The sequence below is a fragment of the Diabrotica virgifera genome, chromosome 7, assembly GCF_917563875.1.
Source record: "Diabrotica virgifera virgifera chromosome 7, PGI_DIABVI_V3a".
Classification (NCBI taxonomy): Eukaryota; Metazoa; Arthropoda; class Insecta; order Coleoptera; family Chrysomelidae; genus Diabrotica; species Diabrotica virgifera.
In genome coordinates, this window is record NC_065449.1 from 51,605,430 (window position 1) to 51,677,518 (window position 72,089).

The window sequence follows — 72,089 nt, forward strand, 5'->3', positions numbered from 1 at the left end:
ATACCGGCTGATTAACAACCATGCCCCTTTGCACAAGTACATTTATAGCGAAAAGGGCTTCCCTCGTTCCCAGTGCATTTCTAAATTCAAATCGTGTGTCACTAATGTCTTGGTCAAGTTTGTTGTGTATTCTCCGGTGTAAAATTCTTAAAAATATTTTGAGCGTATGACTCATTAAACTTGACATTATCGATGATCATGGCATTCTTATTCATTTGGTTTTATTGGCGATTAGGTTTACTAGGTAGACTTTTTTAAAGATTTGCTTCTTTTTCAGGTGCCATCTCCGCTACGGAGGTTGGCAATCATCATAGCTATTTTAAATCTTAAGGCAGTAGCTCTAAATAGTGTTTTTGAGCTGCATCCAAACCACTGATTTGCTGTACACACAAAATATAACAATATTAGTGTCGTGGCAATTAGCTAACAAAAAATCTTCATTCTTACATGTTTAAATCGTAAGCATGACGGTTTTTTGTCTAAGAAATGTCGACGTTGGTAACTTTGGAAAATGGGACATGCGTTTTCGACAGAAATAAACATTTGGACAATGTTGTATAAGTTCTTCGAGTTAATTTTATCCAAATCATCAGAACACTGGGTGATTTCTTGATTAATTAACTCTCCTGTTTTTAACTGATATCGTTGGTAGCTTTTCTTTTTAGGCTATTTCATCATCATCAGACCATAGTCGTCCACTGCTGAACATAGGCCTCTTCGAAAAACTTCATTCAGATTTATTAGGCTATTTCGCATGGCATGAATTGGTATGACTAGGTCATCGGTGTGGTTATGATTTATTAGCTGGTCTGTAACACAATACTTATTATTAATTTTTATGCCTTTTTGTAAAAAAGAGTAGAAATTCCAGGATCGTGAATTAAATCTGCCACCGGCGGCAGGATCGTGACAATGACCACAGCTTAGGATTCTTTATCGAGACCGGATTTTGGCAGCTACCACCGGCACAATAGTCCTCTGCCCATTTTTATATTACAATTTGTTAATTAAATGTCGTACACTACATTTTCTTATTCAAAAAATTGTTGTACATAAACATATATTTTTGCTCAGTTCAAAACAGAACAATTGCTCAAATCATTTCTAAAACATATCACAGTTGTTTATAAAAAGAGAAAGGAGGCAAGAGATGATAATTTCCTTCTTATTGCCATCGACACGAGCTTCGTAAGTCACGTCCCGACGTCTAGGGCGACGTCGACCGGTGAGTGACATAGAATTTCAAATGTTTCATATTTCTCGGCTTGCTGAGAATTGCTTGTGTGTCGAGAATGTATAATTGCCATGTTTGAAATTGCAAAACAAACACGGAATCGTAATAACCGAAAAGCTTTAGCATGGTCAAATTTCTGGAGTTTTTTTATTTAGAAAATTTTTACTTAGAAATCCAATTAAATTTTTATACACACACCGGCAAAATTAAAGGAACACCTTAAAAATGGGACATGTTTGATATCTCTAATTTACTAAACCAATTGTCCAATTTGAGTTATTTTTTAGTATGTTATAGCCTTATTATTTAAGAATGTCGGTGTAATAATATTGTTGTTAGGCAGCTAAATGTCATTTTATACTGGGTGTAACAATCATACTGCGTTTTTTCCTTAAAGTTCGAAACACCCTGTGGAATATTCTAGCATATATAAAATATTAAAATTAAAACTCAATGGCATTCTTAACATTTTTTTTATTAATTTGCTTATGTTTGATAATAAAAAAGTTAGGTACTTGAACCCTTAACTACAGACATCCCAATATTACCTCGTAACTACAGATCCCCGGTATTTTTGACCGGTCATTGTAAAATAGAGTCAAAATATAAAGTTAATAATAAAAAACAAAAAAATATGCATTATGTGTTTTTCTGGAGTCTCTAGATATGACAAAAATTTTAAAATGAGTGATTGTAATAATATAATACAAGATTTTTAAAGAATAATCTGTTAAACGAGAATTTTGGTGACATTTTTGGTCTATAGAAACAAACGGCCATAAATGCTATGGACAAAAATTTAGACTTTTTTTTAACAAATAAACGTAACATAGAATGACAAAGGAAACATAAAAAAGCATTAACGAAAATTTTTAAATCCATGAGAAAAAATGTGCAAGGGGTAAAATTATCACAGAATTAAATGGCAATTCCATTTTTGCAAAGTAGCCTCAAAATTTTTATGGTCAAATTTAACCTTCATTGAAGGTTCAGGATGACTTCCACAGTCCATTTCTTTACTTTTTTCCTAATAACACAAAAAAATAATATAAACATTTCAGATTTACAAATATAGTACTCATATAAAAATACTTACTTAAAACAGACATCCGGTAATTTTTACCGGTTAAGATTTTTGATGTGTGCTAGAAAAGAAAATATTGACAATACACACTACACGCTTTGACTAGCATTGTTAGACAAACTACCCGAAAGGTACAGAGACACATGAACTTGTAAGTGGTGAGGTTACCATGAAATCCAAATTTTGGGAATGCCCGCCGGTAAAAAATACCGGATCTCTGTAGTTAAGGGTTAACATGTTTAACATGTTCTTCATCAATACAGGGTGTTTCCAAATAAGTGTGACAAACTTGAGGGGTAATTCTGCATAAAAAATAATGACCGCTTGCTTTATAAACATAACATGTCCGTAAATGCTTCGTTTCCGAGATATCGGATGTTGAATATTTTCTTACAATCTGACGATTTATTGAATGCTCTAAAAGCGGTTGAGATATGCAAATGAAATTTGGTGGGTTATTAGAGGTAGTTATTGCGCATGTTTTGGCATGCAATTAAGAATGTTACATTCATCATTGGCGTGCCTACAGGATATATCTGCGCAAATAAATACCTCTTAAAGCATACCAAATTTCAATTGCACATCTCAGCCGATTTTAGAGCAATAAATAAATTATCAGTTTGTAAGAAAAAATTCAACATCCCGTATTTCGGTATTTAAAGCAAACGGTCATTATTTTTTCATGCAGAATTACCCCTTATAGTTAGTGGCACTTATTTAGAAACACCCTATATTGATGAAGAACATGGCTAGTTGTTAACGTACCTAAGTTTTTTATTATTCAACATAAGCAAATGAACCAAAAACTAAAATATTCAGAAAGCCTAAGACTACAATTGAGTTTTAATTTCAATATTTTATATATGCCAGAATATTCCACAGGGTGTTCAGAACTTTTAGGAAAAAACACAGTATGATTGTTACACCCGGTACAAAATGACATTTAGCTGTCTAGCAACAATGGTATTACGTCGGTATTCATAAATAATAAGGCTATAACATACTAAAAAAATCATTCAAATCGGACAACTGGTTTAAGAAATTCGAGACATCAAACATGTCCAATTTTTAAGGTGTTCCTTTAATTTTGCCGGTGTGTGTATTTACAGTCATGTGAATAAAAATAACCAATTACAGCAACAAGATAACAGATCTCATGATCTATTTTCACTTCGTTGCTATAGATACGCATGAATGTCAGTTGTGACGTTTCACATAAATTAATATAAATTCAATATGACACGATTTGATTGCGATAATAATGAGAAGATAAACGAAATTATCGAGTCAAATACACCCAGGAATACTGTGTACAGTAAGAAATTTGTTTGGAAAGCTTTTATGAACTTTTGCAGTATTAGAAATTATGAATTAGATGAAAGCCGAACGGTAGAAGAATTATTGGCGTTAATTTTAAAAGATAGTACGCAGTTTAAGGAAGCTACGTTCAAAACTATGTGGAATGTAACAAGTCAGGTTTTACAAGAAAAGTATTTTAAGGAAATGGATGTTATATGACCCGTTTAAAAGTGTTATATTTCAACAAGCGTTGAAAGAGTTCTGTAGCCTTAAGTTTGACAGAAGTAACCAAAATGATCAACTTGTGGGATGAAAAACTCCTGAAGGGCTGCAACGGAAATTCTACCACATAACCGCGATAGAATTAGCTTGGAGAGGTGGGGACGCTGTTTCATGCTTAACGTACTTTCTTTTGTATCGAAACAAATAACGATGGGTGTGAAACAAATCGAATGCATATATTTCGTGAGACTTGCCAAGGCGGATCAAACATGTGCACACAAAGCCAGTTGTTTTTAAAACAAACAGATTGTTTTTAAGATCAAATCTAAGTCTAAATCTAAATCTTTTAAGATCAAATAAAATTCTATTTTGTATACTCCCACTGCAGGTATGATAATATCTGTAGAAGCAATTGGCTGAAATACTCAACAGAAAAAGATTACAAATCACTCAAACATATCGACCGCAGTTGATTAACTGGCAAAAAATGGGGTTAAAGAGCAGCAGCTCATAAAGCTTACAGGCCTCAACAACGCTAACTCCATAAAACCCTACTTAAATATTGACCAAGAACATCACAACCTAATTATTAACAGCATGTGAAAATAGATTTAAATAAATAACTTTGTGTTTGTATTTATTTCGAAAAAAAATCAAAAAATGTTCTTCCGAAACACCCTCGAATATTGATAAATCCTTAAAAATGTAATAAAATTTTTCTCAAGCTTGTTGCTTATTGGAAACAGGCAACAAGATTTTAAAAGCTTTTGAAATCTGTTATTAAATTTTTTCGCACCATTATCAATGTCCTCCGGTTATTACTACTGATAATAAATAGTTACACTTTTTTAAGAGATGTCTAGTTCCTTCTGTGCTTAATTCTATTACAGTATAGTTTTTCATTTATGTTATCAAAGATAAAAAGACACCAATATAAAAATGGATTTGTATCCATTAGACAGAGATAAAACAAAAAAATCAAAAGTAGGAACAAATACAACGTCGATGCCCTAAAACAAGCAAGTATAAATAAATTCACTGAGACACTGGCAAGTAACTAGACAAGACGAAAACGGCGGGTTCGTTGGAAAAAATATTCCCATGAGATTTTTTTGATTTTTTTGCATAATCAAATTCGTGAGACATTCCAGAATAAGGTTCAAGAAGTCGTCCACGTGAAAAGTGGTCCAAATTTAAAAAAAAAATTTTTAATCAGATTGCAAAAATCAATATTTTCGGCCCGTACTAATTTTTTTATATTTTTTGGACAATTCTGCACAAAAAAAATCTCTAATAATTTTTAACTAAAGTTGATCGTTTTTGAGTTATAAGTATGTAATTTAAAATTGAAAAAATCGAAAAATGGCGATATTCAAGGTTTAATAGCTCAGTTAAAAGTTATTATTATCAAAGTCAGAAAGTGACTAAATCACAGTTTAAAACCTCCCCTACAAGGTTCCGAAGAAATTTTTGTTATTATTTTATTACTAAACTGTTATTTTTAAGTAAAAATATTGAGCGCCGTGCACGTATTAAGGCTGCCGTCCATGGTGAGTGCGAGCGAGATGCCATTCCGGCAGCCAATGGTGCATCTTACTAGCACTCACATTTACAGTCGGGTAACACGATCTTACCACTCATTGTTAATAATTAAAAATAACATCTTAGTAATAAATTAATGACACAAATTTCTTCAGAATTATGTGTAGTTAAACTTTGATTTAGTCACTTTCTGATTTTCATAATAATAATTTTTAACCGAGTTATGAAGTCTTAAAAATGGCCATATTCGCGCTTTTCAAATTTTAAATTGCTTATAACTCGAAAACGATCAACTTTAGAGAAACATTATGGGAGACCTTTATTGTCAAGAATGGTCCAAAAAACCCAAAAAAAGATTTTTCCGGACCAAAAATATTGACGTTTACAATTTAATTAAAAAAAATTGTTAAAAAAAGTTTGGACCACTTTTCGTGTGGGCGACTTCTTGAACCTTATTCTGGGGTGTCTCACGAATGTGATTATGCAAAAAAATCTCATGGGAATATTTTTTTCCAACGAACCCGCCGTTTTCGCCTTGTCTAAACCGAAGTGCATCACAAAAAACTGGAGAGTCAGTCGAACCAACATCGAAGCATTTTAAAGAAGTAATGATAAATACATAAAAAACGATCGGATTAAAAAGAAGAGAAAATAAAAATGAATAACTAAAGATATTCTACTACTGAGAGAAGAAAGGAAAAAATCAAAGAAGAAATCGTACAAAAGGAAAGATCGGAAAAAGAGAAAACACTTAAAGGAAATACGAGTAAAAAAACAACAGAAATAAAAACACAAGCCAGAAAATATAAAAGATTATATAAACGATATGCTAAATATATCGGTGAAAAAGTACAAAGAAATATACGAAAATTAAATGATGAACAAGAAAACGATCAAAAATGAGAAAGAATGTAAAGAAAATGAGAAATAATGTAATTATCGTATGCCTCTTATGTCCAGGTTGATATGTAATTCAGGTAATGTTTTCTTTTCTTTATATTTTTCCTTCACTTCTGTATTTTTATTTATATTTCTTTCACCTTGACTCAAACTGTAGCATATGTGAGCATGAGCAGTGTAATAAATAAATAGCAATACAGCAATATAATTACGGAAAAAGTAAATTTTATTATTCATTAGATTTATAAACTTAAATTCTACCCTAAATCCCCCTTCAGTATACTTGACAAGCAAGTAATTATATAACTACTTAAGAGTATCGAATCGACCAGGTTCATCATCTGAAACAGAACCATTCATTAATTATTAACAACCACCTTTAGACCAAACTGACCATCCTGCTACCCTTTAAGTAGTTAGAATCCAAAGATATTTAATTAAGGACCCTCCAAACTACAAAGTTTGTTATCAGGATGAGGTCAATTAATGAATTTGATGGAGCTCACGTCAGTTAGCTTGGCCATTAATGTTCATTACTAATTCATCACTTAATAAACTGCGAATTGAGGTACAAGGTATTAGTTTATTACTGCAAGTTAAAAAAGCTTTTCAACTTTGAAGAATATTTGGACAAAGGCTATTACTCGGCTGTTGAAAGTAATTTTTTAGTTGTCGACTAAAAATTTAAAAAAATCTGGTTAGTTCAGAGAAATAAGGAAAAAAAATATCGTGTTGGTGACACATCCCCCTCCAGGCTGAAACCAAATTTTTCGAGTAATATGGTCATCTATAATAATAACCTATATGTTTCCTGCAGCCGATTTTGATGATATACATAGTTATAAACAAATGAAGAACAAAAAACGGTAAATTTTCGTTTTTTTCGTCTATAACCAAAAAGTTAAGTATTTTAAACAAATTTGAGAGTAATAAACTCATAAACCGTATAAAAAACTTCAATATGGCGTTCGCTGAATATGTCTATCCTTATTGTTTACCTACTTAGAAAATTGCCAAATAATTCATAAATTTTGAGTTTCTATAAATATTCATAACTTATGTAAAAATTAACTTAGAACCTTCTTATTACATGGAATGCTGAGACTTATGGTGCTTAAATTATACCCTAAATTCCAAAGCAATTGGTCAAATAGTTTAAAAGTTATTTAATTTGTTTATCCAAAATTAATTTTTTTTGCAACACTGTAAGTCAGAAAATGATGAAGTTACAGTAATATTTTGGATAGTTTATGAAAGAAGAAAATTTACAGTATTAATTTAATTAAAAAAAATGACAAAAAATAATTATAGATATTGCAAAATAATTTTGCAAAAACATGTGAATTAAAAAAATGGGGGGGGGCTAACTTGGTCCCTAAATGTCCTAGAACAGTTGTTTTTCTTTCTAAATGTGTATAAAAATTCAGTCTTTCTAAATATGAAAAAATAATTTTTCTACGGGTAACGGTTAGAAAGTTATTCTAATTGTTTATAAGTAAGCAAAGAATGGACATGTTTTTGCAAAATAATTTTACACTGTTTAAAATTATTTTTTGTCATTTATTTTTAATTAAGTTAATAGTATAAATGTTCTTCTTTCATAAACTGTCAGAAGTATTATTGTAACCTCATAATTTTCTGACTTATAGTGTTGCAAAAAATGAATTTGGGAAAAATAAATTAAATAACTTTTAAACTATTTGACCAATTGCTTTGAAATTTAAAATATAATTTAAGTAAAAGAAGTCTCGGCATTCCGTGTAATAAGAAGATTCTAAGTTAATTTTTACCTAAGTTACGAATATTTATAAAAACTCAATATTTATGATTTGGTTTTGCAATTTTCTAAGCAACCAATAAGGTTGGACATATTCAGCGAATGCCATATTGATGTTTTTTATACGATTTATGAGTTTCTTACTCTCAAATTTGTTTAAAGTGCTTAACTTTTTGGTAATAGACGAAAAAAGCGATAATTTACCGTTTTTCGATCTTCATTTGTTTATAACTATGTATATCATCAAAATCGGCTGCAGGAAACATATAGGTTAATAATATAGATGTCTATACTACTCAAAAAATTTGGTTTTGGCCTGGAGGGGGATGTGTCACGAGAAAAACCTTATTTCTCTGGACTAGGTCACCACAATGTTTAATTTAAAATTAGCAGCTTGGAATGATAAGTTTTGCAAACCAGAAATAAATGTTTAATTCTAATAATGTATAATTAAGTTCAAAAGTATACGAATACGATTAAGACAAGACAGTTACAATATCTTGGCCACGTTATGGTAGGGGATAAATATGTGTTGCTATTTAGAAACCATAATGCAGGGAAAAATACAGGGAAAACGAAGTATTGGAAGAAGACGCATCTCTTGGCTCAACAACCTGAAAAAGTGGTATAATTACAGCTTCATCGACTTGTTCAGAGCTGCAATCTCAAAAGTGAAGATAGCTGTAATGATTACCTGCCTCCTTAGAGGACACGGTACGAAAGAAGAAGAAGTTCCAAAGTGTAAAATGGCTGACTAGTCGGATCAGCGCATCTTCTTTCTTATTTACTCTCTGCATACTATATACTATCATCATCATCAACAGCTGTTACATCCATCGTCGGATGTAATAGTTATTTATGTAACAAGTCAGTAAAGTGACTCTTTATCGAACGAATCTGATATTACGAGAAGAGCGAGCGTAGCGAGAGAGGCGAGTAACAGATAATTTCGATAAGGAGTCTTTACTGACGTGGTGCATACAAAATTTTATCGCCAACATCTATTTTTTAAAGTTAATGTCGTCCGAACCACTGGGCTATCAACAACAATAATGGAAAATACATATTAAAAATAAAAAGAGATTGTAATATTAAGTAAATACATATATGTACTAAAAAAAGTATACCTGAAAAATTTGTGATACAATTAAATGTCTTTTATTCCTATTTCCGTTAAAAACTGTAGGATATTTTTGGTATTTGTATTGTCTCTAAGAAGCTCATATATTATGTCCCTGGGAAGATTGAGTTTACTTCTCGTTTGCTGGTATATTTGACAAATCCGTTAAGATATGTTTTATTGATATTAAATAATATTTGCCAACATAATTTGATATTGGTTTTAACACTTATACCCCAGGCTGTGGGTGAAAAATAGGTCGATTTCAGGATATAATTCAGGAATTTTTGAAACCTATCAGGTATTGTAAAGGACGATGCCAGGAATAACTTATACTAAAATGGAACCAAAAATATTGTGCGCTTTTTTTCTAATTGCGATTTTCATTTGTTAAATTTGCAATTTTTAATGATTTTTAATTTTGCAGCTTAGGATATTGATTTTAGAGAAAAACTTTTTAATAGAAAGTTGTAGTAAATTAAAAAACCTACAATTTGAGGTACAGTAAGTTTAATTTGGTTAATTGGTTATTGCAAAACAGCCTGCGAAAAGTCCAAAATAGCCGTTTTTTACAATTGCATTATTTATTGTACAAATAATTCCTTTTTATTTTTTAAAGCTTTAAAATGAAGATCTTTCAATTCCAAACATAAAAAAAAATTGTAAAGCCAGATTAACGAATTCGTTGCTTAGATATTATAAATTGTTTATCCCAAGAGGTCAAATGTCGAAGGCTATAATTTTTTGAACAAAAATCGTAGAGAGTTGGTGAAACATCCAATCTCCTTCTAAAGAGTTATGTTTTCATATTCTGATGTAAATAAATGCGTAAAACATTTTTAAACCTCTAATTTTTGCGTTTGAAAATAAGGGGGCAAATTTCGTTATAAACATTTAGAGCTGAAGCGGCCCTGTACATCCTATGAGTTTTTAACTTACAGATTATTGTTGCTGAAGATGAAACGAAGATTTGTAAAAAAATAAAAAATTTCTACGACCAACTGAAGCCGAGATAATGTTTGGGTTTGAAAATAAGGGGGCAAATTTTGTTATAAACATTTAGAGCTGAAGTGGCCCTGTACATCCTATGAGTTTCTAGCTTACAGATTATTGTTGCTGAAGACAAAAGGAAGATTTATAAAAAAATAAAAATTTTCTACAACCAACCGAAGCCGAGATAATTGTTTTTTTGTCTTAAGTCGTAGTGCTTTTATTTATAACAATTAAGAAATTATTTTACAGTCATTGACTAAAGAAAGACTTATATTATCTTAAAATAAAAATTATTATAAAATTTAATTACATTTAATTCTTAAAAATTATTTTTAAAATCGGTGCTTTTGCGAGCGGCCGAATTTTGCAAATCGCCCGGCTGGCTTCAAATCCGCGCGGTTGGAAAATTTTTACGTAACTTGTATTAAATTTTGACAGAAAACAATTAAATAATATTACCATTATAATATACAGTCTATTTACCACTGTATTTATTTTTCTTGATAAAATTTATATGTGAAATTTCATTTCTAAAGAAATAATATTACAAAAATGATACATATATATGAAATATATTTTTAATTTTTTCATTGTTATATAAATATAATAATAATAATGTTACTTCTTACTATAATATACAATATAAAACTTTTTCTTCTTGTAGTGACTATTCCTTTTGGATTTCACATATAAAAGTTTATCAAGAAAAACAAATACAGTGGTAAATAGACTGTATATTATAATGGTAATATTATTAAATTGTTTTCTGTCAAAATTTAATACAAGTTACGTAAAAATTTTCCGAGCGCGCGGATTTGAATCCAGCCGGGCGATTTGCAAAATTCGCCCGCTTGCAAAAGCACCGATTTAAAAAATAATTTTTAATAATTAAATGTAATTATATTTTATAATAATTTTTATTTTAAGATAATATAAGTCTTTCTTTAGTCAATGACTGTAAAATAATTTCTTAATTATTATAAATAAAGGCACTACGATTTAAGAAAAAAAAAAACAATTATCTCGGCTTCAATTGGTTGTAGAAAATTTTAATTTCTTTATAAATGTTCGTTTCGTCTTCAGCAACAATAATCTGTAAGTTAGAAACTCATAGGATGTACAGGGCCGCTTCAGCTCTAAATGTTTGTAACGAAATTTGCCCCCTTATTTTCAAACCCAAATATTATCTCGGTTTCAGTTGGTCGTAGAAATTTTTTATTTTTTTATAAATCTTCGTTTCATCTTCAGCAACAAAAATCTATAAGTTAAAAACTCATAGGATGTACAGGACCGCTTCAGCTCTAAATGTTTGTAACGAAATTTGCCCCCTTATTTTCAAACCCAAAAATTAGAGGTTTAAAAATGTTTTACGCATTTATTATCAGAATATGAAAATATGACTCTTTAGAAGGAGATTGGATGTTTCATCAACTCTCTACGATTTTTTTTCAAAAAGTTATAGCCTTCGACATTTGACCTCTTGGGATAAACAATTTATAATATCTAAGCAACAAATTCCTTAATCTGGTTTTACAATTTTTTTTATGTTAGGAATTGAAAGATCTTAAATTTAAAGCTTTAAAAAATGAAAAAAAATATTTGTACAATAAATAATGCAATTGTAAGAAACGGCCATTTTGGACCTTTCGCAGGCTGTTTTGCAATAACCAATTAACGAAATTAAACTTACCGTATCTCGAATTGTAGGTTTTTTAATTTACTACAACTTTCTATTAAAAAGTTTTTCTCTAAAATCAATATCCTAAGCTACAAAATTAAAAATCATTAAAAATTGCAAACTTAACAAATGAAAATCGTAATTAAAAAAAAAAAGCGCACAACATTTTTGGTTACATTTTAGTAGAAGTTATTCCTGGCATCGTCTTTTACAACACCTGATAGGTTTCAAAAATTCCTGAATTATATCACGTTTTTTCACCCACAGCCTAGGGTATTACTTGCAATTTACAATTTAAGAACTTTTTAAATTTTAGACGTCATAATAATTTCATGACAGTTATGACAGATAACTTGCAAGATGGCCGCTTTCGATTTTTAATCGATAGGTATCAATATTGAATCATTAATAAATCGGTAAAGTTTTAATTTATTTTATAGGAATATAATTACAAAATACTACAGAATTTCACTTTTTGACATAAATTGAATTGATAATATCGCAAATTGCGTACAATATTGTTAATAATTAAAGTAAATAAATTGTAAGTCCACTTAAATACTCGCCATTCGATTACTGCCATCGACCACCTACATTCAATCTCGGTTAATTTGATTAATCGCGGCAGGTAAAGTAAAATTCTTCTTTCAGTACAATAAAGTGTTACTTTACTGCCGCAAATGAGGGCAAATGAGTACAATTATGAATGACTTTAGTGACCGTTGGCGATAATAGTTATTTATGTACCAAGTCAGTAAAGTTACTCTTTATCGAACGAGTCTGATATTATAAGCCGAGCGAGCCTAGCGAGCGAGGCGAATAACAGACGAGTTCGATAAAGAGTCTTTACTGACGTGGTACATACAAAATTTTATCGCCAATCATAAAAAACATTAACACTTACTTAATTACATCCTAATGAAAAAAGAGTGTGTGTACTTGGTATACACTCAAAAAAATTTAGTTCGTAATATTGATTAACAGTGATTATTGAATGGTATTTCGTTGTCACAACAATTTAATTTGTTGTTTCAACGAACTTTTAGACATTGACGAATGTACTTGGTTATTGTCACAATGATTGAATAATAATTGTGAGAATGACTAGAGTACATTAATCAATAACACTCAATTTATTCAGCCAATAACTTAGTTTCGTATATTTAATAAATACTGTTAATTGTGGCAGCAACTCACGTTCTTGATTTCGTAGATGACAAGCAATTACCTTGGTTTATCGTGACAACGTACAGATTTCATTAAAACAATGTACAAAAGTTGTTAATATATTTTATATATATGATTATTGAATAGATGTACACTGATTGTTGTGCCAACGAATGCATTAATCAATCTACTACTGCCTTTAATTCCCACAATCAATGCGTTAATTGTGACAATAATCGTGGTTGTTGAGACAATAAATGTTTTGCTTGACCATTTGAAATGTAACGGCTCTTCCTTATCGTGATACCCCTAGCTTCTCTGTGTTACCATTGTTTAAAAAAGAGTTCTTTGTTAAACAATGCTGTTACCTCTACCGAAGTGCCGAATAATAATTTTGCATTTTGTTTCCAAGTGTAGTCCGTAGTAGAAGGAAGATAAGGATAATATATTACTTATTTTTTATATTTGAATAAAAGTAAGTTTTTTCTGATAAGGTAAATACGGGAGAACATTCTAATTAAAAATAAACTTGTCAGTGTCTTATGTTTGTAAGTGTTTACTTTTAATATTGTCTTGTGATGTTATTTATAAGATGAACTTAAAATGAATTTTCGAATCCTGAATGAAAAAAATAATTAGTATTTTTGAAAATTTAAACGCAGAATAAAATATTACAGTTTTATCGAGGGTCTGACGTCCCTGAGAACTTCTATAATGATTATTTTAATAAGTCACAGGGGTGAAAAAGAGAAAATTTAGTATGACTTTTTTTATTTCAAATATACTATTCAAAAGAAACTTTTTGTTTATTCTAAGGGACTTTCAGCCCTCAGTAATAATGTAGTCTTTTATTCTGCGGTTAAATTTTTCAAAAATACTTATTAGTTTTCTCAGGATTCCAAAAAAATGAATGCGTTTAAAAATAATTCGATCGAAATTTTGCTCCTGCGCTCTCAAAAATGATTAAAGTGTTATACATTTTTGAAATCACCATTTCAAACACTTTTAAATGAGCTGTCACATGATGTACTTTCCCATTAAAAAAAATCAAAGTTACGCCTGTCACCTGAAGAGGGATCGTGTAAAGTTCGAAACATTGATGTTATAATATACTTTGATAATTTTAAAAATCGACTTGTCTGAGCGTTTTGCTTATGTGCTAAAAATAAATAAGTTAATAAAGGGGGGGGGAGTGTAACACTTATTCCAGTGCACTGTATAAGCGATATAATAATTATGAGAAATCACACAGTGTAAAGGGTGGGGGGGGAGTGTAACACTTATTCCAGTGCACTGTATAAGCGATATAATAGTTATGAGAAATCACACAGTGTAAAGTCCTTAAGGTTAAGGACAAAAAAGGGGATTTAAAAAATTATTATTAATGTAAGAATAACCGTATTTATTGTACCAATGAACGGAATTAATTGTAACAATAAACGGAAATAATTGTAGAAATAAACGAAATACGTTAGGAGAAATGTTACAGGAGAAAAAACCCTGTTATTGGCACAACGAATGGTCTTCGTCGGTCAATTAACGACGTTGTTGTTTCAATAAATAGTGTTCGTTGACTCAATGAACAGAGTTCGTAATATCAATAAAGTGAGATTATGGTATACATAATGAAAGTTCATTGTTTCAATAAATAGTGTTCGTTGACTCAATGAACTGAGTTCGTAATATCAATAAAGTGATATTATGGTATACATAATGAATGTTCGTCCATTCAATAAACGTAATACATTGGCTCAACTAACGAAAATAATGAATTGATGAACATCGCTTTGTTGTGCCAATAAAACCAAGAATTGGACAAATTTTAAGAATTGCGTTTGTTGTCTGAATTAACATTTTTATTGATATTACGTACCTTTTTCGTTGAGTGTACGCACGTAAGACGTTATACTGTTATTATTATAATTTCAACGAAATAATGGAAATAAATATATTTGAAACAGTTTAATCGTATTTTTATTTAAATATTAAAGCAATTTTAGCACTTAAAATAAAATATCAAAAATTAAAAATACCGTTAATACGTTATTGTTTATGAAGTGTGGCCCTCCGCAGAGTAATGAATTATTACTCACGGGTACAGTAATGGGTGCTATTATCTATGAAAAATAGCGAATAATGAGCATGTTATTAAACGGTCGTAGAAAAAAGTAATTTATAGATACACGTCTGAAAGTGTTGGAACCAAATTAGAGAACTCATAATAATTAGTCCTCAGAAAACAAATACTGTTATGCATTTATGTCCAATGGATGAACTTTAATATATCTGAAGATTATTTAAAATTTTGTAATTAACACATAAATATTAAAAAATAAAAATCAAAACTACGTAAGAAAGCATTTAATAAGAAAAAGTGTAGAAACTGTCTCATTACAATAATAAATACTAATGGTTAGGTTTAAAAAAATTATTGTTAGAACTTACAAAGAAAAGACACTTATTTCACTGGATTTAGTCTACAGATGTGCTCACAGACTCCATAGCTGCTGTTAACTTGTATAATCGTCTTTCGTCTATGGCTTTTTTCAGACATTGTCGGGTTGATTCGTACAGTTCTCCAACTCCAATATTATTCTCTATAATGTACCCTACAAATTTCTCAAATTGGTCCCCTTGCTCTTCTGGGAGCTCTGCTTCTGTATGCACGACATATGGTTGTCTCTGCTTGATTTCACTTTTGATCAGTCTGATATCTATTTCCACTGACTTATATAATATAGCTAGTTGCACTTTTATTACATAACTCAGAGGATCACTACGTTCTATGCTGTCGAACTTTTGTCTCAGATCTAACATTTCTTTAATTAGATCTTGCGTATATGCAGGTAACTCAGTAAAACTTACATATGGAAAACAGCGTTGCTGGTGACAAAGATTAATATAGCTTACTAATGAATTTTGTAACATATTTCAGTTTATTACATGAACGAACGTTAACAGTGAAAAAGAATATTTGAAACTAAAATGAAGTCCGGATTTTTGATATTTTTTACCTGGTTGATTTAGGTAATGACGAAAATACTCAATTTTTATTTTTGTCAAAGAGAAAGCTATAGGTTTGGAACAATAGAATAGTTAACTTAAGTCTAGCAGGGGAAATTCCCAGAATAATTAATAATACTGCGTTTGACCAGTGAAGGATCGAAAAAACATTAACTTTGTATGGAATATATATGGAAATTTTTATGAAAATATAATTTAAGATGAAATCAGATTTAACAGAATAAAAGAAGTGTAATAAAAACGATTTAATTTTATAAAAAATGAAAAAACTATTATCTATAGTAGTCGCTTCTTACGTTTGATTTTATTTTTTACAAAGCGAAGAGCTTCTTCAGACAAAAACATAATAGGCCTAGATCCCGCGTACCAAAAACAATTTAATAGCAAGCTGAAATTTATTTAATAGCCTAGCGGTGTCTAGTAGGACAAACATTCATGTATGGGAACACTGGAACAGGGAAAGATTTCATTGGGGAACGTAATTTTGGAATTGTGGAAGGTGTCATTCTGACAAGTTTAGGATTGTGGAAACCAGCAGGTTGTTCTTAACTTTATCCAATAGCAAACTTTATGTAATATATGAAAAAATGTTTTTCCGACAAATAAATTGGGCATTTTAGTAGGTTCAACACGTAGAACCTGTTGTTCTACGAACAATTATGAACAATTATGTTGGTGGTAAATAGAAATCTGATTTTTTTATGAGAGTTTAACGAAAGGTTAACAAATCAATTGGAAATTCTGTCCGACAAAATACATGGGACGTTTTCGTAGTCTGACGTTTGAAACCTGTAACCTGTTCCATAATTAAAACTTCCCCTATTTCAGTGTTTTTTTTTTTATTTATTTAATGGCATAGACATTAGTCATTCAGCCAGTTGCAATCAAGAATATACAATCCTATCCCTAATACAAAATTAAACAATCAATATACTAATACAATAAATAACACAATACAATAATAATGCAATAAAAAAATGATGGATTTCTGATAAAGTGATATAACATTAATGATTTTATAATAAAAGGATGCAAATCTGAACTTTTATCATAAATGTTATATCACTTTATCAGAAATCCATCATTTTTTTTTTTGTAATATTATTGTATTGTGTTATTTATTGTATTATTATGTTGATTGTTTAATTTTGTATTAGGGATATGATTGTATATTCTTGATTGCAGCTGGCTGAATGACTAATGTCTATGCCATTCAAAAAAACACTGGAATAGGGGAAGTTTTTCTTTATTCCAGTGTTCCCGTACAATAAAGTTTGTCCGACTGGACACCGCTATGCTATTAACAAACTTTCAGCTTGCTATTAATACGCTTTTTGGTACGCGTTATCCAGGCCTATAATATTTATCAAATTCGCACAAAAAACTTATTACTCCAACTCTACATGAGAAAAATAATAACCAGCAATAAAAAATTAAATGTAACTCTGTTTTTTTTCAGCTGTAAGTTGTTTGTTAGTTGTTTCTCTGGAATATCAGGGTCTTAACATTATTGCCACAAAATAGGTTGCATACTCCTTGTAGTGACCATTTTTAAGTTTTAAATTTTCTCTTTTTTAATTTAACAGTTAGTTTACCATACTGATGAAAATATTTAACAATTGGCGGAGGCACAGGGATAGATCTAAAAATTGAATTTGTTTCGTTCAGCAGTACCTACTATGAATTTTATTTACATCGCTATAAAAATGTTAGCTGCTTCACTCAGTTTTTTGTCCTTTTATTTATGTTTATTTATATCCTTTTAAGTGATAGTGATAAAGATAGTGAAAAGACTTAGACCACACGCTGAAAAAATAGTTGACAAATACCAAAGTGGCTTCTGTAGACAGAAGTCAACAATAGACCAGATATTTGTTCTGCGTCAGATCCTCGAAAAAACAAGTGAACATAACATCGACACACATCATCTCTTCATAGACTTCGAAAGCGTATATGACAATATAAACCGAGAATTCTTAATAAAACCAATGAAAGAATTTAATATACCAACACAACTACACTCAACGAAAAAGGTACGTAATATCAATAAAAATGTTAATTCAGACAACAAACGCAATTCTTAAAATTTGTCCAATTCTTGGTTTTATTGGAACAACAAAGTGATGTTCATCAATTCATTATTTTCATTAGTTGAGCCAATGTATTACGTTTATTGAATGGACGAACATTCATTATGTATACCATAATATCACTTTATTGATATTACGAACTCAGTTCATTGAGTCAACGAACACTATTTATTGAAACAATGAACTTTCATTATATATACCATAATCTCACTTTATTGATATTACGAACTCTGTTCATTGAGTCAACGAACACTATTTATTGAAACAACAACGTCGTTAATTGACCGACGAAGACCATTCGTTGTGCCAATAACAGTGTTATTTCTCCTAACGTATTTCGTTTATTTCTACAATTATTTCCGTTTATTGTTACAATTAATTCCGTTCATTGGCACAATAAATACGGTTATTCTTACAAGCAATTCTATTCATTCTTACAATCAGTTTCGTTCATTCCTACTATGAACGTATTTTATATTAATAATTAGTGAATGAATTAGCCCAATGTATCATATTAATTGATTAATAATAATTTTTTAAATCCCCTTTTTTGTCCTTAATCTTTAGGACTTTACACTGTGTGATTTCTCATAATTATTATATCGCTTATACAGTGCACTGGAATAAGTGTTACACTCCCCCCCCCCCCTTATTAACTTATTTATTTTTAGCACATAAGCAAAACGCTCAGACAGGTCGATTTTTAAAATTATCAAAGTATATTATAACATCAATGTTTCGAACTTTACACGATCCCTCTTCAGGTGACAGGCGTAACTTTGATTTTTTTTTAATGGGAAAGTACATCATGTGACAGCTCATTTAAAAGTGTTTGAAATGGTGATTTCAAAAATGTATAACACTTTAATCATTTTTGAGAGCGCAGGGGCAAAATTTCGATCGAATTATTTTTAAACGCATTCATTTTTTTGGAATCCTGAGAAAACTAATAAGTATTTTTGAAAAATTTAACCGCAGAATAAAAGACTACAGTATTACTGAGGGCTGAAAGTCCCTTAGAATAAACAAAAAGTTTCTTTTGAATAGTATATTTGAAATAAAAAAATCATACTAAATTTTCTCTTTTTCACCCCTGTGACTTATTAAAATAATCATTATAGAAGTTCTCAGGGACGTCAGACCCTCGATAATACTGTAATATTTTATTCTGCGTTTAAATTTTCAAAAATACTAATTATTTTTTTCATTCAAGATTCGAAAATTCATTTTCAGTTCATCTTATAAATGACATCAGAAGACAATATTAAAAGTAAACACTTACAAACATAAGACACTGACAAGTTTATTTTTAATTAGAATGTTCTCCCGTATTTACCTTATCAGAAAAAACTTACTTTTATTCAAATATAAAAAATAAGTAATATCTTATCCTTATCTTTCTTCTACTACGGACTACACTTGGAAACAAAATGCAATTATTATTCGGCACTTTCAAGGAAAAGCCGTTACATTTCAAATGGTTAAGCAAAACATTTATTGTCTCAACGACCACGATTATTGTCACAATTAACGCATTGATTGTGGGAATTAAAGGCAGTAGTAGATTAATTATTGCATTCGTTGGCACAACAATCAGTGTACATCAATCCTATATTACTCTATATTAACAACATTTGTACATTGTTTTAATGAAATCTGTACGTTGTCACGATAAACCAAGGTAATTGCTTGTCATCTACGAAATCAAGAACGTGAGTTGCTGCCACAATTAACAGTATTTATTAAATATACGAAACTAAGTTATTGGCTGAATAAATTGAGTGTTATTGATTAATGTACTCTAGTTATTCTCACAATTATTATTCAATCATTGTGACAATAACCAAGTACATTCGTCAATGTCTAAAAGTTCGTTGAAACAACAAATTAAATTGTTGTGAGAACGAAATACTATTCAATAATCACTGTTAATCAATATTACGAACTAAATTTTTTTGAGTGTAATAGAACTGATAAAAGAATCTCTAAAAGTAGAAAGTAAAATCCGGATACAAAACGAACTAACGGAAACAATAGACGTGAAAAATGGACTACGCCAGGGAGGCGCTCTATCATGCATCTTGTTCAACATCGTACTCGAGAAAATAATGAGGGACACAACAGTCAATACTCGAGGAACAATCATTAATAAAAGCATGCAAATACTATCATTTGCAGATGATGTTGACATAATCGCAAGATCAAGAAGAGAAATGATAGAGGCATTCAATCAAATAGAACGAGCTGCACAAAATAGTGGCCTTAAAATCAACCAAAACAAAACAAAATATATGCAGGAAAGTAAAAACGCAGAAATAAGGCAGCCACAAAATATAACAATAGGAGAATAAAACATTGAGGGGGTAAAAACTTTACATACTTGGGATCCCTAGTCACGTCTGATAATAACGTAACAGAGGAAGTGAAGAGCGAATATTTATTGCCAATAAAAGTTACCATGGCTTAATTCGGCAACTAAGATCATATAACGTCGCAAGAAAAACAAAATGCCAGATATACAAAACCTTACTAAGACCGGTACTCACATACGGCTCAGAAACCTGGACACTGACTAAAAGAGAGGAAACATTACTAGCCATCTTTGAAAGAAAAATCTTGCGACACATATATAAGGGCACAAAAGAAAACGGAATTTGGCGAAGAAGGTACCACTTTGAACTATACAAAATATACCAGCATCCGGATATCATAACATTCATTAAAATAGTACGTTTGCGTTGGATGGGACATGTAGAAAGAATGGAAGAAGGCGAAGTACCAAACAAAATATTCAAACAGATGCCAGTAGGAAAAAGAACAAGAGGAAGACCGAAGCTGAGATATTTAGAACAAATAGAAAATGATATAATAACCTTAAAAATAAAAAACTGGAGAAAAAAAGCACGAAACAGATCAGAATGGAAAAGAATCCTGGAACAGGCCAAGACCCAGAAAGGGTTGTCGAGCCAGTGGTGATGATGATGATAAAGATAGTGAAGATGATATCCATCCTCCGATTAGGAGACAGCACTTAACCCCGCATTGATCGCTAGGTAGGTTATTACGTGAGTGGTCGCGCGTGAGATTTTCCCTCACATATCCAAATTTTTCCTTTCTTTACAAAATTTTACAAAAAAGATGATGTTTGATTAACGATAAAGCCATTTGCTTTAAAAAGACAAGACGTTTTTCTGTTTTATTATTATTTTCTTTATATAAAATGTGACTATTAGTGCCGGGAATATTTATCAATGAAAAAGATATGGTAAGTGGCCATCTAAAACTAACCCGTGAAACAGAATATAGGATTTTCATATCATCGACCACATCCACGGCGCCCTTTATTACATCATAAAAGGATATTATTTTAGGGTTTAAGGGGAAAAATAAAATTAATTTTTATACACAGTTCGTGAAGCCGGTGGTCGCTTGATGAGAGAATCTCTCACATGAAGCGCATTAAATCAACAATATGGTGATATTAAGTAAATTGAGTCACTATCTGAGCGGACGAGTCTATTAGATTGTCGAGGGAGGATAGTTAGGAGACTAGAAGGAACTACAGCGCGTATAATTTCCCAGAAAAAAAGTTGTGAGCAATTGAAAACGTGAGAGAAAATCTCATATAGCGACCACTGGCGGTTGTGAAAACCTCATGGATTTGGTCCATCCGTGTCTTCCTCGGCCTACCCTTTCTTCTTTTGTTTCCCATTTTGGCTTCATATACCTTATTTGTTAGTCTCTTTTGCTCCATTCGCTCTATGTGGCCAAACCAGTTCAATTGTATGTTTTCGATCTTCCTCATTACCGGTTCTTGCTTCAGCTCTCTCCTTATATCTTCATTTCTAAATCTTTCAAATTTCGTAGCTCCAGCTATTCTTCTCATGTATTTTATATCGGTCGCGTTTATCCTTGATTCATGATTCTTTTGCACAATCCAAGTTTCTGCCCCATATGTCATTATTGGATTAATTATGCTGTTATACAGGGTGTCCCGAAAATATTGGTCATAAATTATACTACAGATTCTCGGGTCAAAATAGGTTGATTGAACCTCACTTACCTATATACAATAGTGCACACAAAAAAGTTACAGTCCTTTAAAGTTACAAAATGAAAATCGATTTTTTTCATATATCGAAAACTCTCAGAGATTTTTTATTGAAAATGGACTTGTGGCATTTTTATGGCAACAATATCTTAAAAAAAATTTAAGTAAAATTTGTGCACCCCATAAAAATTTTATGGGGGTTTTGTTCCCTTACGGGAACTATTGTGTACGTTCCAATTAAATTATTATTGTGGCACCATTAGTTGAACACATTATTTTTAAAACTTTTTTGCCTCTTAATACTTTTTCGATAAGTCAGTGTTTATCGAGATATTTTGAATATTTGTCGAATCCACCACATATTTGTATATGGTTTAGTACGATTATGGAGACCTGTTAATAATCTAAAAATTTATTTAGAATTTACATTTTTAGGTATGTTTTGAAAAAGAAGCTACATCTAGATAAAAGGTGACTTATGAAAAAAAGACTAAAAGGCAAAAGTTTTAAAAACACTGTGCTTAACTAATGGTACCACAATAATAGTTTAATTGGAACGTACACAAACATTTGGGGGGTATAAAGGAACAAAACCCCCATAAATTTTTTACGTAAATGTATTTAAAAAGAAGCCGCATCTCGATAAAAACTGGCTTATCGAAAAAATACTAGGAGGCAAAAAAGTTTTAAAACGTTGTGTTTAACTAATGGTACCACAATAATGAATTAATTGGAACGTATACAAAAGTTTGGGGGGGGGGGGTTAAAGGGAACAAAATCCCCATAATTTTTTATGGGGTGAAGAAATTTCACTATAATTTTGATTTAAGATGTTCCTGCCGTAAGAGTGATACAAATCAATTTTCAATAAAAAATCTCTAATAGTTTTCGATATATTGAAAAAAATCAATTTTCATTTTGTAACTTCAAAGGGCTGTAACTTTTTTTATGAGCACATTTGTACTAAGGTAAGTTAAGTTCAATCGAACTATTTTTGACCCCAAAATGTGTGGCATAATTTATGACCAATCTTTTCGGGACACCCTGTATACTCTTAGTTTTCTATCACCTCCTAATTGAATTAAAATTAAATAATAAAATGTGTGGACCAAACTTGAAAAAAACTTTCAAGAGCTTAAAGGGTTGAAACTTTGCAAACCAAGATGATCAGTATGCCCTTTATTTTCATATATACTCTTTTTATGTAGTATAAGTAAAAAGTTAGTAAATAACTGACACTCCAAAAAATAGTAAATAAAGTAAAAATAAATGGTAAGACACTGTGGGACAGAGCTAAAAATGCAGAGATCAGATGGAGATGCAAGGTGGAGAACATCATCCCATCATCCAGAACATCGTTCTGTTTAACATCAAAATAATGTTTATTTATTTCGAAAAATCTTTAGATAGTATACACACAGAGCAAATGTTGAAGATTCTGAAACTATATGGACTATCCATGAAATTCATAAACCTGACGATTTTATTCTATAAGGTATGCAGAGACAGACTGGAATATACAGGAGAAATTAGAAAAGTTATAGGCGGAGTTAAACAAGGATACTTAATATCCTATTTCTAATATTAACGGAATGGATCATGGAGAAAATAATCGATAAAGAAACGAGAATTAGACAAAACTTGCATAGTAACCAGTTAGAGAACTTTGAGTTCACAGACGAGATTTGTCTCCTAACCGAACACAGCAAACATGTACTTGAAAAATACTCCAATGTCTCAAGCCTTAAGATAAATAGAGCAAAAATTAATTTATCCACATTTGTTTTTTGGCGGCGTCTAAATACAGATTTCATATTTAACATCGACACTTTCTCTGAATACACAATGATCTTTGAAGCAAACAACTGTTTTCGAGAATTGCTAACAGTTTTTGCAAAGTAGGCAATTTTTGAGAATTCTAGAAATTACGTACCTATCATTTGCATGGTAAAGTACTCTTACAGATACTTTTTTTAGTTACAAGTACTTTTTCGTATATGATAGGTAGAGCTCGGGAAATATGCAAAATGCATATTAAGTGCATATTTGCATATTTTGGATAAATTGTATAAGTGCATATGCATTTATTAAAAGTGCATATTTTCAGATATATCACAATATGGACAAACATCTGAGGACACAAGTAATGCAGTTTAGCGAGGTAGGTAAAAATATTCCTCGAAAATACCCCTTATTGGTCATAAGCATAATATGACAATAGACCTCAATGGACAGTAAGCAATTGTAAGATTGGTTGCAATGTTCCAATTGCAAAATTTGATAATCCATTATTCCAATGATTTTTAAAAAAGTACTGCAATATTGATGTACAAGTTCCTTCTGCTACGACTATACGAAAAAAGTATATTGATTCCAGCATGCAATTTACTGTTGAAGCGATTTAAACTGCAATTGGGAATAATCCAATATGGATATCTGTGGACGAGACGACTGATGTTAGAGGACAGTATATTACAAATTTGGTTATAGGAAGTTCAAACAGGAGTGAGTGTAGCACCGGATATTTAGTTTCCGTTAAGGAGTTGCAAAAAACGAACAATCTAACTACTTGTAGATTTGTAAATGAATCTCTTAGTAACTTTCTTCACCTCAACCGATATGTACCAACAGAAAAATATTTATTATTGATAAGTGATTCTGCACCATACATGATCAAAGCTGGACCACATTTAAAAATATTTTTTCCAAACTTGATACACGTTACTTGTTTAGCACACACTTTAAATAGAGTAGCACAAACTGTACGGACATAATTTCCAATGGTCAATATTCTTGTATCAAATATAGAAAGAATGTTTTTAAAAGCGCCTTTGCGAGTATAGGTGTATAAAAATCGTTTACCTAATGTGCCTCTACCATCTGAACTCGTGATAACTAGATTCTCTAAATTCCATAACCAATAATTTTGAGGGAATTAGGGACGTCATTTGTAGTTTCCATGTACCTAGATAGCTAAGGAGCTATAAAAAAAGTGTATTTGTTTAAAAAAAAACTGTTATTAAAAAGTAATTTGGCACATATCCAAACCAACTTTGAAAATATTGCTGAATTAATTACTAAATTATAAAAGAGAAACATTTCATTAGTATTGAAATTATCAATTCACTAAATGAAAAAATTAAACACCTTGGGAAAACCAACAAAGTGTATCAAAAATTCTGCACGGTGTTAAAGAAAAATGAGGGATATAAAAATAATTCAAATAAGAAGGGGAATTGTGAAAATAATTAAATTTTACAGGTAGAATCCTCAATTATACAATATTTTAAGTCTGGTCCTTTAACTTCATGTGAAGTAGACAGGAGTTTTTCTGCGCATAAACAATTATTATCAGAGAGACACAGTTTTTCTCTAAAAAGTTTAGAAAAAAAAATTTAATAATATATAGTTTTAACTGTAATGATCATATAATAAAAAATGATGATGATGAGGATGATGATGAATATAAAGAATAAATGAATATAATGATGTAGGTAGTAGAAATGTCAATAGATATTTTTTCTGACTTTAGCATAAAATAAATTAAACACCTTCATGACAAGGATTAATGCGTTTTTATTTATTTGACATAAAAGCATATTTCAGTGCATATTTTTAACTGTTTTTTGTGCATATGTGCATGAATATTTTAGGGTTTTTTAAGTGCATATTTCCCGAGCTCTAATGATAGGTATGCTGATGATTCGTTATACTCTCAACATGGCATTGTTCTTCTTTAAGTGCCTTATCTTCTAACAACATTGGCGATCGATCAGTCGCAAGATTTTTATTTTGTCCACAGCTGACCAAATAGTGTCGTGGTGCTCACTATATACCACTGGCGAAGGTTCCAAGCCACAATGTTTTTCTGCGTTCGGGGCCGACCTTTCCATCAATCTTTGCCTTAGATCATTACATGTACGTGGGCAGTCCGATAAGTACTTAGGCTACAAAAGAAAAAGGACAATTTTGGAAAAATGGCAATTTATTTCTCTACATAGTCTCCTTTTAGCTCGATACACTTGACTCATCAATGCTCCAACTTCTTTAACCCGTCTGAAAAATACCTTTTCTTGAGGTCTGCAAAATAGGCTTCCGTGGCGGCGATGACCTCCTCATTCGACTTAAATTTCTGCCCAGCGAGTGTCGTTATTGCACGGGGCCAAATCTGGAGAATATAGTGGATGGGGCAACAGTTTGTAGCCCAATTCGACCAATTTGGCTATTAGTGTGAGGTGTGACGCCGCGGCGGAGGTGTGAGCCCGGTGAGCCGGTGCGTTGTCATGGTGGAAGAGCACTTTTTTCTTTGCCAAATGGGGTCGTTTTTTCTACAACTCGGCATCGAATTTGCCAAATAATTTGGCATAATAGGGCTCTGTGATCGTTTTGCCCTTCTCCAAGTAGTCGATGTAGATCACATCTTGTGAATCCCAGAAAATGCTGGCCATTATGTTTCCGGCCGATTAGACAGTCTTCGCCTTCTTCGGAGCACGTTCGTCGGGTGCTGTACACTCTTTCGACTATTCCTTGGTTTCTGGTGTATACCAGTGAATCCATCTTTCGTCGTAAAAACGACGTAAAAACTCCTTTGGATCACACTTAAATAGCGTCAAGAACTGCTCTGAAGTGGTCTCACGGTTGCGCTTATTGTCTGGAGTGAGCAAAAGCGGCACCCATCGCGCCGACAGTTTTCTCATGCCCAAAATTTCATGCAGGATATGACCTACGCGGTCTTCTGAGATGCCTACTATGTCAGCTACCTCGCGCACCTTCAGTCGATGGTCTGCCAAGACAAGATCGTGGATTTTTGTCACGTTATTCTCCGTGGTAGCCATTTTAGGGGCACCTACGCGTGGCTTATCAAAGACCGACGTTCGTCCACGTTGAAACTCATTAAAACAATTTTTGACAGTTGCCATCGAAGGAGTTGAGTCACCGTACACAGCATCCAAGCGCTCTTTGATTTCGCTGCGTGATTTCCCTTCCAAAAACAAGAATCGAATCACCGACCGATATTGCCCTTTTTCCATTTTATTAAAATCCGCGGACAGGCTGACTTTCACACGTAATCACAACAATACTATAATTTCGATTTGGCTGAAATTTTGACATTGGCCGTCTACGAGAACGCATTAAATGACAGTTCACTTCATTTGCGATAGTGGCGCCATCGGGTGGAGAGGCTAAGTACTTATCGGACTGCTCTAGTAGCATTTCATTCTTCAGATTTCTAATCATGTGGGCACGGTACTCTAGTTTTCTTCTTTTTATAATATTTAGGACTTCTCTTTCTTTCCTTGGCTGCAGCATTACCGCTTGATTTGTTACTCTGTTCAGCCACGATATCCTCAATATTCTACGGTAAGCCCACACTTCGAAAGCCTCAATCTTCTTGCACATTGTTTCCGTGAGGGTCCAAGTTTCACTCCATAGAACAAAATTCTGAACACGTAGTAGCGTATTGTTATCGTAATCTTAAGCTCTCTGTTGGTTAGTAACTCTTGCATTTTCCTAAATTATGTTCTCGCTTGCTCTTTTTTGCATGATTTGATTTCGTGTGATAAGTCCCATTTTTCATTCACCCAACAGCATAAATACTCGTGCTTCTAAACATGGCATTAAACTCTAAACATGGAGTTTTCCTAATATTCGTTTAAAAATGGTGTCATAAATACAAATTTAATGATATTTCGGATGCCGAAATCAGTTTAAACATGTAGTTCAGAGAAATAAGGAAAAAAATATAGTGTTGGTGACACAACCCCCTCCAGGCCGAAACCAAATTTTTTGAGTAGTATGGACATCTATATTAATAACCTATATGTTTCCTGCAGCCGACTTTGATGATATACATAGTTATAAACAAATGAAGATCAAAAAACGGTAAATTTTCGCTTTTTTGTCTATAATCAAAAAGTTAAGTATTTTAAACAAATTTGAGAGTGAAATACTCTAGTGCAGAGGTTCTCAATCTGTGGTACATGTACCACTGGTGGTACATATCATTATTGGCGGTGGTACACAAAACACAGAAAAAATTAAAATAGTAGTACTTAGTAAGTATTGATAATACAATTTAAAAATATAGGTGGTACCAAAAATAATAAAAATAACTGTAGGTGGTACATCACTCAAAAAAATTGAGAACCGCGGCTCTAGTGAAATACGAAATAATCGTATAAAAAACTTCAATATGGCGTTCGCTGAATAAGTCTATCCTTATTGGTTGCATAGAAAATTGCAAAATAATTCATAAATTTTGAGTTCTAATTAATATTCATAACTTATGTAAAAATTAACTTGGAACGTTCTTATTACACGGATTGCTGAGACTTTTGGTGCTTAAATCATATCCTAAATTTCAAAGCAATTGGTTAAATAGTTTAAAAGCTATTTAATTTGTTTATCCCAAATTAATTTTTTTTTGCAACGCTATAAGTCAAAAAATGATGAAGTTACACTAATACTTGGATAGTTTATGAAAGAAGAATATTTATGCTATTAATTTAATTAAAAAAAAATGAAAAAAATAATTCTAAATACTGCAAAATTATTTTGCAAAAACATGTGAATTATAAAAGGGGGGGGCTAACTTCGTCCCTAATTGTCCTAGGACAATTGTTTTTCTTTCTAAACGTTTATAAAAATTCAGTCTTTCCAAATATGAAACAATAATTTTTCTACGGGTAACGGATAAAAAGTTATTCTAATTGTTTATAAGTAAGCAAAAAATCGACGTGTTTTTGCAAAATAATTTTACACTGTTTAAAATTACATTTTGTAATTTTTTTTTAATTAAGTCAATAGTATAAATGTTCTTCTTCCGTAAACCTTCAGAAGTGTTACTGTAACCTCATAATTTTCTGACTTATAGTGTTACAAAAAAATGAATTTGGGATAAACAAATTAAATAACTTTTAAACTATTTGACCAATTGCTTGGAAATTTAAAATATAATTTTAGCACCAGAAGTCTCAGCAATTCGCGTAATAATAAGGTTCTAAGTTAATTTTTACATAAGTTATGAATATTTATAAAAACTCACAATTTATGATTTATTTTGCAATTTTCTAAGCAACCAATAAGGATAGACATATTCAGCGAACGCCATATTGAAATTTTTTAGACGATTTATGAGTTTTTTACTCTCAAATTTGTTTAAAATGCTTAACTTTTTAATTATAGACGAAAAAAGCGAAAATTTACCGTCTTTAGATATTCATTTGTTTATAACTATGTATATTATCAAAATCGGCTGCAGGAAACATAAAGGTTATAAATATAGATGTCCATACTACTCAAAAAATTTGGTTTCCGCCTGGAGGGGGATGTGTCACGAGAAAAATCTTATTTCTCTTGACTAATAATAGTTTTGGTACGTAGCATCGGTACGATAGATTAATGTAGAAATATAAATATTGGAAATACATGCAGTAGAGTTAAGGCGGGATGGTGAAGTGGAAGAAAGCGAATTGTATGACAGAAAAAGTCGAATGAAATTGAATGGAAAAGACAAATACAGTTAAGCAAATAATAGCCTATGATATAGCATACTAACTAGCAAATAATAATATGCCAGTTTCTGGAAATACTTCGGAGAAAGACCATAGAAAACTTGGGAGAGACTGTTACGTAGGAAATCTAGGAGTGTAATTGGTTTGACCTAATATATATTTTTGCAGAAATGTATTTAAAAACCGTACCAAAAAAAGTTAATTAATAGCAAGCTGAAAATTTGTTAATATCTTAACGGTGTCTAGTCGGACACACTTTGATGTATGGGAACACTGGAACAGGGGGAGTTTTAATTGTGGAAGAGGTTAAGAATGTGAAACGTCCCATGTATTTTGTAGAACAGAACTTACATTTGATTTGTTACCCTTTCATTAAACTCTCAAAAATCAGACTGGTGTTTATCAGCAATTGGGAATTTTAATAAGTTCGATACGTGGAGCATTCCAAATGACAGGAATTGTATTGGTGACAAATAGCAGTCTGATTTTTGCGTGAGAGTTTAATGAAATGGTAACAAATCAATTGGAAGTTCTGTCCAACAAAATACGTGGGACGTTTTCGTAGTACGACGTTTCAAATTTTTAACCTGTCCACAATTAAAACTTAACCTGTTCCAGTGTTCCCATACATCAAAGTGTGTCCGACTAGACACCGTTAAGCTATTAAAAAATTTTCAGCTTGCTATAAATCAACTTTTTTTGGTACGCGGAATCCAGGCCTACCTGTAAGAGAATAACGCTAAAGAACATGTTGATAACCAAAGATTACTAACAGGTACTTTTTATTATATTCGAAATAACTTGTTAGATCAACTTAAAAAAAGTAGGTAAGTATATAATAAGTAAAGCAGATACACTGAAAACATTAAAGGCGAAACAAAATAGTTTATTCAGATGTAGTTTCTTGGCTGCGTCTAACAACAGGTCTCTTGTTTTAGCATCAACACTTTCTCTGAATACAGATTGATCGTTAAGGCAAACAACTGTTTTTGAGAATAAGTTAATTTAAAAAATTACATATAGTGCAGTCACTGAAGGTGAATATGAGCTATTAAAGTTGACACCATCTATCTAACGTCCGCTCGGCAAATTCAAACAAAAATATAACTCCAGACTATCTTTTACCACCTTTAGTCCAGACAAATTAATATATGTATTTAATATATTTTTACCACCAAAAATGAGATGTTTTAATCAAATATTGCTTCAATTATAATCTGCAGAATAATTTTGAATCACGTTCCGCTAATGAAATTGCTTTTTTGTCCTTAAAAGTAGAAAAAAGTTTCATTTATATTGCTTAATATTTCATCTAAATATAATCGTCTATCAATTTTAACTGTACTAATGCCCAAGTATAACATTTTCAAGTTTTAAACTGATTGATTTACGATGAGTAACCCGGTTGTAAAAATATCGGCATATGCCTTAACAAAGGGACATCGGTTACTCGAATTTCATAACATACAAATGTTATCTGTTAGAATTTTCCGACGGGCGAAATATCTATGGACTCGACTTTACCTCCGATTTCGTTGAACCTCCATCGATTTGCATGAAAATTGGTAAGTGGTTAGAGGATGTCTCAAGGAATAAATGTGACAAGGTTCCAACTTGCGATTTAACCCTGGGGGTGGATGCCACCCCTCCTCGGGGGTGAAAATTATTTTCTTAAGAAAAACCCCTTACTTCGATAGAGGGACAAATTATAAGCAAAATTTGTTATATAAAGTTATTAAAATAAATTAAAACTTTTTGAGCTATTAAAGAATAAAGATTTTAATTTTTCGTGAGAAAAATGCATGTTTTCAATTGATTTTTGATAAATAACTTAAAAACTATAATAGGTCTGGATCCCGCGTATGAAAAAATAGTTGATTAATAGCAAGCTGAAAATTTGTTAATACCTTACGGGTGTCTAGTCGGACAAACTTTGATATATGGAAACACTGGAACAAGGGAAGTTTTAATTGGGGAACAGGTTAAAAATTTGGAACGGTCAGACCACGAAAACGGCACATGTATTTTGTCCGACAGAACAGACTTAAACTCTCCGAACCGAGATTAAACTCTCATGCAAAAATCAGACTGCTATTTATCACTAAATGGGCGTTTTAATCAGTGGAACATGTAGAATATGGCAAATGACAGGAATTATGACAGGTGATAAATAGCAGTCTGATTTTTGCATTAGAGTTTAATCTCTGTTCGGAGAGTTTAAGTCTGTTCTGTCGGACAAAATAAATGTGCCGTTTTCGTGGTCTGAGCGTTCAAAATTTTTACCTGTTCCACAATTAAAACTGCCCCTTTTAGTGTTCCCATATATCAAAGTTTTAGATCCGACTAGACACCCCTAAGCTATTAACAAATTTTCAGCTTGCTATTATTCAACTTTTTTTTATACGCGGGATCCAAACCTATAAGTTTTAACAAAAAAGTTTTTATTACCAAAATTAAATCTAATAAGCAATGATAACGGCAAAATGATGCATTTTATAACATAAACTTATAAAACGTTTATCAAAGTACTTATAAATATCTATCAATTGAGCTTCCGAACAAGTTGATTACATTAAAAGTTAGGCTGCAAAAATTTTTCAAAATTTATCTTTTAAAATTTTTTCCAAACAATAATGTGTTTTTTTAAATAACTCCGTTAATTTTTAAGATATCAGATTCAACTGAAACCCATGTAAAAGATAATTCCAAGGGCTATTGAACCGCGTTGAAATTAATCTATGAAATTACTTTTTTTTTTAAGTAAAAGGTTAATTAGCCCCGGTTACATGGTTCTCGCACCAAGGTTAAGGGCCGGTTGTTCGAACGCTAATCAACAATGGCCACTATCAAATATTTCATTACTGTCACCAACTGTCAATGTCAACTTTGTTTGGGTTGCTGAAAACATAATTATGGATTACAATTATGAAATTAGTTAATCAATTATGTTAATAATTGTTATGTTAATTGATTAACTAATCTCATAATTATAATCAATTATGATTTCAGCAACCCAATCAAAGTTGACATTGACAGTTGGTGACAGTAATTAAATATTTGATAGTGATCATTGTTGATTAGCGTTTGAACAACCGGCCCTTAAGCTTTAAACGTTTCTCGGCTATTTTTTCGCTACAGAAATATTAAAACTGGTAAAATGTTCAATACAGAAAAAACGAAAATTTGGTTATTTTTCATTTTTTATGTATATTGAGTATTTTTGGAGTTATCAAAAATAAAATGAAAATTACGATAATTTTAAAAATTCTGATTTTTTTAAATCATACCTTTCTTCAAAAATATGCATTTTAAACCGGGCAAAAATGTTGAAATCATTACTTATGCCAATATTAAGAAATTATAGTAAGGATTACTATAAATTTTAATTTTTGTGGAAATGGCGTATGTTTTATATTTCACTTTTTCCTAAAAAAATTGAAAGGGTTCTATTATTTTCATCATAACTTGCGCATTTTTAATGCTATTAACTTCTTCTGGAGCTCATTTGATATGTATTCTGAAGTATTTTGGAAAGTGTTAAGCAGGTATATTTTATAAATTGCATAGTTTTCCCGTTATTTCAGAATAAATATTTAGATTTCAGCACTCGTCGAAAAAAATATACATTTTATTACCCATCACTCACTTTGAATTAACATTAGTTTAGTTCTTCAAGTGAGGAGTGTATTAAATTTTTTATTATCTTCAATTTTGGTAATAATAACTTTTTTGTAGAAGCTTACAGTTTTTTAGTTATACGTGAAAAACAGCTTTAAAGCATGTATTTTTTTACGAAAAAAAAATAAAATCTTTGATCTTTAATAACTCAAAAAGTATTGATTTATATTAATAACTTTCTATAACAAATTTTGCTTATAATTTGTCCCTCTATCGATAAGTGGTATTATTTTTAATAAACTAATTTTCACCCCCGGGAAGGGGGGCATCCACCCCCGGGAAGGGGTGGCATCCACCCCCAGGATAAAAGCGCAAGTAGGCATCATATCACCTTTGTTTCATGAGGTATCCTCTAACTACTTACCACTTTTCATGAACATCGATGAAGGTTCAACGAAATCGGAGGTGAAAACCTTCAGTTACTGCACTAATACTTACTATGAATTGTGAATTACTGTTACTGGCCCTTTTTTAGTTACAAGTTACTCTTTCCTAGTTTATAATAGATATATTAAGTAAAGTATCAGCATATATTATTTTTCATCTATTGTAGACTATGATAGAAAAGTTAAAAATACAGCAGTTGAACTTTTATATTCTAAGCGATCTAAAATTTCTACATTTTCTATGCAAACTTTTTGTTTTAAAGGTATAGGCGCAAAATGTCGCCTGTCACAACACGCAATGAATTAATTTTTTTTCGAATCCTGAAAAAACTAACAAATATTTTTAAAAAATGTAAACGTAGAATAAAGGTTTACATTATAACCGAGGGTAAAAAGTTTCTAAGAATAAACAAAAAGTTTTTTTTTGAATCAGATATTTGAAATTAAAGATCACACTAAATTTTCTCTTTTTTTTTCACCCGTGTAACTTATGTTTTCAGGGACTACCCTCGGTAATACCGGATAACTTTCATTCTACGTTTAAATGTTTCAAAAATACTTATTAGTTTTCTCAGTGATTCGGAAAAAAAAAGGAATAGATACATTTAAAATAAATTGAACATTTTGACAGGCGACATTTTGCACCTATGCCCTTAGGGGAAGCTATAACTTTTAAATTAAAAAAAAAATTAATTCTGTTTCCTTATAATTTTTCATAAATAGTAAAAGGGTTGGGAATATTTTGTTAAGGTAGAAGTTATTTGCAATTTCATATCAAATGAGCTTATTTGTCTATAAACAACGTTAAAACAGATATAAATATAAACTATTGACTGATTAAGGGCGTAGGCTATAAAGGTGTTATAAATGCACATTTTTTTTCGAATTCTGAGAAAACTGATAAGCATTTTTGAAAAATTTAAACGCAGAATTAAAGACTACATCATTATACCGAGGGACAAAAGACCATTGGAATAACCAAAAATTTCTTTCGAATGAGATATTTGAAACTCACAAGGAAGAATTTCCTGTGCCATTAATTACAAGTAAATTTAATGAAAAAATTTCTCTTAGTAAAAGCTATATTTATTGAAAAACCTTTAAAGGGGCCACAAAATATTTTTTGATATTTGTCGCCCTTTAAAGGGTTTTTTAATAAATATATATTTTAGTAAGAGAAATTTTTTCATTAAACATTTGAAATTAAAAATCACACTAAGCATGAAAATTATAGAAGTTTTTAGGGACTTTTGGCCCTCGGTAATAATGCATTCTTTCATTCTGCGGTTAAATTTTTCAAAAATACTTATTTCTTAGTTTTCTTAGGATTAGAAAAAAAGGGATGCATTTAAAACACATTGACGTGAAATTTTGCGCTTGCGCACTTAAGGGAAGGCTTTAAATAAAATTCCAACAGTAATTTACACAAGTTTTATTATTTTAAGAAATACCTATATACATTTTACAGAGAAAATTTTAAGTAGTATAAACAATCCAAAAAAAATCTTTATGACAATATTTTTATTGATTGTGTTGGTAATTACAAGTGTTTGAAAATAGAAATCAAAAATTACATTTTTGGATTTAAAAAAACAATAAGAACTTACAATGCATTATTGAATCTATAATAAATAAAAATTTTAATACCAATGTACAGTAGTCCGTGTGGTGAGACCGCTCCCGTCTGGAAAAATTTCTGATTCGGTTTCTTTGTGGATTTCTATTCAAAAATTTCCTTTAAACAAATCTAAAGGATGCCGGGCGAAATTTTTGGGCAGAAATTGTTTAAACAATTTTTTTAAACAAATACAAAAGATCACCATTTCTTGCTTCGGAACATACATTTTTAAGATTTGTGGGTCATTTTAAACAAGAAAGGTATCTTTCAAATTTTCTCAAAAATTGATACTTTTCGAGTTATAGGCGATTTAAAATTTAAAAAATTCGAAAATACGCATTTTCGAGGCCTAAAAACTCATATTTAAATTAGTATTTTTGAGGTTGCCAGATACTTAAACTGAATTTAAACATTCAGCTTCGAGATTCTGAAGAGTGATTGCGTCTAACCTTAATTTAAATCGTCGTTTTTTAATTGTTAAATATGCATGTCCATCCGATTTTTTGGTCCGATCGCATGTCCATTCGATCTTTCCCCCGAAAGATATTTTTTCTAGATTCTTTGGGATATTCTAAATAAAATAAGTTTCCTAACATTTTTCTCAAAAGTTAACAGTTTTAAAGTTATAAGCGATTTCAAATCCGAAAATGCGTTTTTTGGCATTTTTCGGATTTTAAATCGCTTATAACTTTAAAACTATTATCTTTTAAGAAAAATGTCAAGAAATTTATTTTATTTAGAATATCCCAAAGAATCAAGAAAAAATATCTTTCGGAGAAAAATTTGAGATTTTTGAAACAGAGCGCGCCGCACCGGCAAAAAATTTGGAAAACACGCATATTTAACAATTAAAAAACAACGGTATAAATTAAGGCTAGACGCGACCGTTCTTCAGAATCTTGAAGCTGAATGTTTTATCTTCAATTTAAGTATCTGGTGACCTCAAAAATACTAATTTAAATATGAGTTTTTAGGCCTCGAAAATGCGTATTTTCGCATTTTTCAGATGTTAAATCGCCTATAACTCGAAAACTATCAATTTTTAAGAAAAATTACGATATACATTTCTTGTTTAGAATGACCTATAAATATATGTTCTAGGGCAATAAAGCGTGATCTTTTATATTTGTTTAAAAAAAATGTTTAAACAATTTCTGCCCAAAAATTCCGCCCGGCACCCTTCAAATTTGTTTAAAGGGACATTTTTGAATAGGAATCCACAAAGAAACCGCATCAGAAATTTTTTCAGATGGTAGCGGTCTCGCCACATGGAGTATAATATTTTATGAAAATGTCTTGGCACATTTATACGAATAATAGCATAATATCTTGATTCAAAATAATAAAAAAATAAAATTGAATTTTAGAATGTTTCTCAAATAATGCCTCAAATGGCGTTAACTGTTGTCAACAAAAAAAAAAGATGAAAATATTATTCCAAAAACTAATTTAATCTTAAAAAAATACAGGAATGAGTTATCGAAAGCTCATGAAATAGGTATTCAAAAAAAAAACCTTCAAAATAAGATAATTGCATTAAAATAAAACACTTTCATGAAAATATTTTTGACCAAAGAGAATAATAAAAATGAAAAAAATTCTGATAGCGACAAAAGAAGTTAAAATCAAGGAATTATTCATTAAAAATGACAAAAAATTGTTTTCAAAATATAAGCAATATTAAATACTTGGTATATCTTTACTTACAAATTATTATGTTTAAATTTCTATTAACTGGATAAACCCCCCAAGTTTAGAAACGTGTCCATATATTGGCTGATGCCTTCTTCGTGTTCCATAGCTGCTATTTCATAGTATAAAGTCCTTCCTGAAAATAAAAAAAAATATATTTTAAGTGACAAACATGAATTTTAAACATGTTCTGAAAATAGTTTCGACTAAAGATTTCTAAACTCACAAATATACAAAATCATAGAAATTCTGACAGTGATATAGGAATTTAAAATCAATAAATTATCAAATAAAAAAATCACAAAATCTGTACAAATACAAATGGTATGTATTAAAAATGAATATTAATGGTTATCTATAGAAATTTTACTTACAAACAAATTATTAAGATCTATCAACTGGATCAACTGCTAAGTTTCCAAAAGTATCCATAAACTCTGTGAACTCTTCCCCGTCTTCCATTGCCAGTGTCTCACAGTATAAGGTCCTTTCTGCAAGAGCTTTGATCAAGCGCTGAATGGGCCAATCGTTAACTCCGATTTTTTGTATATACCCAATATCACGGGTAGCCATGTACATGTTCATGTATTCACAGTTCTTTGCTAACAAAAAGTGTATATATTTGACAAATCTGTCTTCTTGGTCTCTTTCCACATATTGAAGTTGTAACACGTTTTGCCGCGCTTGTTTAATTTCTGTTTTGATCATCCTGATTTCAATCTCCACTGCAGTGTATAATCTTGTAAAATGCACAGCTAAGTTACCTCTTACGATATTTGTGCGTAAAACATTCCAGAACTGTTGTTTAATGTCCAACATATCCTTGATAAGCAGTTGTAGGTATTCTGGTAGTTCATCGTACTCTAAACATGGTAGACCGTCTTCTTGGTGAATGGAATTAATATGACGCATGTAAGAAGTTAAAGACATAATTTACGATTGTTGAACAGTACACTTGTTTACTAACAGGAAGAACTTTTTAAACTAAACTTAATTGAAAATTTTTGTTGTTTTATGTTTTTTTCTCCACTTTCTTAATTAGGGATATCCCAAACTAGTTTCGACAATACTTAATTCTTATTGGCCGAAGTGAAAGTTGAGTGATTAGACAAGTAAGTACAAAAGAAGCTATTAAGTATCTGGAGCTTGCAGGTAATGAGGATTATAGAAACATATTCCATTTTTGATGATAAAGATAAGAAAGATAATTATATTGAAATAAACAACAATAACAAGTTAGGTAGTCAATACTACGAGAATAGTGATTTACATAATATAGTAATTATGTAAAAATCAGTAAACAAATGTAAAAATGCCGTTTCCAAACTATTTGTTTTATAATTTTCTATTTAAAATTAGGTAATTATTTTGTGAGAAATAAATGTTTTCTAATTTCACATTTGAATTAAACTTTTTATGAACCTTGCTCCATTTCTTCTTCTTTTTCTACTTTTAGATAGGATTGTTTGCATTTTCGACGTTACTTCCCACCCCAATTTAATATTAAAATAGGCATAGTAGTTTCATTTTATCTTTTCCCATGTGACACAATTCATTTTAAAATAAATTAAATCAAAATATAAAGTGAAACGTACGCCAATGTATATAGTAGCATACAGTATACAAAATGTATATTATACACATCGACGTTCGTTTCACTTTTAGTACATTCTTTCACGGTTTTTGCTCTAAATTTTAAAGAACCGCTTGGATTGACATGAAATTTGGTATACGCTAGCGTTACCAGGTGTCCCGATTTGCGCGGGACGTCCCGATTTTCAGGGGTCTGGGGACGCGTACCGATTTGTACCTGATCGGGACACTAAATGTCCCGATTTTCACACACGAAAACCAATTTCTGGTGGACTTGCTGTGAATTTTATAACTATGTTATAAAAACAAGGCACTCCTAAAAGCGGCAAAATCGAATGAAAAATATAATTTTAATAAAAAATAAATAATTTACGTAATATACAATTTTTTTCTAATTTCATCTGATTATTATTATTATTTAGGATTAAAGTACGGATTATAGAATCACCTTATAGTCCAATAAATGAACGGAAAATACGGCGATACCGTGTAATTTTTAGGATCAACTCCTCCGAATTGCATGAAAATTTGGACGGCTTTTGCCGTTGGTTGCTTTTACTCAGGTGGTGACAGTCACCCCTAGTTGGGGGGTGAAAAACCGCGCGTTTAAAATAAGTTCGGAGATGGATAAATTGACTAAATCTAAGCAATTTTAGTTCTATAGAATTTTAACTTAGTTAATACTTTTCGAGTTATTTACGATGGAAAATGTTTATTTTTCGACAAAAAAATCACATTTTCAGGGGATTTTCACAAATAAGTCAAAAAGTATTTGATCGGGAAAAATATTCTTAGCAAAAATGTAGCATAATATAAAAAAATGAAAAAAATTGTGAAATTGTAAAGTTTATAGACCCAGCAAAAGCAAAGTTGTAGCTCATGAAAAATACGTTCTTATTCGTCAAATTCCAAATCAAATATTTCAACGTGAAATAACCAAGAAATGAAGCACTTTTCGGGAAAAACCAGTTAAAACTTTTTTAATAAAGCTTTATTTTATATTTTAAAAAAGTTTCTAGCATCAAAACTAAGCGAGTTATGCCCAAAATGAAGTTGACTCCTTTTTTTGGTAGGAAAATCGTGAAAATCTCCGCCTACTTAGCACCCCAAATGAAATTAATCGTTACCGCTTTAAAAACAATTTACTTTACTTATGTTTTTTTACATGACTGAAAGGGCCTGAACGAGTCACTAATCACGAGTGTATACAAAATATGAAAAGCCATATTTTAACCAATTTTTGTCTTACAGAAAAGCAAAATGAATCTATCATATTTATAAAATCAAAACCTACCTACTTTTTACTCCTTGAGATTTTTAGTATCCCTAATACTTATTAAGTTATTTTGAAAAAAGGGCATTTTCCAATATTTTAGGAAAATGTTTTTTACTATAAAACCAATTTTTTTTTTCAAAACTAAGCACTTCCAACATGTAAACTTTACAGATCGTAAACCGTATAAACAATACACATATAAAGTAAATGGTAAATCGGTAACGATTAATTTTATTTACGGTGCTAAATAGGGGGAGATTTTCACGATTTTTTTTTACCAAAAAAGGGTCCAACTTTATTTTGAGCGTAACTCGCTTAGTTTGAATGCTCGAGACTTTTATATAAAACAAAATTAAAGATTTTTTAAACACTTTAAAAAATTTTAATAGGTTTTGCACGAAAATTGCTTAATTTTTTGGTTACCTCAAATTGAAAAATTCGATTTGGAATTTGACGAATAAGAACATATTTTTGATGAGCTACAACTTTGCTTTTACTGGTTTCATAGACTTTCTGAACATAGGTACATTTATTTTGCTTTTTTAAAAGATTTTTGCTAAGAATATTTGTTTTCGATAAAACTACTCGAAAAGTATTGACTTAGTTTAAAAATTATATCGAACAAAAGTTTTTTAGTGCTAGTCAGTTGATCCATTTTGGGACTTACTTTAAACGCGCGTTTTTTACCCCGAGAGGGGGTAACTGTAACTGTCACCCCCCAAGTAAAAGCAACCAACGGTACAAGTTCAACTTTGAAGTAGACAGTAAGTAGAACCTAAAACCAGATTTTCATGCAATTCGGAGTTGACTATGAAAAACACTCCAAAACGGTCATTTACTGGGCTATTGTTGTTTATTTGTCCCGATCTACAACCCTAAATCCCGATTTGTTTTTGCTTATGTACCGATTAAAAACAAATCGGACCTGGCAACACTAGTATACGCATAGCTTACATGTCAAAGAAAAAAGTGATGTTGTGCCGATGTGTGCTTTTTCCCTGGGGGTGACTTTCACCCCTTCTTGGGGGTGAAAAAATATATGTCCAAAATAAGTCCGGAAATAGATAAACTGACTAATTTTAAGTAACTTTTGTTTTATAGATCTTTTTCGCCAAGTCAACACTTTTCGAGTTATTGGCGAGTGAATATGTTCATTTTTCAACAAAATAACTACATTTTTAGACGGTTTTTAGCAAATAACTCAAAAAGTAAGTATTTTGTCGAAAAAAAAAACGTTCTTAGCAAAAATATAGCCTGCAAAAAAGTAACAAAAATGGTGTACGCGTTAGGTCCCTGGACCTCGTAAAACTAGAGTTATAGCCAATGAAAAATAGATTCATATTCACCAAATTTCAAATAGAATATTTCGAAGTGAAATATCCAAAAAATTAAGCACTTTTTGGGAACACCCATTTTAACTTTTTTAAAATATTTAAAAAAAGCTTTATTTCTGTTTTTATAAAAAGTTCCTAGCATTAAATTTAAGCAAGTTACGCTCAAAATAAAGTTGGCCCCTTTTGTTTTGGCAAAAAAAATCGGGAAGACCACCCCCTAATTAGCAACTTAAATGAAATTAATCGTCACCGCTCCACAAATTATTTTACTTATTTTGTATTTATATGATCTGTAAGTTTCATCGATTCAAAGTGCTTATTTTTGAAAAAATTTGGTTTTAAAGTAAAATTTTTAAAATTTTTTGAAAAATATTATTTTTTCAAAATAACTCAAAAACGGTTAGAGATACCAAAAATCTCTAAAAACAAAAAAAGTCAGCATTGCTTTTCTGAATATCATGTATTTTTTGTTTTTCTGTTAGACAAAAATTGATTAAGATTTGGTGTTTCGAAATTTGCATAAATTATTGATCAGTGACTAGTTCAACCCCTTTAATCTATAGCCCTTTCAAAAATAAGGTCTTTGAACCAATGAAACTTACAGATCGTATAAAAAATACGTACACGAGTCAAGAAACTTGTGAAGTCGTAACGATTAAGTTCATTTGAGATACTAATTAGGGGGTGATTTTCCCGATTTTTTTACCAAAAAAAAGGGACTAACTTTATATTGAGCGTTTTATAAAACAAAAATAAAGCTTTTTTTAAGCACTTTAAATAAGTTCTAATGAGTTTTCCCCGAAATGTGCTTAATTTTTGGTTATTTCACGTTAAAGTATTCCATTTGAAATTTGACGAATATGAACCTATTTTTAATTAGCTTTAAACTCTGGTCCTACTAGGTATAGAGACGTGATATATACAGCATTTTTTAAATTTTTTACAGGCTATATTTTTGCTCATAATGTTTTTTCGACAAAATACTTACTATTTAAGTTATTTGCGAATAACCGTCTAAAATCGTGGTTATTTTGTTGATAAAATGAACATATTCACTGGCAAATAACTCGAAAAGTATTGACTTAGTAAAAAAACTCTATAAAACAAAAGTTACTTAAAATTAGTCAGTTTATCCATTTCCGGACTTACTTTGGACGAATATTTTTTCACCCTTGAGAGGAGGTGAAAACCACCACCGGGGCAAAAGCACATATCGGCACAATATCACTTTTTTTCTTTGATTTTATGTACACAGTATTTTTTGAATCTTATGTACACGGCTTATTTGATAAAAACAATAGATTACATTTATATGATTTTGAGTGTTTTCAATTTCCCTGTTTCTACCCTGGAAGAAGTAAGCAACCAGAAATACTAGAAGCCACAGATCACAGATATTGTATCAAATACAAGATTAGCCCGGAGAATAAAATTGATTGGAAAATTTAATTGGAATTTAGTTGTGTTTTTACATAAGAAATAAAATAATTGAATAATCAATTAAATTAAGAATTTGCTAATCAATCTAAATAAATAGAAAAAGTAGAGCATAACAATACATACAACCCTTCAGAACAGCGGTAGATAGAGTAAAGATTGTGATGATGATATCCAACACCCGATTGGAAAACTTCACAGGGCGAATTAGGGTGAGTTCTATGCACTTTTGGTGCAAACACGTCTACATACAGGAAAATAATTGTTCTAGCTTAAATTTAGTATCAAATATCACATTTTGAAGTGAAAAATGTTTTTTTTTACAAAAATATATTCAAAAGAAAAGCAAGAAAAAAACACGAAAGAAAGCAATTTTGTTTTTGTCCCATAAATTTTTTCCACAGGGACATAGGTATAGGCATTGCTTTAACGAAAAATAAATTCCGTTCTGTCTCTTTAAAATGAAGTTGGGTAAAAGTCTCTAGAATTTATAGGTTTCGAAATAAAATTTTTCAAAAAACGCCCCTCACATGATTTTTGGGCCATTTTCCCCATTATTTCACAAACATTGTTCTGTAACTTTTTTCTACGCATTTCTAGGTATATGCAATGGTAAATTTAGTAGAAAGAGAAATCAATTACCTTCAAAATTGTCTATTATATAAGACTATACGTCTCTTTTTAAGCAAGTTATGCTTTTTCAAGTTTTTATACTTTTAATGATTTTTGATATTGTTAACGATAATTTCTCATTATGAGTTTTTTCTTGAACATTTAGGTATATACATTGGGGAATAAAAAAGCTTATTTATCTATATTTTAAAATGGTATATTGCAAAAAATTCTGTTACTATCTTTAAACAAAATATTCGTATGATATCAAAGAGTATCTGTAATTTGAGAAAAATTTTAATTTTTTTTAATTTGGAGAATATATATTTGCGTATTGTAACACAATTTTTAATTTCAAATAACTTTTCTTAATAACACTTTTTAATATTGTGAAATATAAAGGTACTTTACTCTTGAGCGAAATTCATATTTTTACCTACTTTGTACACTATTGATAACATTTTAGGTTTTAGTTTTAGAATATGCAGAGCATTTTATAAAGATTTTTTTTTCATAAAGTTAATAATAAAAAAGTTTTCCATATTATGGTTCCCACTTAGTGGGACCTATTGTATGCGTATATGCCACATTTTGAAAAAGCATATCTTGCTTAAAAATATTCCTAGAATTGTTTGCAATATACCGTTTTAAAGTAAAGAAAATAAGCTTTCTTTTTTTTGTACAATATATATACCTAAATATACAATAAAAAAAAGTTATATTGAGAAATTTAAAAATAATCATAAAATATATCAAAAATTATTAAAGGTATAAAACTTTGAACAACCATATCTGGCTTAAAAATAGTCATACGTCCTTCTACAATAGACCATTTAAAAGGTAATTGACTTTTATTTCTATTAAATGTAAGATTCTATATACTATATACCCAAAGCTACGTTGAAAAAAGGTACAGAACAATGTTTGAAAAGTAACAGGGAAAATGAACCAAAATCGCTGTGAGTGGCGAATTTTGAAAAATCATATTTTCGAAACTATAAATGATAGATACGTTTACTAAACGCCATTGTAAACAACAGAACTGAAGTTTTTTATGTAAAGCAATGCTTATACCTATATCCCCGAGGAAAAAAGTTATGGGGCAAAAAACAAAATTGCTATCTCTCGTGTTTTTTTCTTGCTTTTCTTTTGAATATATTTTTGAAAAAAAAAATACTTTTGACTTTAAAATATGATGGTTCGATAGTAAATTTAACCTAAAATAATTTTTCTGTAGACGTGTTTGCACCAAAAGTGCATAGAACTCACCCTAATTCGCCCTGTGTCTAGGGACTAATTCACCGTTTTCTCAAAAACGCACCCCTTTAAATGGTACTCCGCGGGTTTTTCATATTTAGAGGTCCATTGACTATTTGAAGCAATAAAACCCCGTTAACGTTGTAGTTCCTTTCTAAAATACATAATCAATAGCCTATTATTTTCATATACTAGATTTATCAAATCACAACCGTCCATTTCAGTAAGTATATTAGGCATATTATAGAATGAAGTGTTAACTTATTAGTAAGTAAGTAATTAATTATTCAATTTCAATACTCTATATATGATTTAGTATTGCATTTGAAAAGTAAACAATAAATATTCAAAATGTAGTGGTCGGGATTTTTAATTATGCGAGGATTGTTGCAAGTCGGGATTTTGGCTTGTCGGGATTCTGTCCTGTCCGGATTCTGGCGTGTCGGGATTTTAGCCGTCGGGATTTTGTCTGTCGGGATTTTGGCTGTCGGGATTTTGGCTGTCGTGATTTTGGCTGTCGCGATTTTGGGTGCCACCGGATAAAGTTACGGCGAAAATGATTATGAGTAGGTATAGGTGACAAAGGAAAACAAAAACTACTGGAATTACTTATATATACAATATTGAATATAGCATGGAAAGAGGAACAAGAAACTACAGAGTGGGAAATAAGTTTACATATCTTAAAAAAGGGCGAAAATAAGAATTGCACTCACTATAGAGTAATTATTATTCTCCTGCACAGTTGCGAAAATATAGAAAAATTATTAGAAGGGAAACTAAAATGTATATTAGATCCAACATAGTTTTTTAGACATGGAAAAAGCATTTGATAAAGTGCCAATATCAAATTAATGGGAAGTCACAAACAGAGATACACCTTCACCAGATAAAATGATTTCATGTTTTCAAACATGATACAAAAATCCCAAAGATGGCATAATTAGTAAGAATATAAAACAATATAGAAAACACAACTTGCTAAGCACCTACATGGGGTACCAAAACCTACAAAAACGTGGATATCAGATAGCGTATTTGCAGATGAGGTAACAATGCGGGCATCAAGAGAAGAAAGGGTCCAAAAAAGCTAATAATATGGAACAATATGAATTTGTAACTCAAAGCAAATTGGATATGAACACGACCAAAGAGAGATAATCATTATTACAGTAGTGGTAAAGAAAGATACAAAATGGATATAAAACTCAAGATTGAAGGAACAGAGATATTAAACAGGTGGAAACTTTTGAATACTTATAAGTGACAGTGAAGGAAACTGGCAGATAAAAGACTTAAACATTAATCAAAACAAAACATAAAGCGAATAAATTATACCTGAAAATAGAAAGACGAATCGTCAACAAGAAATAAATTATAAAACAAACTAAAAAACATGTTTTTAAGGTTATTTACGTATCAAAGAACTGAACTCATTATAGACCCATTAGTCTCGTACCTACATTATATAAGCTATTTGAAAAAATGTTTCTACGTCGATTAGAACCAATAATAGAAGAAACAAGATTAATTCCAAAACACCAATTGGGTTTTCGTAGCAAACATGGAACAATAGAACAAACATATCGTATAGTCAAAGAAATCAGCAATGATCTAGAAAACAAGAAGTACTGCAGTGCAGCTTTTCTAGATATCAGCCAAGCATTCGACAAAATGTGGCATACAGGACTCCTCCATAAGCTGAAGAAAAATCTTTCGTATCAATATTATTTATGTAGTTATAAAATCGTATCTGACACATCGCTTTTCATTAGTAAAACAAAAAGATGCTCGCTAAGAACTATTTAAAATAAAATCTGGTGTCCCACAAGATAGTGTACTCGGTCCCTTATTATACCTGTTATTTACTGCTGACCTACCTACAACTAGATCGACAGATCTATATCGACAGAACAGTCGCAACATTCCCAGATGACACAGGTATTATCGCATCTCACACAGACCCCGAAAGAGCTTCGCATAACTTACAAGCCTACTTAAATAAAATAGAAAAATGGTTTAAAAATGGAAACTAGAAACTAATGAAACCAAATCGACTCACATGACATTTACCATGCAAAGAGAGAGCTGTCCACCAGTATACATAAACAACAATTAGTACAAGTAGATACAACCAAATACCTGGGCATACATTTAGATAAAAGACTAACATGGAGAAAACACATCTTCACCAAAAGAAAGCAACTTGGACTCGAACTTCAACAAATGTACTGGATCATGGGCAGACATTCAAGACCCATATGGACCTATTGCACACAGCTATGGGGCTCAGCCAGCAACTCTAACTTGGAAATCATACAACGTTTTCAAAATAAGGTATTAAGAACTATACTAAACGCTCCATGGTATGTCCCTAACGCAATAATAGAGACAGACTTGAAAGTTCCCAGCATCAAAGAAGAAATCAGTAAATACAGTGAAAAGTATGAAGAACTTAAAAGTATGAAGAAAAGTATTTCGCGAGTGAATTATTAAACACGGAGGGTGAAGTTCGCAGACTGAAGCGTTATAAACCAACTGATTTACCAAATAGATTTTAGAAAAATTTGAACTATTTTATTAAGTACTACTATTAATTAAGTATTACTTTATTTTACTAGTATCTAGTATCTAGTACTATCTATACATTAGTTGATAATTTTTTTTTCTTTTTTTAGCTATGGCTTTTTTAGAATGACTATGGTCATTCAGCCAGTCTCAATCAAAAGTAAATGTATTAAAGATATTGCCAATTAGTGAAACTTGGTTATTATAATATTATTACAATTTTTTACTTCTTATTTACCTACTCATTACAGCTAATGTACATACTATGTTAATAAATATAAATATATTATATTACTTAATGTTTATCAAGAACACATAGTGTATACATTTTACAAATAAAAATATTAATCTTAATATTAAAATAAATGCATTCTTTTTTGTATTTTATTTTAGTTTTTTTTTGTTTTTTGTTTTGTTTTTTTTGTCACTACGATAGGATGTCAACCCAGTTCATCCCCGCGGAGGTTTAAATCCTCTTAGTGATTTTTTCTTTAATATTTTTTTTTAATTATTAATTTTTTTATTTATTTTTTTTTGTTTCATGTTTTTATTTATTTTTTTTTTCTAATTTTTTTTTTTATTTTTTTTTTAATTTTTTTTTCTTTTTATTTTTTTTATATTTTTTTTAAACATATTTTACAAATACTTATAACTAATTACAATAATATTTTACTATCCGACAAGAAAGATACCAAACAGTCAAAAATTTTCTTTTTATTCAGTGACAGATTAAAGAGAATATTTACAGGGAGTGGGATGTTCTGGTCTATAATTCTTTTAATTAGGTGATTGGTTAGGTGTTTATGCTTTTTGCATTCAAAAAATATGTGGTTCAAATCACTTTTAACCTCACATTCTTGACAAATATTCGAAACTAATATGTTTATTTTAAATAAATGTGCAGGATAACATGCATGTCCAAATCTAATTCTACTGATGGTGGATATGTATTTGCGAGGGAGGGTGAAATTCTTATACCAAGGTTTTTCTGGAATAATCGGTTGATAATTTAGAAAGGGAAGTTTTCATTGGCATTCTTACCTACATGTCATAACCTAAGAAAGTCATAACTTTAATTGATTGTTCCTAACGGAACAGGTTGTTAAATAAAATGGAGTAATAAAAAAAATTACGTATGAGTCCTGGGTACTAAGTAAACAGGTGGTAGAGATAAGATATTTACGAAGAATACAGGGAACAACTACTTAGAACAAATCGGGTAAGAAACAGGGTCCCGGTGAATTCGTAACTATTCTAATCCCCCATCCTAATTACAGGCCAATTGGTAAATCTTTCCTTAGGTAATTTTGCGGTAACCAATCAACTACCGGTGAATTCGTAACTAAATAAAGGTATAATCTTTTAGACTTGAAATAAACATATGGAAAATCTGTTTGCTTTTAAATTATCAGATGGATTTAAATAATTTATCATTGATAAACATCTAAAAATTGAATTTATAATAATTGTAAGTAAGCTGTTTTATCAAGTAATTATTACTTGATAAAAACCAAGCTCGTATAGAGCTATACTTCTATACTTGATGGAAATAATATTTATAACACGTGTTAATGAAACACTATAATATTGTTTCAATTATTTTATTAAGATATTTCAATTTTTGCTATTTTTTATAGGTACATATAATACAAATATAATGTTTTTAATCCAACCAAGAAACATTCGGTTTAGATTTAAGGTATTAGATTTAATAAATGGTTTCGAATTTACCTGAAGAAAATTTCGAGTTGGCAGGTCAGGTAATAAAAAAGTTACGAATTGGCCGGTGTACATTTCGGCGTTATCGAAATGCCTCCCACTTTTTCAGGTAAATATTTTCATACATGAAATGCCTCCCAGGTACAATCGAAATACCTCCGTTTCGTTAATCATTTATGCTGATATTTTGTCTATTTAATCTCTGTATAATGACAAAATGTTGCCAAATTATATTTTAAATAGGTAGTATCTATTTTGATTTTTCTAATTCTTAATGCAGTGTACATAAAAATTTTTTCACATAAATATTTCACAGTATGTATGACATATTTCTTTTTAGAAAGGAAAGTTGTTACCCGACAATCTAATATCCAGCTTTTCTGGGTAATTCCAATTCCGATTCTAATCTCTCTTATATTTATAATTCCATTTTTCCATACATTTTCCAAATAAGTTTTTTGTGATGTTATTTTTAATAAATCTATAAAATACTTATTATGTTTTTCATTTTTTGTTAAATTATTAATAACAAAAAATAATGGTTATTATAAAATATATTATAATGGTTATAAAACTAATTATATATGTATAAGTTAGTTGAAATTTATAAATACCGCCTAGTGTCAATAATGTTTAATACAATAAAGGTTGAAAATAAAATAAATTAAATAACAAAATACCAATTTTGCCAAAAATTTACAAAGGGACGAAGATGTGGCAACGTCGCACCTTCAAATAAAGATTAGAAGCATGTAATTTATTTAAAGTTTGGGAGGCAATTCGTATGTGACCATTTTAGCGACAGGTAAGAAACCCTTTTTCGGGAGGCATTTCATATGCGGCCGTACATTTTGATTTGAAAATTTTTGTCATTAAAACTTACGAGTTGGCGCGTGTCCAAGAAACAATGTTATCAGACATGAATTAAAAATAGACTTAATGGCGGAATATACAAAAAGACAGTTAAGTTAGTAGTGTTATCTACAGCGACTAATAAATGAAATACAGGTCAAAAGATACGGAGAACTAAAACACAATGTAAAAATAAAAAGGGAAGACATGGAGACTTGAAACCATAAAATAGCAAAACAAGTTTAAAAAAAATAGAGGTAAGAAAAAGGGACACGCGCCAACTCGTAACTTTTATTGACAACAATTTTCAAATCAAAATGTACACCGGCCAATTCGTAACTTTTTTTTACCTGACCTGCCAACCCGAAACTTTCTTCAACTGAATTCGAAACCATTGAATAAATCTAATACCTTAAATCTAAACCGAATGTTTCTTGGTTTGCTTAAAAACATTATATATTTGTACTATATGTACCTATAAAAATAGCAAAAATTGAAATATCTTAATAAAATAATTGAAACAATATTATAGTGTTTCATTAACACGTGTTAAAATATGATTTCCATCAAGTATAGCTCTACACTAGCTTGGTTTTTATCAAGTAATTGTAAATTTAATATTTTTTAGATGTTTAGCAATGATAAATTATTTAAATCCATCTGATAATTTAAAAGCAAAGAGATTTTCCATATTATGTTTATTTCAAGTCTAAAAGATTATACCTTTATTTAGTTACAAATTCACCGGTAGTTGATCGGTTACCGAAAAATTACCTGAGAGGGTCAGAGTTACCAATTGGCCTGTAATTAGGATGGGGGATTAAAATATTTACGAATTCACCGGGACCCAGAAAAAGAAGGAAAGGTGATGACACTAGATAGAAAGATGTGGAAGATATTTATAAACAATTGAAATCATTTGTTTTTTATTCTGCGTTTATTCTTCTTCTTTCTGCAATAGCAGTTTCCCTATTATTTTTTAAGCAGGGCGAATAAAATAAAAATTAATTTGTAGGTAGTAAATAATTTTATTTCCTTATTAAAATCAGTTATTAAAGAAATATATGATATACAAAAAAGCACGAAATATTATTAAATCAATATGTTTTACAGAACAAAGTTTCAAAAGAACATTGTATCTATACAATACACATTGTATACATGCACTGTACTGTAAATGATGATAAAATTAGATGATAATGTAATATATTCATATAAAAATGTAATTTTATAATAACTACAAAAAGCGAAATTCGGTAAAAAAGCGACCTTAAAACTTCTTCATTTTCTTCTTATTCTAATCATATATTTTTGCCCTCACCTGAAAACAAAGGAAAAATAAATTAGAAATGCAACACCTAGTTACACAAGGTTATTAAAAGTAAAGCGTACTTTGTACAAAAAGTTATACAAAGAACAAGTAAAATTGTGATCAAGTAAAAATATCAAAATTTCCAAAAAAAAAATGAAAAGATATAGAAAAACAATACAAATAGACAAGGTAAGCTATATTCCTAGGACCTAGGACAATAAAAATATTATTCAGTGCATGTAATACATAAAATAAATTAAGAGCCTCAGCGCAAAAATTGCGACACTGTTTTTTAAATGATTATTAAATATTTTTTAAAAATTTAAACGCAGATTACAATATTATAGAGGGCCGAAAGTCATTGGGAATAAAAAAAATGTTTAAATGAGATATTTGAAATTAAAAATTTTACTTAATTTTCTCTTTTTTTTAGCTCTGTAATTTATTAAAATAAATATCATAGAAGTTGTCAGGGATTTTCTACCATCGGCAATATTGTAGAATCTACAAAGGAGCAGATGCCGACAGTGACCATATATTATACAGGGTGTCCCGAAAAGATTGGTCATAAATTATACGACACATTCTGGAGTCAAAAATAGTTCGATTAAACTTAACTTCCTTAGTACAAATGTGCGCATAAAAAAAGTTACAGCCCTTTGAAATTACAAAATGAAAATCGATTTTTTTCAATATATCGAAAATCCATTTTAAAACATAATTATAGTGATGTTTGTTTACCCCATAAAAATTTTATGGGGGTTTTGATCACTTAAATCCCCCCAAACTTTTGTGTACGTACCAATTAATTCATTATTGTGGTTCCATTAGTTAAACACAACGTTTTTAAAACTATTTTGCCTCTCAGTATTTTTTCTATAAGTGAGTTTTTATCGAGATGCGGCTTCTTTTTTAATATATTTACGGGAAATTTAAATTTATTAAATTAAAAATTAAAAATTAAATTTAAAAAATTTATGGGAGTTGTGTTCCTTTAAACCCCCCAAATGTTTGTGTACGTTCCAATTAAAGTATTATTATGGTACCATTAGTTAAACACAGTGTTTTTAAAACTTTTTTGGCTCCTAGTCTTTTTTTGATAAGTCACCTTTTATCGAGATGTGGCTTCTTTTTCAAAATATACCTAAAAATGTAAATTATAAATACATTTTCAGATTTAACAGGTCTCTAGTATAATCGTACTTAACCATATACAGTGGCTTCGACTAGCCACGAAGCATATGGAAGAGCCTAAACCGAATTAGAACGGGACATGCAGTATGCGCACACAACCTATATAAATGGGGAAAACAGCCTACCTCCAGCTGCGACTGTGGTGCTCCAGATCAAACCATCCAAAACATAGTGGAGACATGTGAATTGAGGGCATACAGAGGTGACCCAAAAGACTTTTTCAAAACTACGCCTGCAGGCCTTGAACGGATAGCTCAACTTGACTTGAAGATATAACCTTATCTGTTTGTATTATCTTATATTTTATCTGTATTTTGTCTATGTTCGTTTTTATGTTAAGCTTATATTTGTATTTTTAAATTATGTACTTACGTTTTTTTTACAATTATTATTGTATTTATTCCATGTATTGAGCCATACGATAAATAAAATAAACCATATACAAATATGTGGTGCATTCGATAAGTATTCAAAATATCTCGATAAACACTGGCTTATCGAAAAAATCCTAAGAAGCAAAAATGTTTTAAATATAGTGTGTTTAACTAATGGTGCCACACTAATAATTAAATTGGAACGTACACAAAAGTTTGGGGGATTTAAAGGAACAAAACACCCGTAAAACTTTTATGGGATACACAAATGTTACTTTAATTTTATATTTAAGATGCTGCTGCCATAAGAATGCCAGATGTCCATTATCAATGACAAATCTCTAAGAGTTTTCGATATATGAAAAAAAATCGATTTCCATTTTGTAACTTCAAAGGGCTGTAACTTTTTTTGTGTGCACTATTGTATATAGGTAAGTGAGGTTCAATCAACCTATTTTTGACCCCAGAATCTGTGGTATAGTTTATGACCAATCTTTTTGGGACACCCTGTATATTGACAACAGTAAAACTTAAGAAAGAAATTCCCAAGCAACCAAGAAAAGGAAAACACCGGTAAAATACAAATTAAAGTAGCTCCAACATATAGAGGTAACAGAAAGAAATTAGGAAGAAATAAACAAGATATTGGGAAGAATCAAGACGGAGAACTTAGTGAAGGAATGAAAACTAAAACAAACAGCCATTATACATAGAAGCGACAGACTTATTATAGTACATTCTTTCACGGTTTTTGCTTTAGCAAATTTGGCATACGCATAGCTTACATGTCAAAGAAAAAAAGTGATATTGTGCTGATGTGCGCTTTTGCCCTGGGGGTGACTTTCACCCCCTCTTGGGGGTGAAAAATATATGCCCAAAATAAGTCTGGAAATGGATAAACTGACTAATTTTAAGTAACTTTTATTCTATAGAGCTTTTTCGCCAAGTCAACAATTTTTGAGTTATTTCCCACATAACAATTTCATGTTCTTAGTAGATTCATAGAACATACTTTTCAGAAAAAGTATATACTGAGAATGTGCGTAATTACCATTGCGAATGTGCAGAGCAGATACTGAGTATATACTACATTACAGTACTTAAACGTTCTATGTATATACTTAGAATGTACTACCGCACTTCTTTTCAGTATATACCAAGAATGTTCTTTTTAGAACATTCCAAGGACGTGCTATAAACCTTCTATGTGTATACTTAGAACATACTACCGCACATCTTTTTAGTTTATACCAAGAAGGTACTTTTTAGAATATTCCAAGGAAGTGCTATAAACCTTCTATTTATATACTAAGAACGTACTACCGCACATCTTTGTATGGGAAGAATATTATATTTTTAAGAATATTCTAAGAAAGTGCTATCAAGTGCTATATTGCTTAGAAGTATGTTTTCAGCATCACCTAATCTCATCTTAGGTTCTACTGGTTCTACCAAATATCTATTTACATATTTTAATTGCAAATGAGAATGTAGTTAGTACCTACATTCTATATATTACTTAAAAAGTAAGTACATATTTATAAATTTTAGTTATTTATATAAATCATTATATAATATTTAGCTAAACTAAACTATGCATAATAAGTAACTAAAATTTATATAATACTTATATGTACTTACCTATTTAAGTAATATTGAGTTATCAAAATAGATTATATGTATTTTGAAGCACCGCAAACAAAATAAACAGATTATGTATGTTCTTTAGTCCTAGTCCTACTACTGCATCATTCGCCTTCATCCTTAACACTGCATAGATCGAGATCCATAATAGATGATACAAATAATGAAATAATGCCTGTTTTCTTTTTCATATTTTACGGTTTTTTCCTATCCCTGATCCATTCAGGTAAGAATAGAAATGGTCAGAATATGATGGGGGAGGGGGGGGGTTATGAATGTATTGTGGAATAACAAAATCGGTGTTGCCAAACGGAGAGAAATTTCCCTTTTTGCGGGAATTTTCAACATAAAAGGTGATAAAGGGAAAAAGTTAACTCAAAAGGGAATTATTGTTCCAGTCCAAATTGTAAAATATTAAGAAAAATTCAAAATATTTGAAAATAATTCAACATATCTTCTCAGATTTTGTAAACAGGAGTTTTTTTTATAAAAGTGGGAATTTTTAAGGTAAGTTGACGGAAAAAGCTTACTCGACGGTTGGCAACGCCAAAGCCTTTGGTTGCTTTGGTTGTGCAGTTTGGCACGTTTTGGTTCTGCGAAATGGCCTATTGAATTGAATGTACCTAAATTCAAATTCCAAGGATGTAAAAATACTAATGATTCATGATAAACTCGAAATGGTAAAGTCATTTCAATTATGAAAACGAGTTTTTAATAGTATCTATGTAAACGTTAATACAATTAATGTTTAAACTTTTTTACCCTACAACAATTTTGAAATGAAATTCGTCCAATACTACCTACATACATAAATTTTATTAATTATGTATTCTAAAAAATAACGAAGTTGATAATCTATAAGGCTAATATTATAATTCCTATACATACAAATTATTTTTAAGATATTTTAAAAGTATCTACTTATAAGTATGTGTTAAGAATGTACTTATAAGTATGTGTTAAGAATATTTGATAAAGGTATATTCTAAGAATAAACTTTTACGAATATTCCGAGATCCTACGTACACGAATATACTTAGTATATTCGGTACGAGAATATACTCTGAAGTATATGCAAAGAACATGAAATTTAGAATGTTTTTTAAGGTAGATGCTATGCTTGTACTACACATATACTAAAAAGAATATACTCCGACGAATGTTGGTAGTATATGCTTAGAACATGATGCGAACATCATTGTTATGTGGGTTGCTAGTGAATATGTTCATTTTTCAACAAAATAACTACATTTATAGACGGTTTTTCGCGAATAACTCAAAAAGTAAGTATTTTGTCGAAAAAAATGTTCTTAGCAAAAATATATCCTGTGAGCCAAAAAATTAGGCGCTTTTTGGGAAAATCCCATTATAACCTTTTTAAAGTGTTTAAAAAGCTTTATTTCTCTTTTTATAAAAAGTTTCTAGCATTAAATTTACGCAAGTTACGCTTAAAATAAAGTTGGTCCATTTTGTTTTGGCAAAAAAAAAATCGGGAAGACCAGCACCCCCTAATTAGCAACTTAAATGAAATTAATCATTACCGCTTCTCAAATTATTTTACATTGTGTTTATACAGAGAGAGTCTGTAATTTGGAATAAATTCAATATCTCAAATACTAATTGTTTTTTTGAAAAATGCTCAGACCCGTCGATTAGTATTTCAAATTGTCCTTTTTGACATACAATAATAATGTATATAGGGTGTCCCAATTTAGAGATATGACATCATCGTTGATTTTCTTAAATGGCAACACTGTCATTTTGATAGCTATTTTAATAGGGTGTGTAAAGTTATACACAACTGCAAAATATCAAATTTTTATTCTCTACCATTTGCAAGCTAATAGAAAATAACAAAGTTATGTCTGTAATTTGGAATAAATTCAATAATTAAAATACTAATTAAAATACTAATTGTTTTTTTTTGAAAAATGCTCAGAACCGTCGATTTTAGAGAAATGACATCATCGTTGATTTTCTTAAATGGCAACACTTTCATTTTGATAGAGTGTGTAAAGTTATACACAACTGCAAAATTTCAAATTTTTATTCCATACTATTTACAAGATAATAAAAAATAACAAAGTTATGAAAAACAAGTAATCAAATAATAATTGAATATAATTATTTCAATTAAGCAAATGCTCATAACGTTGCCCATTGACAATTTGCCAATAATTGAGGGCAACATTATGAGTATTTGCTTACAGAGGTGTAACCAGGATGATGCTAAGGGGGGGGGGTTACATCTACTTGAAGGTCTCTGGGGTATGGCAGAGTAATGGTGTTAAGCGTATAGAGCTCAAAGTACATCCAAAAAGGGGGGGTGACATCCCCAAAACCACCCCCTGGTTACACCTATGTTTGCTTAATTGAAATAATTAAATTCAATTATTATTTGGTAACTTGTTTTTCATAACTTTGTTATTTTTTATTATCTTGTAAATGGTAGAGAACAAAAATTTGAAATTTTGCAGTTGTGTATAACTTTACACACCCTATCAAAATAGCTATAAAAATGACAGTGTTGCCATTTAAGAAAATCAACGATGACGTCATATCTCTAAATTGCGACACCCTGTATACATTATTATTGTATTTTAAAAAGGACAATTTGAAATACTAATCGACGGGTCTGAGCATTTTTCAAAAAACCAATGAGTAATTGAGATATTGAATTAATTCCAAATTACAGACTCTCTCTGTATAATCTGTAAGTTTCATCGATTCAAGTGCCTATTTTTGAAAAAATTTGGTTTTAAAGCAGAATTTTAAAAAAATTTAATTTTGAAAAATATGGTTTTTTTAAATAACTTAAAAATTATTAGAGATACCAAAAATCTCGAAAAACAAAAAAAGTCAGCATTGCTTTTCTGAATATCATGTATTTTTTTTCTGTTAGACAAAATTGACTAAGATTTGGTGTTTCGAAATTTGCATACATTCGTGATCAGTGACTGGTTCAACCCCTTTTAACTGCAGCCCTTTCAGAAATAAGGACTTTGAACCGATGAAACTTAGAGATCATATAAACAATACATACACGAGTCAAGAAACTTGTGAAGTCGTAAGGATTAATTAAGCTCATTTGAGATACTAATTAGGGGGTGATTTTCCTGATTTTTTTGCTTTTTTGAAAATGAAGCTTTTTTTAAACACTTTAAATTAGTTGTAATGAATTTTCCCCGAAATGTGCTTCAACTTTGGTTATTTTACGTTAAAATATTCCATTTGGAATTTGACGAATATGAACCTATTTTTAATTAGCTATAACGTTGCTTCTACTAAGTATATAGACGTGATATATACACCATTTTTTTTTAAATTTTACAGGCTATATTTTTGCTAAAAATGTTTTTTCGACAAAATACTTATTATTTGAGTTATTTGCGAAAAACCGTCTAAAAGCGTAGTTATTTTGTTGAAAAATTGAACATATTCACTGGCAAATAACTCGAAAAGTATTGACCTAGTGAAAAAACTCTATAGAACAAAAGTTACTTAAAATTAGTCAGTTTGTCCATTTCCGGACTTACTTTGGACAAATATTTTTTCACCGACAAGAGGGGGTGAAAACCACCCCCGGGGCAAAAGAACATATCGGCACAATATCACTTGTTTTCTTTGACTTGTTAGCTATGTGTATGCCAAATTTAATGTCAATCCAATCGGGCCTTTAAAATTTAGAGGTTTTGCAATATTTTACCGTTAATGAACGTACTATTAGTAAATCAAAACACTGGTTTGATGAGGAGGGTTGCAAAAAAAATTCTAGCTCAAAAACGCAAAAATGAAAAATATTAGAAGTAATAGAGAAAAATCTAAAGACACAAAAAGCGAAGAAAATATAATCAAAAGAAGAGAAGCTTTACGGTTACGCAGACAAAAGAACAAATACTGGAAAAACAACTAGAAATAATAAAAGACAATAACTATGTCCAAAAATAGGTTAGAAATTTTTATCAAGGATGAAAAGAAAACATGAGTGACACAAAATAAAAGCACAATGATTTAAAAGTACTTACGATGAGTGTCTAGTAGTAGTATAACAAATCCCCATATATAAGTGTGATCGCACAATTCTGCTGAATTCCCTTCTTCCTTCTTCACGAGTATCCGCCATCATCAAACATCTTCTTTCAAGAGCTAGGAAGAGTCGTTGAACTGGCCACTGATTGTAGCAATACTTATCCCAGAAGTAGCTGTCTTCGGTGATTTCGTGCGCCCGTATATAGTTATTGTTTTTGTGTAGTAGATGCTGTAAGTAATTCACAAATTCGTCTCGATCTTCAGGATGTCTTGTGGTGTTGTTAATTTTGTGTTTCAACTCTACCTTGAAGTCCCTGATTCCAAAGCAGATTGCGTGGTAGAGTCTTAGAAACTGTTGGGCCAGATCTTCTCGAGTAACTCCATTGAATCTATGCCGGAGGAACTTACTCCGGAGCTTCAACATATCTCTTATCAGCTCTGTTAAATATTCAGGTACTTCAGGAACAGTCAAGTCTGGCAAATCTGCTTTTCTGTGCATATTGTTAATTAAAAACAACAACTTTTTGATATCCATTATTTCTTGCAGCACTGTATTACTCAACTAGTCGTTAATAAAACAGAAACTAATAAGTATGCCCCGGAACTAGTACTTTTATAGATGGCATTAGATTACCTCCTATTAGTCATAATATTCTAATTTTCGGCTCAGCTCATTTAAATTTCTATTCCAAGAATTAATTTTACTTTTCAGCGGTTACTTGTTTCCTGATTTTGAGAATTTCAATTTAACGGAAAGATTTTATACGATAGTAGATTTTTAAACAAACGTCGAATAGTGTTCACTATTTTTATCGTTTTATTTTACTTGCAAACAAAAAATATGAAGGAAAATTTAGTCAAAGAATTTATGTTCTTCTTCTTATGGTGCCTATGCGTTACGGATGTTGGACACTAACATGGCTATTCTGACTTTGTTGACTGCTGCCCTGAAAAGTGCGGTAGTGGTTAAGTTAAACCATTTTCGCAGGTTATGCAGCCAGGATATTCTTCTTCGTCCTGGACCTCTTTTCCCATGCACTTTACTTTGAAGTATGGTCCGAAGTAGGTCATATCGTTGTTCATTGCGCATTATATGGCCCAGGTATTCCAGTTTGCGACGTTTTATGGTTACGACTAGCTCGCGCTCTTTACCCATTCTATGTAGAACTTCTTCGTTGGTAACTCTGTCTATCCAGGAAATCCTCAACATGCGTCTATAGCACCACATCTCAAATGCTTCGAGTCTCTTCCGTAATGCTTGAGGTAAGGTCCATGACTCCACGCCATATAAAAGAACGGAGAATACGTAGCATTTTAGTAAACGAACTTTTATTTCCAATTTTATGTTAAAAGTTACTAATAATGGGAATAAGAGAGTGTACAACAAATATGCGATTATAATAATATATTTTCGAACAAAAATTATGGCAAATAGTTATTGATAGTTCAGTCGTGAGATACAATAATCCCGTGGAACTTCTAAAGATCATGCAAAATGACTGAATTTTGCTGACGTTTGTGGTCCCAAAATAGATACTAAAAAGTTAGCTACTCCTACCCCCGCTATGTAAAATACAAAGAGGTGTCGGACAGGGTTGTATACTGTCCCCACTCTTATTAAATTTATATCAGATAGGATATTTAAAGAAGCTTTGCATAATTTGGAATGTGGTGTGAAAGTTAATGGAATTCTGATAAATACAATCAGATATCAAGACGATACAGTTATTTTAAGTGATGACATGAATGAATTACAATGCCGTTTAAATGCCATTGACACAGTGGGAAAATTGTTTGGCCTAAAGGTAAACTGTTCAAAAACAAAATATATGGTGTTTATCCGTTTGACACGTCAAGATTCACGCTTATATGTTGATGGGCATATAATTCAAAGGGTGCCCAGTTTTAAATATCTTGATTGCCATATTACTGAACAACCAGATCCAAATAAAGAGATAAAATGTAGAATCGAGATAGCCCGACAACATTTTTAAAAATGAGTTCGTTCTTCTGTACTTGCAACATCAACTTCGAAAGAGCATGATTAAATGTTACATTTGATCAGTCCTCTTAAATTGTATCGAAGCATGGACATTAAACATATCCACCATTAATCGTTTGGAAGGCTTTGAAATGTGGTTGCACAGACGTAGGTACACTAAAAATACCATGGTAGACATGCTTACAAATATACAAATGCTGACAAATGTGACAGCCTTAAGCAGTCCCGGATTAAGAATCTTGAGGCCCCTAGGCAACTTAAGCTAGGAGGCCCCTTAAGAATCTTTTGTCTTTTTCGTCCAAAACCTCGGATAACCCCTCCATCTCCGACCGGTATTCCTTTGATATATTAGTGGACATTTTGTAGATTTAAACTTTAAATTTTTGTTTCATTTTGTAAAACGTGTTGCTTGAAGAAATAAAACAAAAACAAGTCAAGAAACTGTTTATTTATATAATTTTGTTTAAAGGACATCGCACACATCTTATGGAAAATAAATGTCACTAAAATTCAATAAAATTTATACGAATAGATTCGTTTTAAATTAACGGTCAAATCTTATCATTGCGCCAACTCCATATTTTCAATAATAAGAGCAGAAATTGATATAAATAAATCTGAAATCAAATGGATACGTACATAAGTTAGAGAGAGAGAGAGAGAGAGAAAATATTTTATAATACCCAAATTGTCGGTACTCCATAAATCAGCGGATTAGTTTCACTAATCCGCTTAGGCCCAGCGGGGTTTTTAAGCTCTTTTGAATAGCACCCAGAGCAATAGTAATTGTAACTGACAGTTTTACTGACTCCAAAAATGTGATTTCGATAAACTTTAATTGCAATTAGGGCCGTAATTAATCATAATTAAGAGTTGGCGCAATGATAAGATTTGACCGTTAATTTAAAACGAATCTCTTCGTATAAATTTTATTGAATTTGAGTGACATTATATTTTCCATAAGATGTGTGAGATGTCCTTTTGCAATAAAAAAATTATTTTAGTTTTTGTTTGTTACAGTTATCAAAAAACGAACGATTCATTTTAAAGTATAATAATTTTTCTAATAAGCAAAAAAAAAAGAATGTAGAAAAAGCCTAGTATTCTACTCACATGCAATGGCTATTACTCACTCTAATGAATAACAACACTCGCCTTCGGCTCGTGTGGCAAACTTCATCATCGTTTGTAATACCCGTCATTACATGCTCGTTTAATAATATACTATTAATAATATATAATATAATATACTAAGTATTACTTATTACATAATTATGTAATAATAAATAATTATGGATTAAATTTAGTTGAATTTTCTAAGCTTATAATTATTAGAAAGCCACTTTTCTGAGTTTCATAGAAACAAAACTACTTAAAATATCTTCAACTTTCAAATTTTAGAGCAAATCATCCTCAATAGCCTTAATTGAGGTAAATACTAGTATACAGGGTGTCCCGGAAAATAGTGCGTTTCTTAAAGGTATAGGTAGAAGGCACCATGTAGAACAAAAAACTCTTATAACATTTTTTTCTAAATTCAACCGTTTGACCAAAAAACTATAAAACATTTTGGAACGCAAATTCAAATCTGGCAACTCTGTGAAGTACAAGAATCTAAATGTAAATAGTCCCATGTTTAGTAAACAGATAATTTGGAAGAATCCTGTTTAGTGTCAACGCCGAAAATGTTTTTGAATCGTGTGTTCATGAGTAATATTATGATATTATGTTTTTTATTTATGGCAGATCAATAAATGGAGAGGCATAATACCTACTAAAATTCTTTCAAAATGTTTTACTGGAATTTCTCGTCGTATGAGTGCATGTTTCTCTATGAATTCATGTGTTCGCAAAAGTGGTGGTTCAGTTAAAATATGTGTTTTCATATTAAAATATGTAAGTATAATTCGTTTAAAATTATGCCATATTTCAACTACATTTTAAAAAAAATTATAGTAAACAAAAATAGTAAGTATTAGGCTGGATTATTTTAAATACTGTAAGACACAAACGAGTTCTTATTCACCAGTGCGTAACATGTTGCCAGATTATTTAATTTTCTGAAGATTAAAATTCAGGTATATGGAAACCAATGTAATCTTTTTTTTTGGAAACGGTTAACTTTAGAAAAAAATGGTATAGGACTTTTTTGTTCCAAATTGTGTATTCTCTCCATACCTTAAAGGAACGCACTATTTTCCGGGACACCCTGTATTTTGTGCCACTGTCGAACGTTGACAGTTTTTAATAATGTTCATTTTTGAAAATGACCGTGCGCCTGTTGCATTTGTAGTCATTTGCGTAAGATAAATCTTATATGCTACTGACAAATTTCGAAACTTCGATTTGAATTTGTTGTCATAAATAGACCAAAAAGACTATGAAGCAGGAATAAGTTGTTTTCGCTACAAGTCCTGAAGATGGACTATAAACTATTTGAACTGCATTAGTTCTCTTAAATTTCAGGTTCAAGATCATCGGTAAAGTTTTTATGTAGTTTTTAATCAAACTTATTTATTTGAGTATCACTCAGTTTTGTAAAAACACACAAAACACCAAATACTGAGTTAATGACTCGTACGCTGTCAACTGACGGCTCAGCTCAATAATTAGATTGCCCAAAATTGGAAGATTCGTTTAAACCTTTAACTTTTCTCCACCCTATAGAAAAACTTCATTGGAATTAGCATCATCAAAATGTAGTTTCCTTGCTCGCGTTTGTTTACTCTCGTCGGTATATTGAGAGTATTGTAGATTGCAGACCTTCTGCTCGTGGTAAGCAAAATTATCTCTTTGGGATTTTAAGAACTCCAAAAGTCATTTTTGAAGCTGAACTGCAGTTTCAAGTTAAATCTCTTCTCTCTGTAATGATTTACTGACAGCGTTGATTAGTTCTAAAATGGTTGTCTAAAACTCATTAATTATGAATGTTTCTGCTTTGACATTTGTTTCAACAAACACTCAGATTCATCAACTGTTTCAGCTTTCTGATTAGGGTCTTTAGCCAGAGTATGAAGAGCAGATTTGAAGGCATTGTATCCTTTAGACCAGGGGTGGGCAAACTTTTTTTAGTAAGTGCCACAAAATGTTTTTGGTCTATTACCGAGAGCCGCAATATTTGTTACCTTAACATGTTCGAATTTATTTTTAACGTTTTACTTATTTGGGTATGGTTTCAAATCAACCACATTTTTGTGAATTTGTTTGAAACTGTGGTAGAATTATTCTATTTTTAAATTAAATAAACATATTCAGTACAATTTAAAGAATATTCATAAAATTTCAAGACCAAATATTGAAAAATAAGCAAACGGTGACAAATTTTTACATACACCTTAAAAGAAAATGGATTTTGGAGTAGACATCAGAACTCGTCATTGGATCATATAAAACAAGAAATTCAAAAATATTTTATTAGCTTATTAGCTATTATATTTACCTCGAGTTTCTCAAGGTAATACTGTAGAGTTTTTTAGTTTTAAAGATTTTTTCAGATTTTGTATTTCACTCAGAAGTCAAAATAACGATTTTTTTGTAAAAAAGGGTGAAAATCAACATCATTATTATTCTTAAACAAAAAATATCTCGACAGCGTTACCTCACGAAATGTCTAAAGAAAATCTATGAAAAATTTCAGGTAGATCTGTCAAGTAGATTTTGAGATACAATGTCCACCACCATAGGCGTAACCAGGATGATCCTAAGGGGGGGGTTACAACTACCTGAAAGGGGGGGTTACAACTACTGGAAGGTCTCTGAGGGCTATGGTGTTAAGCGTATGGAGCTCAAAATACATCCCAATGGGGGGGGTTACAACCCCCAAAACCCCCCCCTGGTTACGCCTATGTCCACCACCTTTGAAAATGCACGATGATTTAATCCTCTTGAACGAATAAAATTAATAATATTAGTTATAATTATTGAAATAACGTTGTCTAGTTGCAAAACATTTTTGCACAATACGTGTTCACTGGTTATGCAGTGAAAAAATAATAAATCATGTTCTGGAAACTGTTCATGAACGTAATCTTTAAGGTGATACAGTAGCGATCAACAGGTAGCCAAAACGCGTTCTAAGATTGCGGCTGTAATTTTGAATATTTTTTCGAGATATTTGGCACACGTATTCGTAATATAATAAAGAATGGCGGTACAGAGCCCAATTTGAAAAATATATTATGTGGAAATTACTCTGTGATTAAATACAATATTAAAAAAACGAGCCTGTACCGCCATTAAGAAGAACAAAAAAATACACTTTCTTCAAATAAACTTTTTTATCCGATGTCTAGATTTTGTGTCATTTTGGAACTAGTAATGAAATAAAAAATTTTAGTATGTAGTTCCAAAATGACACAAAATCTAGGCATTGGATAAAAAAGTTTATTTGAAGAAAGTGTATTTTTTTGTTCTTTTTAATGGCGGTACAGGCTCGTTTTTTAAATATTGTATTTAATTACAGAGTAATTTCCACATATTAATATATTTTTCAAATTGGTCTCTGTACCGACATTCTTTATTATATTACGAATACGTGTGCCAAATATCTCGAAAAAATATTCAAAATTACAGCCGCAATCTTGGAACGCGTTTTCGCTACCTGTTGATCGCTACTGTTTCCTCTTAAGTTTTCTTAACATTTTAATATTTGCTCCTCTTAAATTTGGTGGTCCGTCAGACACTTAGGTACTAGGTGATTACGGGTTAATTTAAAAATTTCCAAACAGTTCCTGACTACTTCAAAAATATCGTTTCCATTTGTTGAAATTTCATGGATTTTATTGAGAGAGCCGACAAAACTCTGCAGGAAACCCAAATAATTGCCCGCGTTATGTTGAAAATTTGTGGAAAAATCACCCGTTGCGAAAGTGTTAAATTATTAATAACTGAATCATCTATATTTAATTATTAATGTTAACTTATTATAATATTATTATTAATAATAATTTTAAAAAAATCTTTAAATGAAAATAATTCACATTTTTCCGCGAGCCGCAAAAAAATGTCTAAAGGGCCGCATGCGGCCCCCGGGCCGCACTTTGCCTACCTCTGCTTTAGACAAAACTCTTGTTGCATCAGCCCTTGCAGTCCATCTAGTGCTGCTTGTTCTTTTAAGGACAATGATTAGATCGTGGCGAATGGGACCGCTTAGTTCAGTTTCCCAACGGTGGGTAGAGGTTATAAAAAGTTGTACACAGACTAAACAAATCCAAAATACGATATTGCCACAACGGGTCCAACTCAACTTTTAGCAGCACTTACTCCAACTAAAGCGAGTGTGCGACACAAAAAATGTAAATTGCAAGTTTAGTAATCTTAGATAAATGAGCCTGGAGACCATTGTATTTGCCTGACATGTAGCGAAAGACATGGGTAATGACGGAAAGGGTAGCGAGGGGGCGCTGATTCATTTGTTGCTCTCAGGGGCGGTCCGTCGGGGTAGGCAAGGTAGGCGCCGCCTACCCTCTTCAAATGTAGTACAATAATATAAATTATTTATATAAGTTACTTATTTCAAAATTGTAATTTATAAATTTTGACACAATATCTACAATAAAATAGCAAAAATTATCCAAATTATTTTTAAAAATATCCAAAAAATTTTCTCCGTAGTTATAATTATTGTACGCTCCTTGTAGTATCAGTAGTACTGTATAGATTCTATATTCTCCTTGGTCAGGCACTCGGGAACGTAGCCTGAAATAGAACGACGCCAACACCGAATTGACGTGCGATCTCTCTCTGTTTACGCGAGCAGGCCTGCTGCAGGTCTGCTCGTAGCGACCGTATTCTACGATTTTGAACGGGCGGATAGGCACAGAGTCTTATAGCCGGACCTACAAAATTTTATCAGTTGCTCTCTTGTGTCTTGTGAAACTGTTTTAAATAATTGTTTTTTGATTTTGGCTGTTATTAGTAGGTTAAGTATTGAATAAATCTAGGTAGGACAATTTAAATTTGTTTATGAAAACTGAATAATGTGTTATTAGATTATATAGATAATTAAAAATTTAAAGCGAGGTTAATTGTTAACTTATCAATTTATTCGAATAGTAAATTATTATTTGATACATAAATAAAATAAGTAATATATGACGTTGTTGAAACGTAGGTGTGTTAGTTTTATTGGTGGAAAAACTTTAGTCATCGAATATGAATATTTTAAACGATGTAATATGCAGTTTGATCGAGACGCCTTTCTCAAGGCGCCAAAATCAAGAAAGATTAGTAATTATTTCAATGGGCCGGCCTTTACAAAATTTAACAATTTTATCCACAGATAAGACAAAAGACAATCAACCATTTTCGAGATCGTTTAAAACAATATGGTATGAAAATCATAAATGGCTAAGCGGAAGTTATTTTAAAAATTCACATTTCTGTTGGCCTTGTCTGTTGCTCTCTTTGAAGCAAAATGTTTGGGTGAGTCAGGGATATTCAGATTTGAAAAATTTATCAGCTAGTGTAAAAAAACATGAATCTTCGAAAGAACATTTAAACAATTGCTTAGATTTAAAACGGTTAGAAAAAAATAAACAAACTACTGACAGTGCTTTCGCTGGACATATTTCTCTATCTAATAAGATATATAATGAAGAAGTTGAAAAAGATTGAAGAAGTTGAAGAAATTGATGTTACAATTCTTTTATCAAAACAAGAACTTACATTTCGCGGTCGTGATGAGAGTCATAATTCTTCAAACATGGGTAATTTTAAAGAAATTTTTAATTTAGTAGTTAAACGCGATCAGGAAATCCAGGATCATGTTAAAAAATAGAAGGGATGTTCACGGGTTTGTCAAAAACAATACAAAATGATTTAATAGATTTTCTTGCCGATTACGTAAAAAATGAAATTTCAACAGAAATTAATGAAAGTCAATTTTTTTCTATACTAGCTGACGATACTATTGATATAACCGAAAAATCACAGTGTACTTTAACAATCCGATTTGTTAACAAAGTTGGTCAGGTAACAGAAAGATTTTTAGGGTTTTTTGATGTTAGCGATAATAGATCTGCAGACGCTCTATATAGTTTAATTTCAAACGTGCTTGAGCCATATGATTACAAAAATAAATTAATTGCTCAATTTTACGATGGTGCAAGTGTAATGGCTGGCTCTTTAAACGGATTACAATCAAAAATTAAAGTAGATGCTCCAAAAGCAATTTTTACACATTGTTGCGCTCATAGATTACATTTAGTATTGCAAGACGGCTCAAAATGTATTACAAACTGTAGGATATTTTTTGTCGCCTACCCGAAGTATATGTGTAGCCTACCCGCATACTGAGGTCACGAGCCGCCACTGGTTGCTCTTGCTCTTACTACTTTTCTAAGAATCTGTGCAGACTGATATAGAGTACTGTTCCTTCTGCCAAACTGCATTCATTAGCGACTTATTCGCAGAACATAGGCTTTATATGTGAACAAAAGTAAGCATTGTTATGTAGAATGTAGTTTTATACGTCCACCATCACTTTTATGGTATTGCGCGATAGTTGAATTTTTCAACGTAATATGATTTTTAATTATTTTTATTTAAATCTAATTAATATTTTTTCATTTTGGGCCCTGCGAGGCCCTATTTGAGGCCGAGGCCCCTAGGCAACTGCCTACTTGGCCTATTGGTTAATCCGGAACTGGCTTTAAGAGAACGATTGCTGCTCGCGAGCTGCTAGATAACATCAATAAAGGTAGAAAGATGGCCTATTTTGGACACGTAATAAGGGGAGACCAGTATAATATTCTTCAATTTATTATGATGGGTAAAATCAAAGGACCCAGAGGAATTGGTAGAGAACAGGCTTCTTGGTTGAAGAATATCAGGAAGTAGACAGGAATATAGAAAGCAGTGCAACTATAAGAATAGCTCGAGACAGAGACAGTTTCGTCATGTTAATCGCCATGTTTCGTAGGTAATTTTTCCATTTTTTTGCAAATGGCGTCAGTGAATATAAAACTGTTAAATAAATAAACGTTGCTCGATTATTACCATTTTCACGACTCTCATGAAGTCAATAAAATTTATCACTTCTATCGACTTCCATTAGGGTTTCCATTATTAGAGCCATCTTCAAAACCAATAACATGAAATTTCGATTTTGAGTTTTCGCAACAAATATACAGGGTGTCCCGAAAAGATTGGTCATAAATTATACCACAGATTCTGGGGTCAAAAATAGGTTGATTGAACCTCACCACCTCGCTTACCTATATACAATAGTGCACACAAAAAAAGTTACAGCCCTTTGAAGTTACAAAATGAAAATCGATTTTTTTTCATAATATATTGAAAACTCTTAGAGATTTTTTTATTGAAAATGGGCATGTAGCATTCTTATGGCAGCAACATCTTAAACAAAATTAAAGTGAAATTTGTGCACCCCATAAAAATTTTATGGGGGTTTTGTTCCCTTAAACCCCCCAAACTTTTGTGTAAGTTCCAATTAAATTATTATTGTGGCACCATTAGTTAAACAAAGTGTTTTTAAAACTTTTTTGCATCTAAGTAACTTTTCCACAAACCAGTTTTTTTCAAGATATTTTGAATATTTGTCGAATCCACCACATATTTGTATATGGTTAAGTACGATTATAATTAGTATGGTATAACTAGACCCAAACCCAGACATCCAAAGTGAAAGTTATCCTCCAACACCAAATAACCAAATTGTTCTTTATGGTCCACATAATGTTCAGAAAAAAGTCACCATGTTGAGCGTCGGGTTTGGGGGCGAGAGGGGGGAGAAATCGGTAAATTCGTAGTTTTTTAAGTTTTTCGTCAATATTTCTAAAACTATGCAGTTTAGCATAAGTTTTCCTCCAACACAAAATTGTTCTATATGGTCCACATATTGTTCAGTAAAAAGTTACACCAATTTGAGCGTCCGGTTTGGGGGGGAGATGGGGGAGAATTCGGTAAATTAGTAGTTGTTTTAGGTTTTTCGTCAATATTTCTAAAACTATGCTTGAACGTAAATCATGTTCTATACTCAAAGTTTTTACATAAAATTTAAAACAAAAAAGTTCCAATACATAATTGCTATAAAATCAACGGTTCCAGAGCCACGGAGGGTGAAAAGTGGAGGTTCTCGATACTTTTTATATTTTTTGGGCAATTTATAATATTATTACTGATGAAATAAAATTTTGTAAATAAAATTTGCGACTTCAGTGGCCGATGGTATGTTAGTGATAAGCCCTTGAAGAAACGTCAACCTCACCACCCAAAATCATCATCAATTGTCCAAATAATATAAAAAGTATCGAAAATCTCCACTTTTCACCCTCCGTAACTCTGGAACCGTTGATTTTATAACAATTATGTATAGGACCTTTTTTGTTTTAAATTTTATGTAGAACATTTTTGAATAGAACATTGTTTACGCTAAAGCATAGTTTTAGAACTATTGATGAAAAACTTAAAAAAACTACTAATTTACCGAATTCTCTCCCATCTCCCCCCAAACCGGACGCTCAAAATGATGTAACTTTTTACTGAACAATATGTGGACCATATAGAACAATTTGGTGTTGGAGGAAAACTTTTACTTTGGATGTCTGGGTTAGGCGTTTTTTTTGGACCAATTACACTATACTACCTCCGTAACTTTGGAACCATTCATTTTAGAAGGATTATGCATATGACCTTTTGTATTTCAAATTTAATGTGGAACATTTTTGTATACAACGTGGTTCATGCTAAACCGCATAGTTTTAGAAATATTGACGAAAAACCTAAAAAACTACGAATTTCCCGATTTCTCCCCCCTCTCCCACCAAACCCGATGCTCAAAATGGTGTGAGTTTTTTCTGAACATTATGTGGACCATATAGAACAATTTGATGTTGGAGGATAACTTTCACTTTGGATGTCTGGGTTATGCCATTATTTGGATCAATTTTATCATACTAAATAGAGACCTGTTGTAATCTGAAAATTTATTTATAATGTACATTTTTGGGTATATTTTGAAAAAGAAGCCACATCTCGATAAAAGGTGACTTATCAAAAAAAGACTAGAAGGCAAAAAAGTTTTAAAATCACTGTATTTAACTAATGGTACCACAATAATAGTTTAATTGGAACGTGCACAAACATTTGGGGGGTTTAAAGGAACAAAACTCCCATAAAATTTGTATGTAAATATATTAAAAAGAAGCCGCATCTCGATAAATACTCGCGATAATAGAAAAAATACTAAGAGGCAAAAAAGTTTTAAAAACGTTGTGTTTAACTAATATTGCCACAATAATGAATTGATTTGAACGTACACAAAAGTTTGGGGGGTTTAATGGAACAAAACCCCCATAAAATGTGTAAATGGTGGACAAATTTCACTATAATTTTGTTTTAAGAAGCTTCTCCCATGAGAATGATACATGTCCATTTTCAATAAAAAATGTCTGATAGTTTTCGATATATTGAAAAAAATCGATTTTCATTTTGTAACTTCAAAGGGCTGTAACTTTTTTTATGGGCACATTTGTACTAAGGTGAGTTAGGTTAAATCGAACTATTTTTGACTCCAGAATGTCTGGTATAATTTATAACCAATCTTTTCGGGACACCCAATCTTTTCGGGACACCCTGTGTAAGACATTCGAAACATGCTTAAAAAACGTTAAATGTAATCCTTTATATTTCCAAAGATCTAAAACGTTTAAAGCTACTTCGTTGTAATTGATTAGTATGTCTTTAAAAACTACACAAGTTGATGTAAAAATTTACGGCAAAATGCAAAAATTGTACACGAAAGCTGCACTTTTGATTTTTAAACGCAGTTTGATTTTTGTAGATGCGACACTCAAATCAAAATAATATTGAACTTTTACCGACGTATCGAGTTGATTAAAAATTTTAATTAAAAAATTAATTTAGCGCGGCTAACTGACATTCAAAATCACCCTTTGCTTCAAACGTGATTTCTGAAAAACCCGTTCATTCTATACAAAAAGTGCTAATAAACTTTTTTGTTCAAAGTTATAAGCTACAGTTCTTATTTGAAAGAATTTTTTTCTATGATTCCTTTGGTACATCTACGGCTTTATGCACCTGGTGTGTTATTCTCTTTTGCTCCATTCGCTCTATGTGGGCAAACTAGTTCAATTGTTGGTTTTCGATCTTCCTCATTTTCGGTTCTTGCTCCAGCGCTCTCCGTATATCTTCATTTCTAAGTCTTTCAAATTTCGCAACTCCAGCTTTTTTGCATTTTCTCTAATGTGTCTGTGATTAAAACTATTTCACCATATCCACCAACTATATACCATTAATTACAAAAGTAAAATTTAATAAAAAATTTTTTCCTGGTAAAAGGTATATTAGTTCTAAAAGCTCCTATAGGGCTACAAACATAGAAACAAAACGTTTTCGCTCTGTAACAAGAGCATCATTAGTGTTACAAGGACATGGTGAGCCACCAAAAATACAAAGGTGAAAAAAAAACATAGTAAAATCCAAAGGATGGATATAAAACCTTATGGATATGGCCTTAGGACAACATATATGACTGCCACACGTGTAAGTGGGTTACTAGGTAACAATTAATGAGGTCAGTTTACCAGGGCAAAAGAAGTCAGTTTACCAGGGCAAAATACGTCTTTCACCTCTTTTAACATAATGACCTAATTAATTGTTATACCCCATTCCACGAATATACGACCCTCTCGGATTATCGCGACAACGAATATTGTACTGTGCAAAATATGAAGAACGAAAGTAAATTGCCAATTATATTGTCGTTTATTGAAGTAACTATTAGAGCAAAATACTTTCGTACTTCTTATGTCGTACACCAAAATATTCGTTGTC